The sequence below is a fragment of the Molossus molossus genome, unplaced genomic scaffold (genome assembly GCF_014108415.1).
Source record: "Molossus molossus isolate mMolMol1 unplaced genomic scaffold, mMolMol1.p scaffold_m16_p_20, whole genome shotgun sequence".
Taxonomy (NCBI): domain Eukaryota; kingdom Metazoa; phylum Chordata; class Mammalia; order Chiroptera; family Molossidae; genus Molossus; species Molossus molossus.
In genome coordinates this window covers 16,179,806-16,251,612 of record NW_023425356.1, presented here as the reverse complement: position 1 = coordinate 16,251,612, position 71,807 = coordinate 16,179,806, and the positions used below count along the sequence as shown (strand labels likewise).

Sequence of the window (71,807 nt, the reverse complement as noted above, 5' to 3'; positions counted from 1 at the left end):
ACTTGAACAATTTGCTCAGAAAATATGGTCTCAAAAGGCTTTCCCCAACCCAATCAACCGCCTCCATTATCACTTAATGGAGAGCAAGAATCCTAAAGAAGTAGTTCAGTAAGTGTAACATTTAATCTTTTTCACAGTGGCCTACTACATTAGTTTTAAGTATCTCATAAAACAAGGCCACATTCCAAGTCTGTGTTGCTATAAAATTATCTTTAAATAAAATATCATAAAGACTTTTTGTCTGGACATATAAAACTATCTTCCTGCCCATATTTTAATAAAATGTCCTGAATTTCAGAACATGCCATATCTAATAGAGTAATGGCTTTTGATTAATCAAACCATCTGCCTATTCTATGCAGACTTATAATAGCACAGCTAACACCATGCTAGACAGTGCCTCACCTATTTTTAATGACCTCAAATCAACTAGCTAAGATCCTCCCTTGGAAATAAGTTCTAATTTAAATATCCTGGTAATCAAGAAGGGCATATATGTGTTTAATTTAGAAAGTTCCCAAAGTCTAAGTCCAAGTCTTGACTACGGAAATGTGAGGGGGCCCTTTTTGATGTCACAATGACTAGGAGATGCTATTGGCACCAGTCACATCAAATCTCTTCAAGTCACCCACCAGGCAGTTTCAGGCCTGCATGCATCTGCTCCCTCTTCTGACAATGTTCTATCCCACTGTGTCAATTGTGTTTATTATAATTATTACTATTATTATGGTAATATACACATGACATAAAGTTTACCATTTTAACTCTTTTAAAGGCTACAGTTCAGTGACATTTAGTACATTCACTAACTGTGCAACCATTATCAGTACCTAGTTTCAGAACATTTTCATCACCCCAAAAGGAAACCCTGTAACCATAAGCAATTAACTCCCCAATCCCACGACCCCCTACCCAAATCATCTGGAAACCACTAATCTGCTTTCTGTCTTATGGGTTTGCTTATTATAGATATTTTACATAGATAGAACCATGCAATTTGTGGGCTTCATTCACTTAGCATAATGTTTTCAAGGTCATCCGTGTTGTAGCATATCAGCACATCATTTCATATTATGGATAAATAATGTTCCATTGTATGAATATACTTTTTTTGCTTATCCATTCACCCTGCAACCTTTTGGGGTACAGATGATGTTCCAACCAGTTGAGCCACCCCACCAGGGTCAATTGAGCATCTTTCAAGACATCCTCTCTGAAGTTTTTCTTGACCTGTTCTTTCCCCTTCCACCCAAGACAACCCTCCTATGTATTACCACTGTTTCCAATGTACACATCTCTCCTGGCACCTGAATTTGAGTTTAATAACCTTATATTACCTGCCCCCTATTAAGTAGATTGTTAACTCCTTGAGGGAAGAATCCAGGCATTATTTTTCTTTTGTATTGTTGACTGCAATTTGGTGAATTGTAAGCTCTCAATAAGTCTTTGCTGGGAAAATGACAGTTTTCAGTGCAGAAAAGAATTAGCCTCAAAGAGGGTGACTTTTCATTCGGGGAACAAAGAACTTTAGATGCTATAAAGTGGTAATTGCTGTTTTTAACTTGAATTGCCGGGGCTGTGTCAGCATGCCCAGGCTGTTGTTATATTTATTTAGGCAAAGAAAGAGCCATGTGTATGTATGGGTATGTGTGGGGAGCAGGGGGCTGTATTTTTTGTGCTACAGCTTTTGAACAGTAAGCTACATTTGCAAAATCTATCCGCCAGCCAAGTGACCTCAGCAGTGTGGGAGGAACTTCTCAGAACTTCATCTTCGAATACGCCTGCGCTGTGGGCTCCTCTGCTGCAGTGATATCTGAACAAGCTGCATTTTATAAGCCACAGCAGAGCCTAGAGACAGCGCCAGAATTTTTGGCAATCTTGCAAACATCACAGAGTTTTAATTAAATTGCTTTCCAAGTAGCTTTACTTAATGGATCATGGGACAAAATGTTGAATTAACACAAAGAATTTCCTAATGGAGTGAAAACAAATGGGAGGTGGCTTCTGTGAGCTTCCCGTAACTGGAACCAGCAGTCAGAGGTGTCATGGGAAGGCTCCCTGGTGGAAGATTCTGTCTCTAAGTCAGCATACAAAAGTAAATGCTGAAAAACGGTTGACTTTCCAAGTGCAAAACTGCTGAGGGTCAGACAGACAAGTATAAGGCATGGCTTCTGCTTGCTGAGGGTTTATAATCTAGCTGAGGAGGTAAGAAATAGACACATAAAAGATAATTATCAATTTAGGAACATGTAAGAGCTAAAGGAGTAATATAAACAGTTGGTGGTATTGGGGTTGGGGTGGAGGGAGGTATGCTATTGTGAAGGACAGACAATAGGGCAATAAAACAAAAGAACATACAGCTAAAGTACTGTGAAAACTTGTAGTTAAAAATTTCCCACTTGGTAGACCTTGCCCTGGACCCTAAGAGGATTACAGGAACTAGGCAGGAGGGAAGGAGACAGGCATCAGCCGGAGCTGACCACCACATTGTGCAAATAGAGCTGTTTACCCCTCAGACATAATGGCTAACTGCAGATATTCGCTTCTGTACGTGCTTGCTTGCTCGCAGACCCTTAGCCCAATTTCTTAACAGGGACTAAGAAAACTATATTAGCAACCCACCCCTGAGCTCGGAGCTGCTCTCTCCTCTGCATAGGATGGGACAGTAGCTGCGTGGCTAATAAAGCTCTCTTAATTTGAACCCAGTTTGGAGTCTGAATCTGGTCTGTCTCGTTGGTCTACAACATTACCCACGCAGTCCATGAAGTGTGGAGAAGTACCTAAGACAGGCAGAGGCTGCAGCCTCCAAGTGAAGAGTATGGTGCATGCCAACAGCAAGCAATGGTTAAGGACCATCGTGTAAATCAGTCTAAATGTAGCAGGATATTCAGGTAAGGGAAGATGGGGGATACAAGAATGGCATGGGTAAATTAGGGACAGGTTGAAAATAAAAATTAGTTTAGATGTTTATCTTGTAGGAATTGAGAAACTGAGCCTCTGAGTGGGAAAGTGATACATTGACAGTTAAAGAATAGGTCATCTAACAAGGACTGGCTCACAGGGAGAAAATAATGGAAAAGAGAAATAAATTAGGAAACTTGGGACAGTCCAGCTGAGAACTGAGAGCTTGAACCAGAGCAGTGGCAAAGGGACATAAGAAGGGTGGGAGTAGGAGGCGGATTATCAAGTGAGTTTTCCTTGGTTTTAGACAGGCATTATAAAGTGTAGTTTTTCTCTTTAATTTATCTGTTTCTACTTCCTATTTTCTGGGCACTTCTCTGTTGGAAATCAGGACCTCCTTAGCTGATGAAGGGGACCAGAATATGCTACTCCACAACATGCCCCTTTGGTTTAACGATTATTTTGAGCTGAAGACAATTAAGAAATTGACACAGGAGGAACTGTCTGCCCTCCTCCTTACTGCCTAGAAGCAGAGCAAAAATTTCTCTTTGTGAAGGTAGCATAAATTTCCATTTGTAAAGATGTCTCCCTCCAGCACCAGGAAGAAAACACTTTTAATTACTGGAAATGACTTATCACTGAAGACAATATTAACTTGAGTTTGCATTACAAACCTTACTGAGAATCTTTATCTACCATATCATTCCTAGTCAGTCCCACAATTTATTGCCCCTGGAAGCCCAAATCAGCCGCCTCTTTCCACTGTCCAGTTGCTTCTCCAAGATTTATCACACTTTGTTAAAGTGGTATATAAGCCCCTGGGTCTAACCCCTTCTTTGAGTTTTCCCTACTTTTCAGTGTATGCAAAATGAAACTTTTTTCTGTTAGTCTGTCTTTTGTCAGTTTAATTAGCAGTCTCTGGGGAACTAAACCTAAGAGGAAAGAGGAAAATTTTTTCTTCCCCTACACTGATTATTCAGCTGTGCCTTCTAGCAACTGACCAATCATCATGTAACCACTTTTATTTATAGTCTTGATGCCAAATCTCAAGTGGATCCTACGTGCTGCCTGGCTATGTGAATACATTACTCTAGTAAATTCACTAGAATGTGAGCTCTACGTGGTCAGGGATTTCTGTTCTTTTCACTGGTCTGTCTCAAGAGCCTAGAATAGTGCCTGGCACATAGCATATGCGGTGAATATTATGGACAAGCATTTCATACTTTCCTCTCTTTTCAAAGACTCAAACCCTTTCATTGCAATTCACATTCAGCTTTGACTTTGCTACTTATTTCACTGAGAAAATAGATTTACTCTGAAGAGGATATTCACATACTTCCATTATAAAGGCAGCCAGTCCCCTGGCAACCTCATCCATATTGGCTCCTTCCCAATTATCATAAAGGACAGATTGCCCTAGCTCCAAACTACAGCTGACTCCCCAGTTGTACACTGCATCCCACCCCCTCCTGCCTACTTGAAACTTTGTTCCTGCAATTGACTCCTCTCTCTTGCATCATCAGTATTTTCTCTCAACTGGATAATTCCCATCAGCATATGGACTGATTTAGGAGAAATCCTTGATAGAAAAACAAAGAGGTGCCCTGGCATGTGCTTGGGTGCTGGCAACCTGCTAAGAATTGTCAAACAGAGTTGGCTTTAGATGGCCTGTGGGCACATAAAGTATCTGCTGAAGGAGTTGACTTCAGTTTTCCTAATGCATATGTTTTATGCCTAATAATTAGTAAGTGCTCAATAAATATTCACTGAAGAATGAATAATATCTCCTATTTTAAATTATCTCTCTCGTGTCTATACATCCCTCCAACTATCACCCCATTCCTCTGCATCCTTTTATAGCAAAATCCACAAAAGCACTGCTTATATATTTGATCTCTCCACTTCCTATCCTCTTGATCTCTCTTGATCTTAGTCCAATCGCACTTTCGTCCCCACCACTCTACTGAAACTTTGAGATCACCAATGACCTTCATTTTGCCAAATCCAATTCTTTGACCTTATCTTACTTGAAGTTTCAAGCAATCATTTGACCTTCCTTCCCTGGCCTTTCTTTCTCAGACACATTTGCTGGTTCCTACTCAGCCCTTAATGTTGGAATATTCCAGTTGCTGCCCTCAGACAGATGTTTTCTATCACACTCCCATGCTTTCATTTTATCTATATGCTGATGATTCTCAAATTAATATCCAGGCCCTGAATTAAAGATTCATGCATCCAATATCTCCTCTTAGATTCTGAATAGACCTCTCTCTTTCCTTTTAAATTTCAGATGCATAAAAATACATCAACATTTGGTTAATAACACATGCATTTTTTGTCAGTGCTTGGTCTTCTTTGTAAATTTTATTTATTTTGTTTTAAATAATATAATAAATACCTATAAACACACTGTCCAATGCAGAAAATAGAAAGTTGATCATAATGTAAATTATACTCTATGGTTTTCCTCCATCCCATCCCTATACCACCCTCCACCCAGTTAACCCCTATTACTATCTCCATTATCATAATTGTGCAAGATACCATCAGTTAGTTCTCTCCTGGACCATTGCAACTGGTCTCTCTGCTTCTTTTGCATCCCACCCTGACCAATCTACGTTTTTTTTTAAATCCTCACCTGAAGAGAGAGAGAAAGATTGATATGAGAGAGACACGTTGATTGGTTGCCTCCCAGGGATCAAACCCACAACCAAGGTACATGACCAGGAATTGAACCCATGACACTTTGGTCCTCAGGCTTACGCTCCGTCTGCTGAGCCAAACCGGTTAAGGCCAATCTACTCTTTTCATTGCATCCAGAGTGATTATTTAAGGTCAGCTCACATAAATTCTTTATTCATAACTTCCAATGGCTTTCTAGCTCATGTAGGATAAAATCCCAAATCCTTAAAATGAATTACAAAGCCCGATGTGATCTGACTCTCTGGATCCTTACCTGCTACCATCCTTACCATTCCTTTGGTCTAACATTCCAACTGCTTACAACACTCTATCCTGAATATTCTCCATGTCACTCTTCCCTGCTTTGTGGGCATGCTCTGTGGGATAGAACACTGCGGACAATGTGACCCCTGCCCTCCAGAAAGGGACTGGAGCCGAGGCACCAAATCCATGGTACAAAGCAGTGTGCTGCAACAAAGTCGTGCTTCTAGAGGGAAAAGAGGAGGGGGACCCCTTCCGGCTAGGGGAATGAGGGGGCGGACTGAGGACGGCCACATGGGAGAGGCTTCTGAAGCCTTGACAGAGGGACGAGGTTTTGCTGGGCCAGGCAGGAAGGGGTCAACAGTCCTGTCTCCTCTCCTCTGATACTTAAAGTTGGCATCTTCATTGCCCACGAATCCCTCAAATGCCACACAATACGTGCATTTCAAGTTAAATCCTAAAAGAGGAAAGTGTTGCCTCTTTGCCTACAGATTCTGTCAGCCTCAGGGGGACAATTATTAGGAGTTCTAAGTGACTTGTTCTATTTCTAAAACTGTAATGAGCCAGTAAATCCAATCATCCAAACTATTACACTGTCCATTATATTTGGGAAACAGAGTGTAATATATAAAGAAAAAACACACCTTTCTGAAGAGAAACCAGTGAGGCATGCAGCTGAGTCTCTGGTTTTAAAAGTTTAGAATCAAATAAGTGTAAAGATCTTCACTAGTGTCACCTTACAGATGAGGAAACAGCACAGAAAGGTGAGGAGACTTCCTCAAGGTCACACAAGAGATCATTGTCAGAGGTAAACCCAACAATGAACACACAGACCTCAGGCCCCTAAAATGACCACCTAGATCTTTGGCCAGGGCTCCTCGTATGATGCCCCACCCCCTTATTTAATGAATAGCAACAGGAGCCACTGGCCAACTCAGTGGCTTGGTCAAGTGGCAGTTCTCACCTAACTATAACCACCGCAGAGAGGAATTGTTAGCGTTGGTAACTAGATATTAACAAAGGAAGTGAGCAAAGGAAGTCAGATGTCATTAAACATAATCAACTAGGGAGCACAGGCTTGCTTCACTGGGAAGTTACAGCTTCACACATTCTGTAGGGCTTCCTCTGCCCCCTAGACCTAATCCCCCAAAGTGGGCATACTGGGGGAGGAATAAAAACAGCAAGAGAAACTCCCCTGCTGGGCACATGCCCAGTAGAAGTCAAGATGGCACAGGGGGAGGTGAGCACATGTGCAAGAGGAGCCATGATGGCAACCACAGAGGCCTGTCAGTTTAGCCTGGGAAAGGGATTAGATTGGATAAGGAACACAGAACCCCAGAAGATCTAAGAAAAGGACTGTTTTGGGGGAAGAACCAGCAGCAGCCTGCAAAAACTTGATTGGTTAGTTTGAAAGGGCACCTGGTCCTTCCCAAGCCCGAGATAATATGATCAGTTTAACAAAGAATCAGTCTTTCTCTCTCTGTAACATACTTGCTCTGTTCCTCTGTGTGTTTCATAGTAGCCATGTGGGCCTAGCAGCTGCCATGACAGACCACTCAGTTCTCCAAAGGACTAAGTGATCTCTGGACACTGGTCTTTGTTTGGGCTTGATGAAGACAAGGCTGGACTCTCTCCACTGCGGAAAGGAAGCAGATGACACATCAGGAACCTGGGGGAAGCCTTCTAGTTCCACGCAAATAAATCATACCATGTCACAGTCTCCCGTGTCTCCCAGAATGCTTTCCTTGCAATCCCATGAAAGGACCCCACTTCTAGTGGCAAGAGAATGACATCAGCTGATTTAGCTTGGAGTCTGAGAAATAAACCATGGGTTTGATTGTTGGGTAAGAGAATGATTTACAAGGACCTGGCAGAGGTCACTGGACTGGGCTCTGATGGAAAAAAGAAAATAAGATTGTGATTTCAGAGAGCAAAAAATAGTCACTTGAAACCATGGTTCCAGCTTTGTTACTTTTATTTTTATCCTCACCCAAGGACTTTTTTTTTTTTTTGCATTTATCTTTAGATAGAGCAGGAGGGAAAGAGGGAGGAAGAGAGAGAGAGAGAGAAACATCAACATGAGAGAGACACATCGACTGGATGCCACTCACACGACCCCAACCGGGGCCGGGGACAAACTGCAACTTAGGTACATGCCCTTAGCAGGAAGCAAACTCGGGACTCTCTGGTCCGTGGGCCGACACTCTAACAGCTGAGCCAAATTGGCCAGGGCCATGGTTCCAGCTTTAGATTTAACTTGGCCTTTGTTTTCCTGACAGCTAACCAATTTGTTTGCATAACCTAATCAACCTAAATAGCAACTTCCTCACATGCTTCTAAAACAGTCCGCTCCCCCACTCCCCTCCTTATACACTAAATGGATCCACAATTTCTAAGGTAACTAGATCCCTTTGTTCAATGGCAATCTCAGACTTTATGTTGGAATGTGTGGGATATCTTGTGACCAGACCAGGGACAAAGATGAGGAATGGATGCCAACACTGGTCACAGCAGTGTTTGACCTCCTGGAGTGAGGAACTTGATGGAAAATGACGTGGTTAGAAATTAGGCCTGAAAGATACAACAAGCCTATATATGAAATTATACAAAGTCTGATCTCAGGTCTTAAGAAACTTAAAAGCAGGTAGAGGAAATAAGAGAGGGAGACCCCCAAACTAACAGTGTTATTTAAAGTCAGCTACTGGTTGATGGCCTCACTGGTAGATGTGGTGGTTGACTGGCTAGAGGTAACGGAAGTTACCAGTCACCCAACAGGCTAGTCCTGTCTTTTTCCCATTGTTGACATGAGAAATGTCCAAATCTGGAAGAATTTTTATGAGTTTACTTGAGCCAAACTGACAACTATCCAGAAGCAAAATCTCAACCGATTGAGAAAATGCTCCAGAGAATGGTAGTTTACCACGTATTTTATACATCAGAATCAAAGGGGAAGACATAAGAGGGTTGAATGAGATCCACTGGTGATAGATTAGGGAGGCAGGGAAAAGCAAAGCGTTACCAGCAAGACAAGGAGACCTCAGTTCTTGTCTCTTGAAGGAAAGATTTCAGTCAAGTGACAAAGTGTAGAATAGCAAGCAAGAACGTATCGAACACAGAAAACATATACTTAGGACAGTGAAACAAGGAAGGGCATAGAAGAAGCAACAGGAGAGCCCAGGCTGGGCTGCTTTGGCTCACTGGGAAGTCAGAGAAAAGGAGACAGGCTCAGGGAGTCAGCCCCGGATGAGCTGCCACTGCCTATTGCTTCCCTGGGTGCAAGTCTCATGGGGTCCCTTGGAGTTATGTATCTTTGGGGAAAGAAGAGGGGGAAGGAAATGGCATGGGGGTGCTCCCTGGAGGGATATCACCCTGGGACTTTCATTTTCAGGGGTTTTAAAGGCTGGGTGTTTAGGGGAGGTCTTAGGGGAGGATCACTAGAATATTCATCAGCTTTATGCTGATGTATCAAAATGAGATTTATTCTCTTAATTTGTCTGTCCTTGGGTATGGTTGGCTAATGACACTAATTGAATTTCTGCTATCTGTCTCCCTGGGTAGGGTGATTTAAGCTATTTACCTTCTGGTTGAGAAGAAGTGCAAATCATTTACTCCTAAGTGTCCTTGGTTTAAGGAAGACAGGACTTATTAGATGGCTGCAAACTGCTGTTTAACTGTCTGTCTCAGTTTCCCTATTCCACTTATCCTGGAATTTTCCTAGCCTCTTACTATCCTGTAACAAAATGGAGTAAATCTATGGGATTGGATAAAAAGTAAAATGAATAGACACATATTTCTTTTACATAGGTAGCCATAGGATAGTTAACAGTTAACAATTAAAATAATATAAAACACGCCTAGTTGGTGTGGCTCAGTGGTTGAGCGTCAACTCATGCATCAGGTCACCAGTTTGATTCCCGGTCAGGGCACATGCCCAGGTGTGGGCCCGATCCCCAGTGGGGGGCATGCAGGAGGAGGCCAATCAATGTTCTCTCTCATCCATGTTTCTATCTCTGTTACCCTTTCCTTTCCTCTCTCTCTAAAATAAATAGAGGGGAAAAAATTTTTTTTTAAAATATAGAAAACACGATAAAAATAACAATGAGGGGCTTGGTGGTCTCCTGCTCTGGTGCAGTGAGGGGTCTGGAAAAAAGAAATACCCTGACATTCTAAAGGTTATGTTATGTGGATGCAAAACAAACAAACAAACAAAAAACAAAACAAAAAAACAAACAATAGACAGGCTCAATTAAGGTAAAGACTGCCCTTTTTCAAGAAAGATACCAGCCTAGGACATGACTACCTGCCATGCCTAGCTTCCAGCTAGAACGTTTTCATTTCAGACGATCCTATGTGGTTACGTGAGGTCTCTGAGTCTGTAAGGCCGCCACACAAGCCTCCCCTGAGCGAGTCAGGTTTAGTACGTGGCCCGTTTTCATCCCCACCAAGGCAGTCACAGGGTCGGAAACCAGAAGAGAGCAAGCAGCAATTCCCCAGTGCTTTAAGCCTCTGCCTGTGCCACATTTGTTTTCCCAATGGCCAAAGCAGCAACGTGGCCAAGGCTGGAGTCGCAGTGAGAAGGGAATGCCTAAGGGGGTAAGGAAAGGGAAGGGAATCTGTGGCCATTTCTTGCAATCTACCTCACTTACGAGATTTGCTTGTTTGTTTGCGGTTTGGGTTCTTTTTCTTGGTGTTATTGTTGTTAGTTTGTTTTTCTGTAAAGTTTTTTAGTTTTATGTAATACAATTTGTCAGTGGTTTCTTTCATGGTATTTGGATTCTGAGTCATAGGTAGAAAGCCCTTCCCCACTCTAAGGTTAGAAATAATTCCTGACCTGGATGAGTTGTTCATTGGTTAGCACATCATCTTGATACACCAAAGTTGCAGGTTCCATCCTTGGTCAGGGCACATGTAAGAATCAACTAATAAATGCATTAATAAATGCATAAATAAATGGAACAATAAATCAATGTTTCTCTCTCTCTGTCTAAAAATCGATTTAAAAACATTCTTTGAAAGAAATAATTCCTATTTTTCTTCCAGTACTTTTTTTTTTTTATCCTCACCTGAGGACATTTTATTTTTTGTTCAGATAGAGTGGGAGGGAGAGAGAGGAAGAGAGAGAAAGAGAGAAACATCGACGTGAAAGGGACACATCGAGTGGCTGTCTCCCGCTCGACCCAACCGGGGCCTGGGACAAACTGCAACCGAGGTAAGTGCCCTTAGCGGGAACCGAACCCAGGTCTCTGTGGACCGCAGGCCAACACTCTAACCACTGAGCAAAACCAGCCAGGGCTCTTTTAGTACTTTTCTTGTTTCATTGATACACTTAAACTTTGATCCATTTGGAATGTAGCCTTGTGTTCACTTCACACTTATATTCCTAACTAACACCTCTTCTAGTTGGGAAGGTTGTTGTATCAGACAGGAGAGACAAAGTTATACCCGGTAACAAACAACTCCTAAATCTTAGTGGCTTTAGCAAGAAAGGTTTATTTCAAGCTCATGCTACATGTCCATCTTGGTTCAGCATGAGCTCGGCTCCACATCAGCTTTACTCCGGACCCAGGCTGACAAACCACCCTCCATCGAGAACACGGCCAGTCGCACCCAGAAGAGACCACGACCCAGCACAAACTGCTTCTGATTGCTTCCTCCCAGAAGCAACACACACGCCTTTCATCCACATTCACTGACTAAAGTTGAGACCGGCTACTAAGCCAGGACAGGAGGACTAGGGAAACGGAGACAGATAGTTAACAGCAGTTTGCAGCCACCTGGTAAGTCCTACCTACCTCCCTAGACCAAGGGCACTTAAGAGTAAATGGTTCACACTTCTCCTCCCCAACTAGAGGATAAATAGCTTAAATCACCCTGCTCAGGGAGACAGATAGCAGAAATCCAAGTAGTGCCAGCCACAACCAAGGACAGATGAAGTTAAGAGAATAAACCTCATTTTGGTTCATCAACATAAAGCTGATGAATATCCTGTTGAGATCCTCCCCTAAGGCCTCCCACAGACGCCCAGCCTTTAAAACCCCTCAAAAACTGGCCCTGGTCAGTGTGGCTCAGTGGTTGGACTGATGGCCTGTGCAACGGAGGGTTGTGGGTTCAATTCCCCATCAGAGGCATGTATCTGGGTTGAGGGCTCATTCGGGCCCTGGTCCAAGGGCCTGCAGAGGCTACCAATCCATGTGTCTCTGTCTCATTGATGTTGCTCTCTCTTTCTCTCCCCCTCCCTTTCCCCCTGCCACTTTCTCTAAAAATCAGTGGAATAAAATATCCTCAGATGAGGATTAACAAAAATAAATAAATAAATGAACCCCCTCGAAATGAAGGTCCCAGTGCTCGCTCTCCCTCCCAGGAGCTTGCCCTCCCTCCCAGGAGCTCGCCCGTGCCTCCCCCCCCTTCTCCCCCCACAGGCACGCATCTCCTGCTCAGGGACCCCCAAGGCTTGCAACCAGGGCAGCAGTGGGCAGTGACTGTTCATCCTGAGCAAGCCCCCTGAACCTGTCCCTGAGGCCCCACTTTCTCTGACTTTTTAGTGAGCCAAAGCAGACCAGCCTAAGCTTCCCAGCCCTTTCTTGTTCCGCTGTCCCCAGCTTTATTAAATGTCCTCTAAAATTCACCTGGACTCGTGCTGTGACATTTCTCCTGCACAAAGTTAAGAACCCACACACCACCAGCTGGCCCTGGGCAGACCCGCCAAGAGCCAGGTCCCCTTTCCAGTAATAAAGTGAGTCATACACCCAATCCTGATGCCAATGGGATGGAGAAGTATGATCTTCCTCTGAGGAAGAACAATACATATGTGGGACCAACATTTCAATCTCCCATCACTCTCCTTTGTGTTCATGATCAGCCTGGGGAAAGGACACACGTGGAGCCTGAGCTAGGCTGGGACTCACCCCACCAGCTGGGTCCGGAACAGCATCACCAGCCTGGGCTGTGCATGTCAGAGCCGAGTCAGCCCCACACTCAACCTTTCTCTCCCGACCTCACGTCCTGCTCAGAGCAGAAGGCCTGTGTGCAGTTCAGAGTAGAGAGTACAGAAAGGGAGGAACAATGGGCCTCATCTACAGGCTGCTATGGGTTGAACTGTGTCTCCCCAAAAAGATATATAATAGCCCTAACCCCCTAGTACCTCCGAATGTTACCTGATTTGGAGACAGCGTCTTTACAGAGGTAATCAAGTTACAATGAGGTCATTAGGATGAGTCCTGATTCAATAGGACAGGTATCCTTACAAAAAGAAGAAATTTGGACACAGACATATTTAGAAGGAAGATGATAAGAAGACACAGGGAAGACAGCCATCTATAAGCCAAGGAGGGGGGCCTGGGACAGATCCTTCCCTCAGAGCCCTCAAAAGAAACTAACCCTGCCGACATTTCGGTTTCGGGCTTCCAGCCTCTGGAACTGGGACAGTAGATGCCACTGCTTGAGCCCCAGAGTGTGGGGCTTTGTCATGGCAGCTCTTAGCAAACTCTGGCCGGGAACATCCCCAGTTGCTTCCTAGGGCTCCCTGGATGCTATCTCAAAAGGGTTTCTAGAGCCACACCAGACCAGAAGGAAAGAGACCCAGGATCAACCATGGACATGAGGTGCGGAGCAGTATTAAATGTAGGGACCAGATGATGCACGCAGGCTCCAGCACATTGTGACTTTGGGATGGCAGCAGAGTCACACACACTTGTGAACAGGAGAACTGATGGGCAGGGCTGCAGAAGTCCACACCTGAGGGCTTCACTGAAGGATGAGGGAGGGGGGATGGAGAGCAAGGATGGCACCTGCCGGGATACTGGTCCCCGGCCTGTCTGGTGCCGAAGCCATCAGCCCCTCCCTAATAATAGCACTCTAGCAACTGGCAAAAGAAAGTCAAAGTCTCAAACAAAATGACAGCTCCTTAATATGTTACAAGATGTTAACTTCTCTTTCAATTAGCCTTTTTGCAATTTGCTGTAAAGACCACAAGGTCTGCTCTTCCCAGCTCTGCTGAGCATCTAGATTTCTTCACCTCTAGCAGAGATTCCCGCCATAAGATTCCCGAGCCTTGTCAACTACAAGGTATTTCTTAGAGCAGGTCCCAGAGTGCACTAGTGAAATAGTGATGAAAAGGTCCAGAGGTGTGGGTGCAGTAGCTGCTTCTGGCAGGTGAGGGCCTCTTTTTATTTCCTTCCTGCTGGCAAATTCAACAACAAACTTTTTTTTATTTTAATCTGTGAGGCATTAGTGTGTGCAGGTGTGTGCATGTGTGTGTGTATGTGCTTGTGTAAACAGTTTAGCATGCTGGGTGCTCCATGTAACACCATTGCAATTTGGAAGCAAGAGAGCATTTTTGCTACAGGTATTAGGGTACACTTAGCCGGCTCCCAGAAGCAGCCGTAATGGTGAGATGTCATCTGAAGTGACTTCAGAGGCAGTGACCGTCAGAGAGAAACTTGGAACATAGTAAAATAAAAGGACAGTGTATCTATTGTTTATGTAGCCAAAACCTCTACAGTAGTGGGTAATGCCCAGCTGGTGTGGCTCAGTGGATTGAGCATCATTCATGGACTGAGAGGTCCCGGTTCGATTCCGGACGAGGGCACATGCCTAGGTTGCAGACTCCATCCCCAGTAGGGGGCATGCAGGAGGCAGCTGATTGATGTTTCTCACATGAATGTTTCTATCTCTGTCTCCCTTCCTCTCTCTAAAAAGAAAAAAATCAATAGAAACGTTTTATTTTTTAAAAGGTAGTGGCTCAAAACAACAATTATTTTATTTGTTCATAATTATTTTGGTCAGTAGTTTGGGCTGGGCTCAGCTGGGTGGTCCTTCCATTCACCTGCCGTCATTCACGGGGCTGCAGTTAGCTGTCGGGTGCCTAGGGCCCGGCTGATGTAGGGGATCTCAGCTGGGATGACTCATCTCTGCTCCACAGGCTTTACCAGGAGGTGGAGGAAGAGTCCTCAGCAGCCAGGCAGGGCAAGCCCAAATGCACAAGTGCTTTTCAGGCCTCTGTTTATATCACGCTTGCGAATGTCCCAAGGTCAAGCCCAGAGTCGGAGTGGGAGGGGACTGCACAAAGGCTTACATACACAAAGGCATGATTCCCTGGGGGCCTTCAATGTAAGACTCTTCTGGTTTGTTTTTCTGAGAACCTTTGTAAACTATCCTGAGACTCTCAAAGGTAAAATCTGCTGGCAGCCGGAGGTTCTACCTTAGGAGGCAGGTTCAAGACAACTGGGGATGGGGCAGGGAGGGAGGGTGAGGGGGGAATCAGTAGGGGGAAAAGGAGAAACATCTGTAACAAAAATTGATTAATAAAAATAAATAAATTTTTTTAAAAAAGAGCTAGTGAAATCTTTGTTATTTTCATCACTATGATCCCATCTACACACACAGGCAAGTAGGTCTGGGGAAACTCAAATTATTAACCTTGAACAAATCCCTTAATCTCTGAGACTCAGTTTCCCATTTGTAAAACTCAACCCATAGGGTTATGGTAAGGACCCCATGAGCTCTCCTAGCCTTTTGTGAAAAGTGCCAAGCTCCACACGCAAACGGATGCTCTACCGCCAGCACAGGCTATGAGGGACACTTCAAGCTGGTGCACAGGGCAATGCACGGGTATTCAATGAGAACGTAGAGCTCCAGGGAACTGGGCTATTTAAATCGTTGTTTTTTAATTCATAAGTAGACCTTTTGGTTTCAGATAACATTAAGTTAGTCTTGATCTCTATCTCTGTCTTTGTCTGTTTCTTTCTCTCTCGCTCCCCAAGATCAATAACGAGAAAACAGATTTTGTATTTGTTTCACACATCTGCTTTACCTTTTGTTCTAACCTTAAATTGTTTCTCTCTCTCACAGGCAACTTGTTCTCTCCTGCTTCTAACAGCCTCAGTCCAGTTTAGGAGACGTCTCAGTTTACGAGTGTTTGATGGATTACACTCCGAGTTGGTCCCTGCTCACCCATCCATCAGATATTACCAAGTCATTTTTATGTATCTGGCATGGTGTTAGGACTTGTGACACAAAGATGAATGAGGCGTAGTTTTTATCTTCTAGGAGCTCACAGACTAGTGATGAGATAGATGCGTAAACAGGAAATAGTACTATTATGTGTGCTATGAAAAAAAACTGTGCATTTATTCAACAAACATGTTAACAGTCCCTTACTCCGTGCATGCTGGAGTGAAATACAAAAATGAATAAAACGCCTTTCTGTTTTTAAGGCGTGTCTAGTGAAGGAGTAGGACAAGTCAACAATCACAGTTTAGGAACAGAAGTAGGTATGAGGTTCACATGGGAGCCAGAGTATGGCACCTGTCAGACTGAAGTGGTGGTGAAAAGGTTTCCGTAGAATTCATATAAAACAAGAAAAAGGCAAGTGATGGATTCCAGGCAGACAGAACAACACGTACAAAGGCAGAGTGGCTTGGGAGAGCGTGACATTTCGGACAAACCCACAGCAGCTCGGCATGCCTTGTGTACACAGTGAGGAGGGGAACATGAGAGCAAAATCCGGAGAGGCGGCAGAGGGCAGACCACGGGTGCAGGACAACCACCGGTCGCTTTAGCCTGGGAAGGGGTCTGAGTGATCAGATTTGCCTTTTAGAAAGGTCATTCCAGCAGAAGTGGGAAGACTGGCACGTACGGGGGAGACTGGAAGCAGGGCAATGAAAGAAGAGACCGTTTAATAGTTCATCTCAAATGGGAAATGATGAGGGATTGAATTTAGGTGATACTGTTGGGGAGGAGAGAAGGGATGGCTTTGGGAGGAATAAAGGAGTGTTACGGGCAGAATTGTGTCCTCCCCTGACAAGTGTCTTATGTTGAAGTCCTTACCCCAGTAGCTCAGAATGTGACTGTATTTGGAGACCGTCTTTGAAGGGTGATTAAGTTAAAGGTCACTGGGTGGGCTCTAATCCTACCTGACTGCTCCACTTGAAGATTTGGACACAGAAACATACAGGAGAAGACCATATAACAGCACAGGGAAGAGGGCCATCTACAAGCCAAGGAGAGACATATCAGAAGAAACTGACCCTACTGCCACCGTGACCTTGGACGTCCAGCCTGCAGAAGTGAGAGGAAATCTTTCCGCTGCCTAAGGTATCCAGTCTGCAGTGCTCTGTTAAGGGACCCAGAGCAAAGCCAATGAGGAGGAAGAATCGGGGGACCTGGTGAGCACAGGGGTGTCGGGCAAGTGGACAAGAGCAGGGGTGACGTCCAGGCTTCGGACTTGGGCAGTGTGGCATGTGATGCAGCTGTTCAAGCGGGAGCCCAGGGGCGCAGGGGGTAGAGGTGGAAGATGGTGTGTTCCAGCTTGGACATGTTCAGTCCTGGGGTCCCTGCAGGACGGCAAGTGGAGATGCCCACTAAGCAGCCGGACGTGGGGGGTGGGGCTCAGGAGGTGTGGGCTGGGGACACGGGCATCGAGATCTTCAGACACAGGGGCAGTTGAAGCGGATGAGTGGACGAGGTCGCCAGGGGACATGTGTGCAGGGAGAAGGCAGAGGCTGAAGCACAGAGGACCCATCAGTTATGGGGGAGGTGGCAGAAGACCACCCGGCACAGGACAGAGTGGAAGCATTAGGCATTTTGCAGAGAAGGAAGTGCCAAGAGAGGCTCTCAAATCCTGGAGAGATCAATGTCTCAAAGTCTCTCTCTCTCTCTACACACACACACACACATACACACACACACATACACACACGTGCGCGCGCGTTCCTGTTTCTCAACCATTTTTGCTGTATTGGTCTGTTCCTTTGCAGTAATTTTTTCATTATTTTATGATCACTACTTTTCAGATTTTAGGGTCAGAACCAGAGCAGAGTCTCTTTGCTTCTCCAAAGGTAGCTCTACGTCCTCTCTGGCAGAGCTGGCCTTGTGGTGGGTGGGCTCCTCGGTGCGTGGGCTCCTCCAGCCATCCTCCTGACAGAAGCTGCCCCTTGACCCCTTCGTCCTCACTCATCTCTCGGTGGGTTGCCTTGTTTTATCCTCCAGGGCCCTCCTTAGCCCATTTCAATGACGGTGGGTGACTGGAGGAGACTCTCTGCTCCAGGTTGTCTGGGGTGGGGCTGCTCTTTTTAAGGCTCATTGAGGGGTTAAGCAGAAACCCTGTGTCTGCGGGGTGGGGTCAACATGTCTAGGAATTACCAAAATCACTGCTGTCCCTTCCCGGCCACCGAGCCCAGGGAGGATCCAGGGAGCACGGGCACCTCATAGGTTTCAGGTGTCACCCCTTTCCTTTGGGAAAGGGAAGGCACATGGACCCCTGTCATCTACCCTCCAGTCCAACTCCGGAAGAGATGCCATGAAGAAAGTTCCTGTCCCCAAAGTTACGTGACTACTCAGAAACCCAGGACTTGGACCTGGCTCTGGTTGACTCTAAAGAACTTTCCACTGTCGAACTGCCCTCTCTGTTGTCTTCTCCGGCACCCAGCTCCACTGCCCTCCCCGGCTCTGTGCCATGCTCACTCCAGCAGCACACCAGCACTGCAATCACCCTGCCCTAGTCCTTTACCCCAAAACCACAGTCACTCAGCGGTACCCGGCCAACCCGTCAGCCAGCCCGCAGGCCTACTGCCCAGGGTCCTCCTCCTGCAGGCTATGGAGGGAATGGAGGAAACTACAGGAAGAGAGTAAACTTTAGGCCTCGAGAATGTCCCATCCCGTTGGAAGTCTGGGTGCTGGATGTGATGTCACAGATGAGCTTTTCTAACCCATTTACCCGACAGCAATGGCTCCTGTGTAACGCACATTCAGTGTCTTTGTTTCGTTTTGTTTTTGCTCATCTTCACCGAGGATATTTTTTCCATTGACTTTTAGAGAGAGTGGAAGGGAGAAAGGGGGGAAGAGAGAGAGAAACATCGATGTGAGAGACGTTGATTGGCTGCCTCCTGCACATGCTCCCTGGGGGCTGGGGATCAAACCTGCGACCCTGTTCAGTGCATAGGCCCTTGACCAGGAATCGAATTGTGACCCTTCGGTGCATAGGCCGACGCTCTATCCACTGAGCCACACCAGCCAGGCCATGCAGTGTCTTTTTGGAGTCTCAAAATAACTGTGAGGTGAGCAGGGCAGGCCCTTGAACCCTTTCACTGAAATAAAACCAGAACAGATGTGCCCACCCAGCTGGGCAGTCTCAGTGCCTGAGGCAAGCTCAGTCTTGGGTGACAAACTCAGCACTCTTGTCACTTTTGTCTCACAACCTTTCTGAGATCCCTCTTCATGACACTCTCTCTTGAGAGACCCCACTTGGCAGCCCAGCCTCTGAGCAGCAGCCAGCAGGCATGAGGGCTCCCAGCCTCCCAGCTTCTTGGCATAGCCCTGACACTTTGAACTGTTCCAGGCCTTTCTCACTTGGAGATTAGATCTCCGTCCCTGGGTCAGGAGGAGCAGGCATTGCTGAATACCAGCCCTGAAGCAGGGGCCTGGGAAGCTTTTCAGTCTCACTCTCTCACCGGGTCAGGCTTGGAGAGGCAGCTCTGCATGCCTGGCCTCCCTGGCTGGCCGGGAGCGGGACATCTGCACAGCAGTGCCGCTTCCTCATACCTGAGCCGTCCACGGCTGCACCCCACTCCCGGCCTGAGCTCATTATTTAAGACCAGCACACTGAGCTGGCTGTGAGTCACAGCGCCAGGAGGGCAGAGGCAGCTCCACTCACCCAGCGCCCAGCGCACTGTGGGAAGGGACCCTTCGCTCGCCATGGCATCCCTGGGGCAGATCATCTTCTGGAGGTAGTGCACACTTCTCTATCCTTACAGGTGACGGGAACAGGGGTGGGCTTTGGGGGTGCGAGACTGCTGGGCTGTCCCACAGGTCCCCATCTTTACCCTTATCTGTTCCAGCTTTGGGCTGGCAGGAGCCTGGCTGGACAAGAACCTAACTGAACTTGGCTTAACATCACACCCAAGACACTTGGGACACCTGTTCAGGGTTAGGTTGGTTTTCTGCCACAGAGGACTGACACCTGCTGGGACAGCTCTGGACCGAGCAGTGTGTGTGCACAACTGGGTGCTCCACTTAGACTTCAAGGCTTTTGTGGGGGCACTGAGCAGACTGGCATGGGTGCTTGGTGGGAAGGAAGGGAATCAATGACTGGTGATGGGTGGGAAGCAGGAGGACCTCTGTCTAGCCCCCAGGATGCAGGAGGGGCTATATATGCTTTGACACTTCTCTGTGGGTGTGATGTCTCTACTGCTGAGCAATTCACACTGCAGTCCCCAGCTCCGGGATGGGGTCTCTAGTCTTCCTGGGGGCTGCTGAGGAGACAGACCTTCGCAGGAGCCAGTCAGCATGCCCACACACCCTGGGGCGGGATGGGGTGGGGAGCGCCGATGAAGCAGCAGGAGTGGCTGTGTAAGTGCTGATGTACTGAGATCCGCAGAGCGGGAGGAGGAAGGACTCAGCGCTGAGGGGGAGGAGGATTTGTGGGACCAGCCTAACTCCGGAGCTGAAGAGCCAGGAAGCCCACCCGCTGCCTACTGCTCCTCTCCCTAGTTGCCTCCTTTTCCCTCAGGGCATCACTTTCCCTTCGGGAAGGAAAGGGAAGGGTTTGCCTGCAGTTTCCGTGACTCAGTGCCCTCCCACCTCACCACAGTGTGCAAGGCTGATGTTTGTTGGTTCCAGGGCTGGTTCGGTCTTTCCCAGTGAAAGGGAGGGAGGGGACCTCAGATTCACAGGGGGAAGTGTGAAGAGCCCCAGGGAACATGGCTATGCACAGGCAGTCTAGACAGTTCTCTCCCTTAAAACACAACGCCAGCCCCTCTCTGGTGTCCACCTGGAGGGACGGTCCTGCACCGCGCGGCTGTCGGGCAGCTCCCCCTTTCTGTGCCCCGCAAGGACACTGCTCGCGGGCAGAGCCTCAGGTGTGCGGGGACTTCGGGCGGCCCTGAGGAGCATCCCAGAAAGCACCTGCGGCAGAGGAGCTGGCGTTGTGCCAGCACCTCCTGTCCCCATGCCCTGCGCTGGGTGCCTCCCGGTAGCCTGCTTGAACCCTCACGGCAGCCTGTGAGGATTCGTTATCTCCTTAAAGAAGTTGAGTCATGTGCTCAAGGCCACACAGCCTGTGAGAGGCAGGGCAGCACTGAGATCCGCTCTAACCCAGAAACCCAAGCTCCCCCTGCGGCCCTGCTCCCCCTCCCCAGCCCCCCACTCCTCTGTGCCTCAGTCCCATAGATGTGAAACACTCCCCTGCCACAAATGGCTCCGTTGTTCCAGGGAAGGACATGTGGGGTTTCTAATAATACTCACAACCAGCAGGGCTGGTTTTGCAGGAGGATTAGCAGGAGACCCACTGGAATCCAGAGGCTCTTCTTGTTGGCCTCAGTTTAGCTACTCGTGTCCTCCAGTCGCAAAAGCAGTGATAAGCCACAGGGGCAGCAGATCCTTTGTGCAAAGAGGCTGCCAGGAAGAGGGTCGATGGGCAGGCTTGGTGGGAAGCAAGGTCTGGAGAACTTGTCCCAGGGAAGCAGGTGGAGCCCCCCTCGGGGAACCTGGTGTCTGCTCTTGGAGCTAACAAGCCCTCTGTCTTTGCCATAATTGCCTTAATTCATAATAATACCTTTTGGTGAAGTGATTATGACCATTGGTGGAGTAGAAGCTCATGAGAGGGCCTGCTGTGCGCTGCAGGCCCGGTAGATTATTCTCTTAAATAATTACTAGAGCGTTTCCTGCCTTCAGATTTCATGCTCAAATGCTGGCCACTCAGGGATGGAATGCTGGAGTGCAGTGCCCACTGTGCTGACCTGTGCTACATTCGTGAGCTACATTCGTGGTCAAAACCCTGCTCCCCTTTCTCATCATGGCTGTCAGTGGGCACAGCACACACCCTTGGAACATTTGCTGAGCATCTGCTAGGAGTCCAGGGGTGCAAGAGTCATGATCTCTGCTGTGAAGGCGCTACACTCAGGTCAACAGCATTAACTAGGCACCTGCGGTGTGTTGGGCATTGCACTAGGTATTAGGGCAAAGATGATTAAGACACTGACAAGATTATAGGCTAATGTGTAGAAAGGCTACCATGCAGATAATTCCATAATACCATTCATAAATCATGAGACAATCAGGGCAGGATGCAACAGTAGCGGTTCCCTAATTTGAGGCTTTGGGGAAGGTTTCCTGAGCCAGGTGATGGCTGGGCTAAGTCTTGAAGGATGAGTTAGCATGATCCAGGTAAAGAAGAGTGGGAAGAACACTCTAGGCAAAGGGATTAGGATAGGATAGGATAATAGAATAAAACTCATAAAGTACCATGGGGTATTGGAAAGCTACAAGCTACTCTATCATCATCAGAGCAGGAAGTTCAGGCAGGGAGGGCTGAGGTGAGGTTGAAAAAAAACAAGCCAGATCATGCTGGACCTTATTTACCAGACTTATGGGTGATAAGGAGCCGCTGAAGGCTCTCAAGCAGAGGAATCTTGGTGGTTTCCATCTTTGCTGGGTCACTCCGGAGTCAGCGTGGAGGGTGGATATGAGGACAGTGAGCCAGAAGGCAAGGAGAACAGCAGGAAAACAGCTGCAGTCAGAAGTATAAGGAATGAGAAGGACCTGAAGTAGAGAATGACAGCAGCGACTCAGAGGGAGGCAATCCATTCAAGAAACATTTAAGGCTTAAAATTGGTGATATTTGATAAGTGAATGGAGGGACAGATAGCAGTGGCACAGGGCAGAACCTGGAAGACCCCCATGTTTCCGATTGGACAGAGTGAGTTGGGGAAGAAGGAAGAGAGAGGAGAGTCAGTTAACTTTGGCATAAAGCTCTCCATCCTCCCAGGTGGAGACACTCAGTGAACACTGGAAAGCTTGAGGATGAAACTGGGAGAGGTCAGGCCTGGAGATATCAATTTGAGAGTCAATGACCTGGGGTGTTTTCTAAGGGGAGGAGAAGGGGCCTGGGAAACTGGGGAACACCAACATTTAATGGTAGGCAGATGAAGTAGAGTCAAATAAGAGATGGAAGCAAATGGTGGGAGAGGTAGGAAGAGACCAAGAAAAGTCTCATGGATGTCAACAGAGCAGAGTTCCATAAAACACACAGGGCTGGTGGGGTGTCCTACAGGCCCAGTCAGCCCTGGCGCTGATGGGGAGATCTCGTCCAGACAAGACTGGTCTATGCAGATCTCATGTGGATTCGCCCAGAACGCGAGGAAGACATGCTACCAAGTAATCCCTGTACCCAAATGAGGCCAAGAAGGGGCAAAGATCTCTGAGTCTTGGCTGAAGGAGGGCCCATGGTTGCACTGAGCATGCACAGTCAGCAAAGAACATCAGGTAGCTGTAACATCTAGTACAGTGGATCTCAACTTTCCTAATGCCGCGACCTTTTAATCCAGTTCCTCATGTTGTGGTGACCCCCAACCATAAAATTATTTTTTGTTGCTACTTCATAACTGTAATTTTGCTACTGTCATGTGTTAGGTGATCCCTGTGAAAGGGTTGTTCTACCCCCAAAGGGGTCACGACCCACAGGTTGAGAACCACTGAGTAGCTCTCCTTCCAGAAAGCAGAGATGCAAGATCAAGCAGAAGTGAGGCCCAGTTGGCACTGATTTCAAATTACCATTCTTCCTTCCTTTTTTCTTTCTTTCCTTTCCATCCTTCCATCCACCCCCCCACCCCCACACTCCCCCCACACACACCTTATTTCCTTCCTTTCCCCTGGATTCTTCATCTGTCCCACTCTGGCTCTGCCATCTGAAGAGAGCTCTTTGGAGCTTTTAAAACCGGGGGAAATGATCAGTGACAGTGGGATTGGTGAAGACATGTCAGAGAAGAAAGCCACAGGGTGGAGAAGGAGCAGGAATCCTTTACCAGAGAAAGCTGGGTGAAATGGAGAACGAGGAAGGGTCGAACAGGGAGTCTCAGGGAGCTTTGCTCATTTGGGAATCTTGCTTTCCCACCACCCCAAATTTTCAAGCTGTTGCTTGGATCACACATACCAGAACTTGAGGCCAGAGGAAGTGATGCTTGGCAACACAGTGAAAGCTTACTGGTGAGAAAAGCTTATCTCCAAAGGAGGATCTCAGCATAGGCCATGTTGACACTTGAAACCCCATTTAAATGTAAGAAGACAAGCCCAGCTTCCAGACTCTTTGAACCTAGAAAATCTGAGGCTTCAGGGCTTTCAGAGCCCATTCTCACAAATAGGACAGAAAGGCGGAAAATGAGATACATTACACATTGGAAAAGTACTTCAACAGGTGGCACTGAGTTCCTGTTCCCAGCAGCACATCCCCTGAGCACGGCGCACTTTCCCCATCTTCACCTACTGCGATGCTACTCGTTTCTTTCAACACTTAGCCCAGTGCCACTTCCACTTTGAAGTCCTCCTGGATTAGCCCTGGCCAGTTTGGCTCAGCGGTTGGAGCGTCGGCCTGTGGACCAGAGAGTCCCGGGTTCGATTCCCGCTAGGGGCACGAACCAACAACAACAACAAAAAAGTAAGAAGTCTTCCTGGATCATTCTAGTTGCAAATAATTGCTCCTTTTATGTTCACAATAGACCATTTTCGTGGATTTCTGTTCCTGGTGCCTGTTTACCTCCGTGGGGTTGGGAGGGTCTGGCCTCCGTCATGTTCACTGTTGCAGGGAGACAGTGTAACACCATGGCTGTGTATCTAGGATCTGGAATCAAATAGCCTAGGTTCAGATCCTCAGGTCACCTTGAACACTTAACTTCTATGAGCCTCAGTTTCCCTATCTGTCAATGAGGTTGATAATAGAACCTAACTCCTCGAGTCTTGTCAATGACCTGCAATGATTATGTGCTTGGCACATCCTAAGACTTACTGCTAGAGTCTTTATTGCAACTCCCCCTACAATGCCTGATATGTGGCTGGTTCTCCATAAGAATTTAACTTCAGCCCTGGCCGGTTTTAGCTCAGTGGTTAGAGCATTGGCTCGCGGACCAGGGAGTCCCAGGTTCGGTTCCCGCTAAGGGCACATACCTCGGTTACAGTTTGTCCCCGGCTCTGGTTGGGGTCGTGTGGGTGGCAGCCACTCGATGTGTCTCTCTCACATCAATGTTTCTTTCTCTCTCTCTTTCTCTCTCCCTCCTGCTCTATCTGAATATAAATGCAAAAATGTCCTTGGGTGAGAATAAATAAACAAAAAAAGAATTTAACTTCAACTCCATGAATCCACTGACTCTCCTGTCCCTGAAATAGATGCTTTAGTAAGGATATACTTTGGATGAAGTGCCGCTGGGGTTCCATAAAGGCAGTTAACTCTTAACAACTTCCTGGATAATATTCAGAGTTCTTCAGAGCCTTGTTTTGAAAAAAAAATCAAGTCCACCCCACCCTTGGTTGTGGATGCATCTGAGACAATACTCCTTGTCTGACCTGAAGAGACGGGGTTCAGGATCGAGGTCTGGCTCTGCCCCCGTGGAGCATTAGGCTGGTAGGTCGAGTCTTCGAGGTCCTTGTGTATACAAGCCCAGTGCCTGCTCTTCCTGATGGGGCTTGGCTGACATCAAGAGCCACAGTCTCCGGGGCAGTGGGAGCTATGGAGCTATGCCCGAGCACTGGGTAATAGTTAATCAGCTAAATTGCCTCACACTCCCAATTGTCTTCATCTCACAGATGTGAATGTTGAGGCTAAATGACTTGCTGTGTCTCCCAGCCAGTCAAAGGCAGGAACTGAGTTCCTACCTAGACCTCGAACTGACTTTTATGAGAAATTATCTTTTAGTCAGCTCTGCTTCATCTCCTGACACTTAAGTGGGACCCAACTCATCACTGGCAAAGCTCACTTCCTCTGTGGGACCAGTGACTGCCAGGGCGGGGGGCTGAGCCCCTGCCTTGTCAGCCCGTCTGCTGTTTCAGGTGGCTGCTCCCGATGAGTGGGTGCAGGAGGAAGTGACAAACTCAGCGAGAATCAGATACTTGCAGAGCTTAAACATTCGGAAAGGCAGCCCACCCACTCGTCGATGGGATAATACATTGTGCAACTTGCTCAAGGGCCGTGCAGTTAAACACGCACAAAACACAACTCTGTCAGTGACCTACACCTGCTGCCCAGGGAGCCGAGCTAACAACTGTTGGACCCCAGCTGACCACAATTTACCCAAACATCTAGGATCCCTAAATCTGAGAGACCAAAGCTTCATCCACATTTACCTTTGATATATGACGAAGTGGGTGTAAAGTGGGTACTGAAGTTAGTCTGACCCATGTTCATATTCCAGCTCTCCACTTCCTAGCTGGCGGACCTCAACTAAGTTACTCGACCTCTGTCTTCATTTCCTCCATGGTAAAATGCAGTTAAAAACAGTACCTACCTCAGAGAGTTCTTGTGAAGACTACACGAGTCAATACATGTAAAGGGTTCAGAGTAGCACCTTGTACCTAATTAGCCTTTGTGTGTTAGTTTTTCTCATTCAGTTATTCCCTTCCATGTTGTCACAGGATAACAAGTGACACGGTGGGAGGGAGAGGGACGGCAAGTCCAACAGGAGCAGCTGGGCTTGACCTGTATGTGTGAATTTGGGGATTTCAGTTGACTTTTCCAGTTCTTGTTCTGTGAGAGATGGGAAAACCCCTGGCTGACTGAGGTGGCAACACTCACCCAAAACTCAAAGTGCAGACTGGCTGGTGTGGCTCAGTGGGTTGAGTATTGACCCAGGCACCAAGATGTCGCCGGTTCGAATCCTGGTCAGGGCACATGCCCAGGTTGTGGGCCAAATCCCCAGTGGGGGGAATGTAGGAGGCGGCCAATCGATGTTCTCTCTCATTGATGTTTCTATCTCTTTCTCCTTCTCCGTTCCTCGCTCTCTAAAAAGAAATCAATAAAGAAAAGAAAAAATTAAAAACTCAAAGTGCGGTCTCCTGAGCAGCAGCAGGAGCATCACCTGAGCCTGTTAGAAATGCAAATTCTCAGGCCCACCCTCCAGACCCACGGACTCAGATACTGAGGGGCACGGCGAAGGGTTTGGGGGTCAACTATATTAGTGTTCTCTCTGAGCTCCTCGATTGCGCAGGGAAAGCACAGGATACGATCCACGAGGGATCATTTCACCCGGGATCATTCGTCATTCCACATTTCTCCTTAAGAAATGTGCTAAAGAGGGGACAAATGGGCCTTGATGAAAACAAAGGAAAGAACACGAAGTTCCTGCAGGTAAGAAGTCAGGTTGTATTTCTCTCTGTGTTCGTGTCCCACAGCCCCAAGCCATCTGCCTGGGATGCTTCAGAGTCACCAGCCCATCACTTCCAAAGCCTTCCCACTGCTCCCAGCGCCCGTGACGGAGAAAGGCAGGCGCTCACCCTCTTTCTTTGTCTGCAGATGTAGAATGAAAAGTTTTCAGAGAATAAAAACCATGAAAGGTTTCATGAATAGAGACAGCATCCATAACATTTAAGGGTCTTAAATTGTCTCTTTTAGTTCCTATGGGCTGCTCATGTATTCTCCTCCACCCACTGCCTCCCAAAATGGCCATTTCATGCCTCTCTTCTCCTCCACCTCCCACCCCAGTCTCCGATGATTATTCTGCTTTATCCTTCACTGAGAAAACAGGAGCCTGAAGACAGGTGATCCTTCATCTTTTCACTTCCAAAACTACCGGCTACCCTCACTTGTGTCCTTTTCTCTGCCCCTTCCCAGGACCAGAGGACGAGTCTTACTCCTATCAAAGGGCACCCCTCTGTGCCCTGGGCCCATCCCACCACCTCCTCCGGCCAGCATCATCAGTCTCTCTCTGCTACTCTAGCATCCCTGGCAGCACGCAGCCCATACATCAGTGCTTTCTGTCTTAAAAGAAATACCCTCTCTCAGCCCCACAACCTCTCCAGCTCCCTCCCCATCTCCTTTTTCCTTCTCAGCAAACTTGTTGAAAGAGCTATCTGGAGTTCTGACCTTACTGGGCATGGCAGAGGGAAGGTGATGAGGTTCCCAACACAGACTGGGGTCAGGCTGCCTGGGTACAGTCTCAGCTCTGCCACCTTCTAGCCACGCGACCTTGGGCAGGTTACTTATCCTCTCTGTTCCTCATCTGTACAATGGGAATGATATTAGAATTTACACCAGAAGAGTATAAGAATTATGTGAGTTAATACATATAAAACACTTACACACTTATTGTAAACCATGTATTCTTCCATTATGATTCTCTCCTCAAGCTACTCTAGTTGGATTTTGTCCCCACGATACCAACATATTGCTCCTGTCAATGTCAAATCTAATGTTGACGCCTCTGTCCTTGTTTTCACAATAGCATTCAACACAGATGTCTCACTACATCCTTCTTGAAAAACTTTCTTCTCTTGGTTTCTGTGACACTACACTCCCCTCGGTGAAGAGGAAGCAGGAATCCAGAGGGACTCCCCATCCAGCCCTGGGGGGAGCAGTAGCAGCTCCACAAACTGCTGGCCTGGGAGTCTCCCCTGCAGGCCAGGTTCTACCTGCAGGCGGACAGAGGAGGTCCCTGGAAATGACAACCTCGCCCTCTACCTCCAGCTGCTGAGGGCTGTCCGGGCGACGTCCTCAGCTGGACTAGGAAACCACTTCCCATGGACACAGCTTTATACGTGAGAGCTGGAGCCCCAGGGGAGCCCACAGAATCTGTTTACTCCACACTCAGCTGTAATTGTGTGCGTACGATAGCAGTGTTTTCTGCTATTTTCCTTTCCTATTACAAATGTACACTATTTCTGAAACATTAGGATTGAATAGGTTTTTGAGGCCTTGCTGAAAATTCAGTCATCATTTAGAAATAGTGTTGCTATAGGATCCTGTCCAAAACTTTACATAACCAACTTAAATGTAGATTTTACAGAGCATCCACTGGGGACTGGACATGCCTGGAGATTTGGGGATCTCAGTGGGTGGGCTGGTTCTTCGTCTGGATGGACAGATGGAGAGACCGTTCGAGAGGTAATGCATCACCTATCTCTTGACCCCACTCAGCTCAATGAGGTGGCCAGAGAAACATGATTTACCAAAGTCCTGGTTGGGAGGTCAGTTGCTCCTTGATATTACTCTCCCACCTGCCAAGAATAAGGAGGGGGTACATTGGGATTTTCCCAGAGGACCTTCTGGTATGGACTCAAAGCTTAGGAAGCAACTGGCATGCTTTTTTTCCCACTGGGAAGCAATATAATAACATTTAAGGAAATTTTAAAAGGAACAAATGACTATTTACCATTTTTGCCCTTTTCAAACCCAACTGTTAGTAATTTTTACATAGTTATTAATTGTGTATCCTTTCATAATCTGCTTTTCCCATTGAACCTAGGTGTACTAAACTAAATATTTTAAAGTAGTTTTACAGCTAAAAAAAATTCCTTGCACCTTAATACACAACAGTTGCAACTGTAGTAACGTGCACCTCCACACTTCCCCTGAGCTGGGCGAGCCCACATCGGGCCGTCCTGCGTGCAGTCTCGGCCCCACGGCCTGGCAGGATTCCTCCATCTGCTGCCCTCCCATCCTGCTCAGCCCATTGTCCTGTTGCACCCGAACATCATGGGGTCCAAGCACCACGCATGATCCAAGCACCTCACAGTCTGTGTTTAAGGATCTAGGACAGTGTTTCCCAAAGTGAGTTCTGAGGTCACGGCCTCTGTGACAAGATTTTCCCCGGCAGAGTTCTGTCGTCAGGCAAGGTTGGAAGTCCTGAATAGTATTAGACTGGACCATATGACATTGCCAGCATTCAGTTGATTTTAACCCACAAAACTGATTATTTCAAAGAGTGTGACTCAGTATATACCCCTCTGGAACATTCACTGTGCAATAAGCATATTAAAGTCCTAAAGTTAAAGAAATCTATTTGATTGTGATTGACTCACTGTTATGAAACTGTAACCCTTTTAAAAATAATATTTGTACACACTTTTGGAAACTAGGGGCTGGAATAATTACAAAGAACAGACACTGACTAGAAAAAAGCACGTGAACGTGGGAGTCCGGAGCAGGACGGAGGGCCGAGCACAGGCCGGGCGAGAGGGCGTCATTTCCCCCCAGGAATGCCCACTCATCTTCCTTATCCAGAATCATTACATTTTTCAGAACTTTCCCTTCTACAGTAATTGTTCCTTGATTAACCTCCCTCCAAACAGGCTTTTTTGTAACCAGTCTCTAACATTTTCTCCCTTATAAAAGTGTAGGGAGGGTTCACGAGGTGACATCAGTGACAACATCCTCAAGTGACAGGTACTAAATAAGCACAGGTATTCTTGTGACTGCCCTCTCATTATTAATAGTATTAATTAGTTCATCTTTCCAGGGTATCATTACCGTCCTCATTCACAGGTGTTGATCTAATCTGCTTACAACGTCAAGGTAAGTGAAGCAGATCAGGAGCAGGAGGGAGACCCCTGGGCTGCCGGTGCCTCGGGGAGTCACGTGCTCCATCAGGAATGTGGACACGTGGCCAGACTTTGTCATTATCCAGCACCAGAGCCAAGTGTCCAAGCCAGAGAAGGGGACTGTCGGACAGGTTTGACTCAGGGCGTACAGTGAAGCAGTGGCTGGGCCAGGACTAAGTCCTCGGTGCCTCCACTCCTGCCCCTCATCCCTCCACCCCCTCCTCTACCCTCTGGAACCCTTCCCATGACCCAGGCTCTAACAGGGTTGTCTGTCATTCACATGCTACCTACCAGTCACCAGTGTAACGGACTCCTGCAGAGGGCCTAGGCGTGTTGACACCACTCAGACCTCCCATTGCTGAAAAGGTGTTAGGTGTGGGAGGAATTACCTAATGCGCGGGGCAGTGAAAGGTGGGAGTTGATAGAGTGCTGTTTCCCGGGAGAACACGGAGTTGATTTAATTAAAGTTGTTCATTGTAACTGGGAGGAATTTAAATGACATTAAATGGGACCCTGGTGGTTTTGTGCCCTGCAGTGGAAGGCACTGCCCAGAGTGAGATGCTTGCAAAAGATACTCTTGGCCGTTCAGACACATCATTCTGCAAACACGTAATTATCAGGAAGGGTGAGAAAAAGCCTTTTTTTTTTTTTATCCTCACCCGAGGACATTTTTCCATTTCTTGTTCAGGTAGAGTGGGAGGGAGAGAGAGGAACAGAGAGAGAGAGAAACATCGACGTGAAGGGACACATCGAGTGGCTGCCACCCGCACGACCGAGCAGGGCCAGGGACAAACTGCAACCGAGGTACGCTCCCCTAGTGGGAACCGAACCCGGGTCTCTCTGGACCGCAGGCCGACACTCTAACCGCTGAGCCAAACTGGCCAGGGCTGAAAAAACCTTTTTGATTTCTCACGATGTGAGTGGAAAGGAAGCCTAGGACTCGCTCACTGAAAGAGCAAACATTGATAAACCCTGAACAGGCCGTGTCATCGTTCAGATCCTCACATCTCATTTGTCCTCTATCCATAAAAGTAAAGTCATCTTAAAAATACAGGGGTGGAAACGCAGGTTTGCAGTTGTTCATCTGGCAGGCACCAGGCTATGCTATTGCACTGGCTTTACCAACGGTCTCACTAACTGCCTCTCAAGCAGTGGGAAGGGGGGGCAGGGCACTGCCTGCTGCTCTTCAGCAGCCAAGGACTTGACTTCCCTGTCCCAATGTATGGTGTGTGGTCCATGCCAGTCGCAGGACTCTCTTGTTAAGCTAGGACAATAACTGGACCTCCCAGGACTGCCTTGAGGACCTGAGGTGATAAGATACAAAACATGGGCACAACAGTGACACTGAAGGCAGCACACAGCTCTGGTGCGTTACGGGACATGTCTGCACCTTTAGTTGAGAAGCTGCCCTGCCCACTGGAGTAAGATAGCTTTATAAAAGCGCCAAGACCCACACACCCTGGACTTTAAAATACCCACGGTCTTAAAGCCTAGTGTTCATTTCCCGCTGAGCTCAGCTTGCAGTCTGTCCACGTGAGGCTGACGCTTGTGTCAGCAGCCTGTGTCGGTTCCGGGGCTGGCCTTTCTGGGGATCACCCATAACCTCAGTCATGGTCCCCTGTGTCGGGTTCCTCCCACGTGCCAGCACACTTCTACACATTGTTAACTCATTGAACAAATATCTATCCAATATCTACCGTGCCCTGGTACCACAGGTCTTAGGGTTACAATCACGTACAAGTGATGGGGCCTGCGAGCATTTAGAGCATTAGAAGGGGAGACGGGGAGATAAGCCCACAGTCAGAGCACAGTACACCCAGTGCCACCACGGCAGGTCCCCTCTCTCCGCCCGCCAGGTGCTCCAGCACGCACTCCCACTAGCCAGCTCAGCTCCCTGAAGTAGTCGTTTCTGTGTAAGCCTTTTGCCAGGACCAGCACCGACTCTTGCCAAAATTCTGAAGAAAAAGAAAAGGCAAATTTTGTATCTAATCCTCCCCCCTCTCCCCATTTTTGAGATTTCTCTCTCTCATGTCTTAGCATTCTTTTTCTTAATTTACTGTCCAACACTACCATCAGTAAAGTAACTAATTTATACCAGGTATCAATGACTAATGAGATAAAATATTATACTATATATTTTTTTCTTTATTGGTTTTTAGAGAGAGAGGAAGGGAGAGAGATGGAAACATCGATGAGAGAGAACATCGATTGGCCGCCTCCTGCATGCCCCCCACTGGGGAATTGGCCCACAACCTGGGCGTGTGCCCTGACCGGGAATCTAATTGGCGACCTCTTGATGCACGGATCGACGCTCAACCACTGAGCCACACCGGCCGGGCTATACTATACATTTTAATTGGGAATAAAATCAAAGGAACAAAGTTCTTGTTTACGGAGTTTTACTTTCTTATCACGAAGCTAGAGATGAAGGTTATTGTGGAGTGGGGAAAACCCAGGCATTCCTACCCCTACGGCTGCCCTTTGCCAAGTCTCCCTTTTGTGGAGCGACAGGGACAGTGAACTCTTCCCAGCCTCTTCCTTCTCTGCCCAACTCGTCGGGAAAACCTTGGTTTCTGCTAAGTCTCCCCCCTTCCAACTCACAGTTATGACTTCAGTGGGGTAAACCACGCAGAAAAGACTGAAAGGTTGTAAGAGAAAGGAGAGAGGACAGTGGATTTGACAGTAGATTGGAGAGTATGAGGAAGAAGAGACTAGAGAGTGGATTTCTGAGAGTTTTGAGGAAATTTCAAGAAGGAAAACGTTTGGGGAACTAATAAGAACAGAAGTTGGGAAAGAGGATTTTTTCTTTAAAGAAGTTGTGCTGTACATTATCTATGTAATGTCTTTTGATGTTTTCCTACATGCCCAGTGGTTTTAGTTAAACTTTTCTGTTGGAATGATATTTCTTTGACTGTGACATTATCAAAAATTGGACCACAAGATGTTTGGGATTTATGTGGGTTATAAGATGCTAGATGTTACTTATGTATAATAAATAAGAGCTAATTTATAAATGTGTACTATATTTAGTTGCTAATTATAATTGTTCACACAAAATCTTCCCCAAGTGTAATTTAAGGAGACTAACCCTGAAATAAAAATATGGGCTGCCTCATGAATATATTTTGGTGCAGATGTTCCCAAATCAATTAACTCAGTTCGGCATTTATCAAATGCTTAGGATGAGTCAGGCACTAATGTCTGACACTTAGGGGGATAAATGTGTCTGCTGTACTATTGATCCAGCATGACCAATAGGTTACAATCAAAGTGAAATTTTATTTTCATCTCCCTCTAACCTTCTGAAGTACATCCAGTAGGGAAATGTGTGGGGTAACTCCTGAAGCCTCTGATGAAAACTCGGCCTCTCCTTCAGCTGACTGATGTCCCCTAAGCTCTGGTTCCCGGAAGGTCCACTTCACACGTGACTCGGTGTTCAGGCCCCTCTCCCAGGTATTCCTGTTGGTTAGGACTTGGTCATGGCTCTAGGATATCTGGCCTATAGGACAAGCTCACATATTCCTTTCCTCATAAAAGAGTAGTAACCTCATTGCCTGGCCGGTGTGGCTCAGTGGTTGAGCGTCAACCCATGCACCAAGAGGTCACCAGTTTGATTCCCGGTCAGGACCATGCCCGAGTTGTGGGCCCGATCCCCAGCGAAGGGCATGCAGGAGGTGGCCAATTGATGTTCTCTCTCATCAGTGTTTCTGTCTCTCCTTCTCCCTTTCTCTCTCTCTAAAAATCAATTAAAAAAATTTTTTTAAAAAGAGTAGTGACCTCATTAAATTTCTCAAGTGTGATTTAGGCTCTAGGCCACGGTGTCCTCCCAAACCCCAACTTTGTGCTTTATATTTGTGCGTTGGGGAAGGGGAGGAGTGTCCCGAGAGCACAGAGAAAAAATGTTTTCTCCAGAGGAATAGCTTCACAAGTCTCTCCTTGCTTTGAGCCCTTTCTCCACCCTTCACCTGGTGCAGGTGGCAAAGACTCCCCTTTGAAACTGCGTAGCAATGTGCTATCTTGCTTTAGTACATAGCATCTCTTGTATATTGGAACTTCAGTTAAAACTTTAACACCCTATTACACAAAAATTCAAAGCTTCAGTCCCTGTCCTTGAGAAATTTAGAGGAGACCAAAGAAGATGCAAATGTGTAAACATACGTTTCGATATGACACGGCAAGTGCCGTCGTGGAGGACTGCACAGGGGACAGTGAGGACTCGGGGCGGCTCTGACACACATTGCCACAGTGTTCCCTCAAAAATTATGCAAGAAAGAACAAATCTGTGTAGCTTACAAAGGGAGCTTACAAAGAATGCGTATCTTCTTGGGAACTTCATGCTTCAGAACAAATGCTACTGACCTTACTCAAGTGCCTAGAGGCATAATTAAATTACAGGTTCTTGGTAATACTGTATAATTTGTTGAAGTGGGTAGCAAAAGGATCTTTTTGTAAGGATTTGAAAGGAAGCCCAGAAATCTTGGCAGCCAAATGCAACAATTGTAATCCTCTCTGAATCTGCCTTGAGGTGGTGTAGAAACGGCTGTGCTAGGGCCTGGACTGCTCAGATGTGTCTCACTGCTGTGCCCTTGGCATCCGTGAATGTATAGGGACACCTGGACAGGCACAGCCTGAGCTTTTAGCAGTGGGGAGGAGAGTAAGGGCCTTGTCTACTACACCTACCTTCTCATTCCCTGTATTCTATCTCCTATCCAATTCTTTCTTTCCTTTTGTAATAAATAGTTCATTGCACTCTCCCAGCTCCCAACCCCAACATGAAACATGGCATTATAAAATTGCAAGAAAAATATTGAAAAAGTCTAATAATGACCTTGCTCCACTAATGGGCAAGGAGGGAGCTGTGATCAGTTAGGGCCTCGACTCAAGTTTATGCTGCTGAGCCCCAGAACCCTAGAGATGTCCCATCTGCTGTCCAACAGATACCATCCACGCACACACTGACAGAAGCAATGGCTGCATACCTCAGCCAACAGGACTATTGTAATTTAAGTTATTTTACCTATTGTCCCAGCAAGTGATTGATATATACCAGAAATTCAAATAGTTAGGAACCCAAAATATGCCTTTCAGATCTGTCACACCTGGAAATGACTCGTATGACCATTGTCAAACCACATTCCCATGTTTGGGCAGAGCGCTCCTGTAACTGGAGCAATGAAGCAGCATCTCATGCAGGAGATGCCACCTCGGCACTGCCCAGGGGTTCCCTACCCTACTAGATTCTGACTCTGATGGCAGTCCTCGGACACCGCATCAGGGAGAGTGTGGCTGCTATCACTGTGTAGTGGGGAAGTCGGGATGGACATGGACCAACATCCCCAGCCATTATTGCCTCTTTCCTTCCCGGCCTCCTGTCTGTGCTACAACCTCCTGGTCTTTCCTGCGTCTCTCAGCTCTGACAGCCACCGGAACCGCTGTATTTGACTGAAATGTGAAAGATGGTTTCTGTCCTTGATTTGGGGGTTAAATAAACCTATAAAGGGGGAGGAAACTAAGAAACACTGTAAATACTAAACCAACAAAGCTCCCTATCCTAACTTCTTAAACCTAAGCCAAGATTTGACTTGGCTGCTGCAGCTTTAAGAGGCATCTCCGTCTAGGTCGCGAGAGGCAAAGCTAATCAGTTTCTTGAACAGTGGAAAATTGGGGAGCATTGCTCACAGGCCTAGTAGGGGTCTCAGTCCCTAATACAACCTGCCTCTAAATGTCTCTGGAGGAGACCTTCTTCTCCTAACTCTACCCTCTATCCCCTTGACCTTGAAATAAATCACACTTTGTATCCACAGTCACCCTTGTTTTTGATGTGGGCCTTAGCCTCTTGGTAGCAGGAGAGGGACCTAACATTTTTAGGGCCTTTGTCAGGTATTATGTAACAGAAATCATAGACATCATGAAGAAAAGCACCAAGTAAAGAAAGGAATTCCTTTCCCGGCCCTCAAATGTTTCTGACCTCCAGCTCAGAAATAATGCTCTAAGCATGAAAAAGATGGTGGTGGTGCCTACCAATGTCCCCGCCAGCTTGCATGTAATTCAAAGTATAAAGAACACAAAACCATAAAACAAAACAAAAAAGTATACATAAGTCAAAATAGAAAACACTTCTTTCTAGTTTTCCTGATAGCAAATTTCGAGACAGGTTCATTGAAGCTTAACTTTGACCTCTGCCCCCTCTTCGTGAGTCTGTTGGTCAGGTGTGGGAACGACGCTTGCCCTGTCTGCTTTTCTAATGCCACAGGACAAGCCGAGTCCACCTAGAGGAATGCCAGTGCTGCCTGGGCTCCAGGTTACACTGTGCTGGCCCAGGAAGGCTTTCTTTGGTCCATCCCTTGAAGTTCCTGATAGCTTGGACACCTGGACAGCAATGCTTTGGCCGTGACTTGTTTCTCCAAGTCGATAAGTCTGACACAAATTCTCTGGATGACTATTAAGGCTGATGCTACCCTACAATGAAATTATACATCTTACTTTTATGTTTTTGTAGCATCATCTAGTGATCTATTGGGCATGAAGCCTTAATGGTGGGGGCTGTATTCTCTCCATGTCATATCAGTCTCTATTATACCTGCTGAGGTCTATATACTCTATATCTCGAATTTCCTTTTCTCTTAGCACTTTGAAGATATAATTCCGTTATTTTTCTGGCTTCTCTTGTTACTTTGAAAAGTGTTCTATTAGTCTAAGTGTCATTCCTTTCTAGGTAATCTGTCTTTTCTCTCTTACTGTTTTTAAGATTTTTGCTTTGTTCTTCCTCAGTCTTGCAGTTTTCTTCTTATTTATCCTACTTATGATTCATTGAGCTTCCTGAATCCAAAGATTGGGATCTTTCATAAATACTAAAAAATACTCAGTCTTTTTCTCTTCATCTATTGCCTCTCTCTCACTCTGCATTCTGTCTTTCTGGACCTCTGATTAGATATAAATATTAAAAGTTCTTATTTTGGTCTTTGTGTATTTTACCCTCTCTTTAATATTTAATATTTCAACTCTTTTGCTTAACTCTCTCTTTCAGTTGTATCCAATCTACTACTTAATGTGTCCTGTGAGTTTTAAATTTCAATTATTTATTTTTCATTTCTTAGATGTTCTATTTGGTTTTTTTCCAAATCTTTTTTTTTTTTTTTTTCACGAGTTAGAATGTTTATTCTATAGATTTGTGTTGGTTGTCTTAGATGAGGCTGAATCTATTCAACCACTTTTTTTTTTTAATGAAACTCTTTTTCAAATCTTTATCTGGTCAGTTTTTTTAGTCTTTTGTTCCTTACGTGTTCCTTTCTGTTCCCTTATTGGTTTCTTTTCTTTTTTTTTAAACACATTAAGAAGGCTTATTTCATATTCTGTATCTAATGGTTTTTATTTCTTCTGTTCATGGTGTCTTTTTTCTTGTGTACTTAGTGTTTTTTTTTTATTATAAGCTTATATTTTGGAGAGTTTTACCTGCTGAAATTCTTTGTGGAGAGTACAGTTCTTCAGAGAGTATTTGCTTTTGCTTCTATTAAGCACTGGAATTTTATAAGTTAGGAACCCTTTAAACTTAATTCTTGGTTTGGGGTTCTTCAGGACCGGAGACATTGTAAATTCAGACCTCAAATTTCAGGGAGTGTTTTTCTTTTCACCCAGAACTAAGACCAAATGAGGTTGCTGTCCTTCTGGGGAGTAGAGGTTCCAGCTTATGTGAGTCTCCAATCAGATTCTCCAGGTTGTGTGGCCCTTAGCTCTGTCTCTGATATTCTGTATGGCTCGTAAGACAGGAGGCTCTGTCACTGGAATTTGCAGAAAGCCACCGTGTTCAGCACTCTCTTACCTGTCACACTTTTGTGCCATTTTTAGCCTCTGCAAATCTTTCTATTTTTCTTGCCAGCAAAAACCAAGTGTTCAAAAATGCATGTGTGGTTTTGTTTGGTTTTATTCAGCGTTTTAAGCATTTGGGGCAAGATTATTCTTTCTTTTAAGGATACTTCTATGCACAGTTGAGAAAAATTTTAATTTTCATTCCCTGCAAAGTTCCTTTTTTCTTTTGCAGGGACGCCTCTATTTGGTAAGTCATTTGTGCAGAGAAATGACTGAAGTGGCTGGAGTTTAGCAAGAACTCCAGCACAGCTGTTCTCAATTAATTCCTTCTCCAGCTTCCCTGGTCGACCCCCACCAACCAGGTCTTCTATTTCCAACCCTCCAAGGCATTTTGTAATAATTCATGTGTCAGCAAGATTTCACATACCACAATTTTATAAATGATTATTTTCCTTGAAGGAGAAAGATAAATGAGAATTTCTCCCATAAATGGCCACTCAAAAGTTACAAATGTGTTCGTTTCCCTTAGTAACATGGTATGGCCATTTAATTTACTCATTAGTTCAATAAGTTTTTAATACTATTTGTTAAACACACTGAGGGAAGCATTCTGTAAGGTGGTACATTTATTCAACAAACATTTATTAAGTTCCTACCATGTTGCAAAAACTGAGAAAACTGCCTAAACAAAGCACATAGGCAAGAAACAGCCTGATATATTTAGGGGCCCAAAGTAATTTAAAATTGATGGAGAATGGAGGTAGGGGGCCAGAAATAGGGCAAAAAATGGGATATGGTAATTACAAATTTATGTAAACTTCTCTTGAGCTTATATTTGTGTTCAAACTCTTTATTTATTTTATTTTTTAAATCCTCACCAGAGGACATTTTTGCAAGTATCTTCAGATAAAGCAGGAGGGAGAGAAGGAGGAAGAGAGAGAGAAACATTGATGTGGGAGAGACACATCGAGTGGCTGCCACCCACACAACCTCAACCGGGGCCGGGGACAAACTGCAACCGAGGTACGTGCCCTTAGCAGGAACCAAACTCGGGACTCTCCAGTCCACGGGCCGACGCTCTAACCGCTGAGCCAAACCAGCCAGGGCTGTGTTCAAACTCTTTAAACTTCTAGAATGAATATGCATGCTTTACATTTTATGCTCAAATCGATACTTTAGATGTAAATCTTGAGCTTTAATACATGTGGTATCTGAATGTGTAGAAGTCTTAATTAGAAGATACAACAGAATTCTGTGTATTATAGTAGCCCTGTAACCAATACCTGGGTATTGCCTGGCTCTGGGCCACAGTGGGTTAGGGTGGCCCGCAGGGTCCAGGACAGGAGTTGCACAGGGTGCACACAGGAGAGCACAGCAGGACCTTCCTGCATGTAGTAGCAGGCTGGGGTCCCTACGAGGGGGAAGGCAGGAGCCATGGATCTACAGGAGACTGAGACCAGGGCTCTGGAACTCGGCTGGGACCAGGGGGGAAAGCTCAAGGACGCCCTGGGTTCGAGCTCACTCTGAGGCAGGGAAGGGCACAGCCTCTAGGAAGGCCTGGGGAGCTTCCTTTGTGTCTGTTACAGATGGACAGGTCCGCGGAGTTCAACTCAAGGATGACTCTGAATCCCAGGACGGGGCTGTCTCCCTTGCCTGAGTCTCAGAACCATTTTTGGTGTGGGCAGCCAAGGCTTGTCATGCGAACAGGACAGCCCCAGGGTCCGTGGATGAGGGCAGCGCAGGCAGGCCAGGCCCCGAGGGATGGGCCTGGCAGCCTGATTTCCACACCTCTGTCCTCAAAAGCTTTATGCGGCCACACCTGCAGAACTGGGCCCACCTCTGAGAGAGGAGGCCCTGTCCCAGCAGATGAGGATTTGCATGAGCTCCTGGTAGGACTTTTGGAAGACTGCACACATATCCCTACTGATTTCTGAGATATGGTGGCCTGCTTTTCACTGGGGAGATTTCCTCGTGTTGCTGAAGTAGAGTGAATGACAGGAGCCTTGAGCGTACAAATATGACATTGTACCCACTTCAGAACACACTGGCATCAGACTGCGAAGACAGGTGTGTGCGCTTTGGTAGGAAAAAGCTCTGAGGGCAACATGTGCTTGTTCCCAGCTTTATTAATGAATAAGCGATGAACTGATCCCAGGGCTAGGCTTTCTGAGAGGAGACAGCCCAAGCACATCTTTCAATGTCTCCAGTGACAGCATGGGTCCCCTATAGGCACTAAAAGGATGAAAAGTCCAACAGTCACTGTGGCTTTAGGGTGTTGCAAAGGTGATCTAGATTACAGATCATTGCAGCTCTGTGGGCCATCCATCTGCCTGAGGCCCAGATCAGGGTGACTGATGGGGAGAGAGGATTAATGGAAATGTACTCTCTCCAGAGAGAGCCTGTCCTGGTCCTTCCCCATCAGAGCCTCTCAGTCCCAATCCTGCCTCCCAGGGCCTGCCTCTCCCCTCGCAGTGGAGCCAGCCTTTTGAGATTCACCTTCGTACCCAACTCCCTCAACCCACTCAGGAAAGAGAAAGGGAGCCTGCCCCGTGCTGGGTCTTCAGGGAAGATGTCAGAGGCAAGTCCGAGCCAAGCCAGTCTTTGAATGAGCCCACTTTTGATAGCCAGAGAGGAGGTGGAAGGATGTTCTAGGCCGAGGACAAGAGGAGACAATGCAGATCAGCTTGACCAGAATCCAGAGCTGCAGAAGGGGGAGCGTGAGATAGACAGCTTCGGTATTTGGGGAGAGTCTTACCTTCCTGGCTTAGTTTGAACTTTAATCTATTAGCCGTAAAGAGTCATTTCAATCTGGGATAGTGAGAAGGGGTAAAAATAAGAATTGACATTTATAATTCAAAATAATAGCTAATATTTACACTTTACAAAGCGCCGTGTGTTTCTTTGGACCTTACAGCAGTCCTGCGGAGACAGTGTGTTTAATCTGGACACCGGTGCAGGGCACATTGCGGCGCTGCTAGCTGTGTGAGCCCCCTGCTCCCACGGAGGTTTCGCAGGAAAGGAATGGCAGGTTCTCTGCGGAGTTGACGAGGGGCTGCGGGGGGTGGCAGCGCCTTCTCTTTGTGTCCTCCATCGGAAATGACCAGGCTGTCACTGAGCAGAAGAGGAGGGTGAGGCGGAGGCGTGAAGGAACAAGGTGGTTCCAGACAGGTGGAAGGGTCATCGTGACAGCAGCCTGAACAATACCAGCCGATGTGAGAAGGAAGTGCTGTTAGCAGCCAAACCTCACTCCAGGTGCTGTGAGCGCTCCTGGAAACCTCTCCCAAACTCCAGTTTGGGAGACTTACAATTAGGAGTTCAGACCACACAGACTGCTTAGGGGGATACCTGCCTCTTCTAACAGTGCAGGCACTTTGTGGGAGGTTCACAAAGCGTTTAAAGTGTGTTTGTTATTAAACAAAATGGGATGATATACTGCAGAAGGAATCTTCTGGTAATGTTTTTTCTCTGCAGTGAGAATGAGGAACAGGAAATACAGGTATGATTAGGAAAAGGACTAGTAATAAACTTTTTTTTTTAATGTTTTTTCTTTATTGATTTTTAGAGAGAGAGGAAAAAACTTCGATGAGAGAGAACATGGATTGGCCGCCTCCTGCATGCCCCCCACTGGGGATAGGGCTCACAACCTGGCCATGTGTCCTGACCAGGAATTGAACCAGTGACCTCTTGGTGCATGGGTCGACGCTCAACCACTGAGCCACACCGGTCGGGCTAGTAATCAACTTTGTATTGACTTTTGTCTCGCTTTGCTTGTGCCCCTGGAAAATTGTGTATGAGGCTGATGGAATACTCATGTGTGCCTCATGGGCATTCAGGGGCACAGTTATAAATAGAGCAGGCTTAAGAATAAAATAGAATGGCTTTGGTGCAAACTCAAATATTGTTTAGGGAAAGGTATGTATTTATTAACATTCTGTATTTTTCCAGCTGAGATGCCCCTTCTAGTTTCCTTCCAGAGTCTCAGACAAAAGGTATCTTCTGACAGAGATGGACTTCTTCAGACTATGTAAAATGGGACAGTTGTCCTACCACAGGCTGCAACTGTACAGAGCGTGAGCCTGGAAACGGGGCTGAATCCTGGCACTCACAAAACTTTGTCTTTATATAAAATACAGTATAATAATTAAAGCTTGAGTCTCAGACCCCTGTCTAATCCAGCTCTAATTTCTCGGGGTGTGTGGGGGCTTGGATAAGTTATTTAACATTAGGCCTCAGTTTCCCCATTCATAAAGCAAAGCAAACAGTACCTACCTCATAGGGTTGTTGTGGGGATTAACTGAGATAAATGAGGTCATGCACTCTGTCGCTATCAGCCGTCATCACCATGCTAATAACCAGGTTTTAGGTGGCATATCAGAACACCTAACTGTGGCAAGGGCAAGGCAAGTGCAAATCCCAGGGAATTATCACATTACAGAATCATGTGACTAACTGTATTTGAAAGGGGCTTTCAAAATTGTTCCAACCCTTACGGGGCGCCTGAAACTCTTCCCCGAGCACATGTCTCCCTCAGGGTTTCTCAGCCCTCGCTTTACACACGTGTCCAGCGATGGACACGCTGGGGCCTTGGCCAGTACTGGAGAGCTCTGCTGGACAGTGTCTAGAACTTCCACCCACTGGCTTTATTCTTGCCAGAGTGATAGAAAATAGGCCCATATGGCACCTTTCAAATTTTGAAATAATCATTACTACATTTAGACTTCTCCAAATTATAAACTACCCCAGTTTCTTTATTCATCAAACCACATGTCTTTTAATCACATTGCCACCCTGGTCCTTCTTCTCCCAGAGCAACGGTGCTCAGCCGGGGTGACATGTCTGTAGACCTCAGGTTGTCACAAGAGGGGCAGGTGCTACTGGCATCTAGAAGGTAGAGGCCAGGGATGCTGCTAAACATCCTACAGTGCACAGGACAGCCCCCAACAGCAAAGACTTCTCTGACCCAACTTCTCTATAGGGCTGACATTGAGAAACCCTGTCTGAAATATACACATTAATCGCTGTTCTTCTTAAAGCATGAGCCAAAAATGTGTATAGGGGAGTATCAGCTACCATTGCCATTGCACTGTCATTACTTAGCTATTAAATTAGCCTAAAACTCTGGGAGTTTGTAGTTAGCAGTCAGTTAAAGCCCCTTTCATGTGTTGCTAACCCAGGATGGCACGCAGAGGTGCGAGCTCTCTGAGAAATCACTGCTCAGTGGTGGTCCTCTCTCCTGCTGAGCCGGTGGCAGCCTTGCAGTCCTGCCAACACGATGTCCCAAGCCACCACTATCAGTTATTCAAAAACTTGTCATGAAGATAGAAATCTATTTGCTGGTCACGTCTCCCTGGTTTCACGGGACTGGGGCCCAGGTTGATGTAATACTGGTGCCTATGCTTTGGAGGACCCCACACCATCCTTGAGAGAAGAGAGGATGCCTCAACCTGGTACTCAAAAGCACCCAAGTCTCTTGCATTCATTTTCCTAAAATCCCTTTCCCAAACACAAAGCCATGCCGTCAACTGTCATTGAAGCAAGGTGGACCGAGCAGAGCCGTCCAGGAGGAAGACCCTTTCTTCCATACACACGCCTCGGCTCCGTGGAGCAGCCCTCCTTGTCGATGTCATCCTCATCCTCCAGTTCCTGCTCTTGATGTCATGTTCTCTGGCCCCTGGATCAAGGCTGGCCTCAATTTTACCAAACAAAGAGATAAAGGAAAGGAACATAGAGATGGGGAGACATTCTCTACAGGGGGGAAAAAGATTCCTCAGGGGGAAAAAAAATTGAGTAGACAACCATTTAAGCTTCTCAGAAACCTAAAATTCATATTAATCAATGTCTAGAAAAATGGTTACAAAACACATGCTCTGTTCCAGTGTTTAAAAATAATTTCTTTTCTTCTTTTATGGGGAAAAATACATATAGGGAGAAACTTTTGGATAGGCTGAAATTCACTTTCAGCATTCCTTTATAAACTGAGTCACTTTGTTAGTTTATGAACAAAGTAATATGTCTGATTCATTCAAATATGTACTTGATTTACTCAAATAATCTGCTTGGCATATCCAATTTAAAAGTAGAATTTATTCAGATTAATCACACATTTGCCAACTTAATCTAGTTTCAGAGTGTTAATCATTTATCAGTTTACAGTGGAAGTAGGCTGAAGATCCATAAGGAACGTGGTAGCTCCCAGTTCTGTCCATAGCTGAGATGCAGACAGAAAGTAGAGAACAGAAACCATCAGTGTTTGAATGGAACAGAGAGCGCCTTATATCTTCCAGAGCGAGTGCTCTACACGCTGAAGCAGGTTCAGAAAGCCCTTGTTTCCTGAAATGGAGCGACACAAGCTATGTGGGGGTGGGACGAGGGAAGCCTTCTGAGCTTTTGGCCTCTGGCCTGCCACACAGGACTTCTAGAAGTATGGCTCCTAGGAGCACAGGCTGATACGCTCCTACGCTCCTACGTTTGAGACCTGGCTCTCCCACTGTCTAGCTGTGAGAGCTTGGTCAGTTATTTAAGCTAAGCCTCGGTTACCCCACGAGTAAAAAGGCAATGACAGTGACACTTGGCTCATAGCACCGTTGTAAGGAACGAACGGGACACTGTACATGTAGCATTGACGCACAGAAAGTGCCCGATAAGCACTGGCTTTTTTGGTTTTATCATCCTCATGGACCTCAGGTACAATGAAAGTTTGTCCTTAAAAAATAGGTGTCTCTCTCCTAGCTTGTTTCTTGGTGATTCAGTAATGCCGTCTGTCTGCTGCAGTCGGTGTTTCTGTAGCGCAAATGAGCTCACACGTGGTTGGGAAACAGGGGAATGATGACAATGACATCATGGAAGCGGTGTTGATTCACTTGTATTTTTCCCAAGGCAAAGGAGCTGGATGAGCAGAGGAGAATGACAGCTTCAGCGAGAAGGGCTCGGTGTGGCTTTCAGTTCTGTTTTCTTTAGATTTGAGTGAACACCTGCGTTTGGCGCGCTCCCCAGAGAAGCACACCCTGGCCTTGCGCCTCGGGCTGCGCTGCCCTCTGTGCCCACCATCCCTGGCTCACAGCACACCAAGTCTGAGTGTCTGCCCAGTTGTTTCTGTGCATTTTTTAAAACCCTCACCCAAGGATATGTTTTTATTAATTTTAGAGAGAAAGAGAGGAAGGGAGAAAGAGACATCAATGTGAGAGAGGAACACCGATCAGTTGCCTCCCATATGCACCCCCAACCAGGGATCAAAGCCACAACCTAGGTATGTGCCCTGGCCAGGAATCAAACCCACAAGCTTTTGGTGTACAAAACACGCTACTCCAACCAACTGAGCCACTGGGCCAGGGCTCGGTGCATTTACTATCCCCTCAAGCAGCTTCTGGCCCTATGGAGCTGCCTGCTTTGGCTGTCCAAGTTATCTCCCGAGGTACCGATTATTGTTGCTGTTAGAGGCCGTCATAAAGTCACACAGATTTTCAGCGGTCTGCCCTTACCTTAACCTTATTTTTTCCCATAAGCCCTGTTACCTTTATTGTGTGATTTTATAGAATGTGAGGTTTTTCAGGAGCACAACATATCATTTCTTAACAGAAATGCCTAATTTCTTTCAAGTGTTGCAGAGAGCAGCAGCAGCTGGAGAAAAGACAGGAAAGGAAGTAAGCAAGGCCATCCGTGGGTAGTTGGGTGTGTTTGGCAGAGTCCAGGCTGCGAGGCTGGGCCCTCCCTGGAAGGCTCTGAGTTCTGTGTCCCCGGAAAGCACCTTTTCCCAGCCCAGAGCACTAACGTGTGAGGCTTGGGTCCTGACCCCATGCAGTGCATCAGAAATGACCACTTTTCTCTGTGTTTCAGCTTTGATGAGAGTGTGGGTAGCAGCATGAATTAGCTAAATACATTAAAGCCTCTCCCTTTACTTTCTTTGAAACTTGTTCATGGAAATGCACTTTGAGTCTCCTTATTTCTCTAAGATTTCAATACTTGCTATCAACCTAGAATTCCCGAGAGAACGTGCTCCTCTCTTTACTGAAGCCCTGACCACATCTGTCTTGTGTTATTACAGAGGCGTGTGTGTGCATGTATGTTCGTGTATGCTCCATGTGCATGTGCGTGTGTGTTTCACCTCAATTGCACTGTAAGTCCTGGAGAGCAGGCACTTCCTTTACCTCCATCTGATTTCCTCCACTGTGCCCAGCACAATGTCTTTCACGTGGTAAGTACTTAACAAATATTTGCTAAATGAACAAATCCTTCAAAAGCACTGACTTGCATCTGGGCCCTTCTAAGGAGCAGCAACTGTGCACTGTGAATTCCAACGCAGTGGTTAGAAGGCAGTTTTGCATTAAAAATTCCCCATATCATAGTTATTGGAAATTATGCTGGGGAAGTAGAAACCAAAAAGCAATGTAAGAACATCTTATGTGAAATATTTTATTCATCGTTTTAAAAAATTAATAAGCAGCAGACAGGAATTACTTAATTTGGCTGCTCTGATAGTTCCTGCTTCGCTTCCCGAGGTTCTGGAAGGTGCGCTTTTCCAGAGGGAACACCAGTTCAAAACAAGTGATTCCTGTGAGATAGGGGACATGCCTAGGTGGCAGGGTCCTGCGTCCACAGCAGGGGACGTGGGGGCCGGGGCGAGGGAGATGGGCGCAGCTGCTTTGACTGAAACACTCAACCTCCACTGTCTTGTTCCTATCGGTGAGGAACAGGTGTCTGCTCCGTGTCTTTGCTGTCCAGCCCCCACTGAGAGAGGGTGGGGGGCAGCATACCTGTGGTGGGGGTGGGGTTGGGGGTGGGATCTATGATGCTTCAGTGCGGCTGGAGTGCAGCATCCCAGCGGAAGTGTGGGAGAAACAAGGCTGGAGAGAGAGGGCAAGAACCCCTTCGAAAGGCCCTGTGAGCTCCATCGCAGAGTGAATTCTTACCATGAAGAAAACAGAAAGGCACTGGGAGTTTTCCAACCAGTATGAGGACTACTGTATCAGCTTCGTCATCATTCTCACCGATAGCTCAGTAGCCTCATCAAGGAAACACATACTCTAAGTTAGAAACATGTGCTTATTATATAACCATAGAAAACAACAAGAATGAGAATAGCTAATCCTTATTGAAGCTTCCTATGTGCCAGGCACTATTCTAAGTGGTTTTTAAAACTGCGTTGACTCACTTAATCTTCTCATGATGGGAAGTTGAGGTCGCACAATTAGTAAGTGGTGGGGCTGGGACTTGAACCTATGCAGGCTGGGTCCAGAAGCCATGCTCGTGATCACAGCATTACACTGCCTCAGTGATCACCCATTTCCCACTTTCGACTAGATTGTCTCCCCTAAGCCGCGGTTACATAGAAATCCTGAAGTGGCCCGGCCGGTGTGGCTCGGTGGTTGAATGTGGACTGGTTCGATTCCTGGTCAGGGCACACGCCCAGCTTGTGGTCTCAGTCCCCAGTAGGGGGCATGCAGGAGGCGGCCAGTCGATGTTCTCTCTCATCAATATTTCTCTCTCTCTCTCTCTCTCTCCCTTTCTCATTCTCTAAAACCAATAAAGAAAAAAAAATTGAAAAAAGAAATCCTGAAGTGACCGATGATTCTGCAGTGTGAGCGGTGGATGGGAGAGGTCAGACGGGAAGCAGGGACAGCAGACAGGAGAGTGTTGCAGTAGTGCGGTGAGGCACGGTGGTGAGCAGGAGCACCAGACGGACACGAGAGAATTAACCAGATAACAGGACTTGATCATTCAAACACATACGAAAATGCACACCGAACACTTAGCGCCAAGGCTGGTGCATGCTATTTGGATGTATCAAAATGCTAGGATATTTCTATTAGTATCAGTCGAATTATTCTCCAGATTTAAGTTATTAGCTTTTAACAATAAATTTACAGCAGATAGCTGCAAGTAAGCTTTTAAATTAAAAACAAAAATTTACTTGAGAGAGAGAGACAGAGACAGAGAGACAAAGAGACCAAGACATCGATTTGTTGTTCTGCTCATTGATGCACTCATTGTATGTGCCTGTATGTGCCTTGACCAGAGATGGAACCCACAACCTTGGCATATCAGGATGACGCTCTAAACAACGGAACTACCAGCCAGGGCCAACTAAACTTTTTTTTTTTTTTTATCCTCACCCGAGGACATTTTCCCATTTTTTTGTTCAGGTAGAGTGGGAGGGAAAGAGGGAACAGAGAGAGAGAGAGAAACATCGATGTGAAAGGAACACATTGAGTGGCTGCCACCCGCACGACGGACCAGGGCCGGGGACAAACTGCAACCGAGGAACATGCCCTTAGCGGGAACCGAACCCAGGTCTCTCAGGACCACAGGACGACGCTCTAACCGCTGAGCCAAACCGGCCAGGGCCCAACTAAACTTTTTTAATAGTAAAAAGTAATATACGAATAGTCCTTTATAAATTATGCAACATTCATTGTCAAAAACTTCATCTGATCTTAAAACAGCCCTTCTGTATTCGTTTGCCGGGGCTGCTGTGACAAAGCACCACAGACTGGGCGTCTTACCAACAGAAAGGTGTTGTTGCACAGTCTGGAGACCAGCAGCCCAGGGGTCAGCGGGGTTCCTGCTCAGGGCCGTGAGGGAGACTGTTCCATGCCTGTCCCTGGCTTCTGGTGACTGGCCGGCAACCCTTGGTGTCCCCTGACTTACACATCTCTGTTTTCCTGTTCACGTGCCGTATCCCATGTGTGTGCATGTCAGCGTCCAAGTTTCCCCTTTATATATGGACACTCGTCATGTTGGTTAGGGCCCGTTCTACTCCAGTATGATCTCACTGTAACTCATTACATCTGCAACAAACCTATTTCCAAATTAAGTCATTTCCTGAGGTTCCGAGGACTTCGAAATATGAATTTTGGGGGGCACACTTCAACCCATAACACCTTTATAGCAGGTAAAGCAGAAATTACTCTTATTCCCCCCCCCCCTTTTTTTTCAATCCTCACCTGAGGATATTTTTTCATTTATTTTTCTTAGGAAGAGTGGAAGGGAGGGCAGGAGGGAGGGAGAAAACATTGATGTGAGAGATACACATTGATTGATTACCTCCTACAAGACCCCAACTGGGACTGGGGATCAACCCTGCAACCCAGGTACGTGCCCTTGATTGAAATTGAACCCACAACTCTTAGGTCCATGGCTGATGCTCTAACCGCTGAGCAAACTGACCAGGGCTCTTAAAGAGAAAGAAGCTGAGTCTTAGAGAGTTGAAGTCATTTTCCCAAGGTAAGTGGATCCCTGAGTCACTAATGCAAGTCTGCTGTCTGACCCAGTGACTAAGAGAGCCAGACAGTGCCTCTTGCTATGAGTCTGTCTAGCTGTTCTCACGCACTGGGACCAGTGAAAACCGAGGCTGCAGCGAGCTGTGGAAATAGAAAAGTGGTCAAATGGTGTCTCCTCTTGGAATCAAGTGCAGATACCCTATTATTAAAAGCTTCGTTCTGCTTATTCACTTGCTGCCCCCCTGGCTATACCTCATGAAGGCTTGACCTCCAGGGGAACTGTGTACTCAGACTGCTCCTTGTAAGTCTGTTGTTTCTCTCTGGTGAGCCCATCGCTGAGCCAATGGGGGCTGGGTACAATGAACCTATTCAGGGCAGAAAGTCAAAGGTCCATGCTTCCCTTTCTCTCTATAACATCTTTCTTTGCCTGCCTGTGCCTTTCTTTTGTCCTGCCGATGGAATAACATCAGTGTGGGTGTGGGTAGTGTGGGAACTGCCGCAGCAAGAGAGTGTGGCCGGGGACACCAGGCTGGTGAGTTACGCACCAGGGCAGGCAGCAGTGGGCAAGCTTCCCGGGGAATGCTCTGCCAACAAAGCAGCTCTGACGTGCACCTTCTGCTCTGCCCATCACTCTCGCCAGCTAAAGCTGGTGTCCCCTGGGTTCCCCTGGACAGAGCCGAGAGACACACCCCATTCATGAGGCCCCACCCTTGGGAGGCAGCGTAGGAATAGTCGAGTGCACTTTCCAGAGACACATTCTAATCCCAGCTCTGCCATTTACCAACCCTGTGAATTTAGGGAAGATGCTTAACCTCCCTGTCATTTCCTCATCTGTAAACTGGAGATGATGACTTTGTTTACCCCATAAGGTTATCTATCGCATGGATAAATGATATAATCCATAGATGGTGCCTAGAACATGCCTGCCACGTAATTTTAGCACTTGGTAAATGTAACCAATACTTCCTTGTTTATTTCCCAAATGTCATTTGTTAATCTGATCATTGCAAATTGGCAGAAGTTAACAGTGGTTATGTCTGGATGATGGAATATTTGCTAATTGGTATTTTCTAAACTTTATTTCATAAATATGTATTAATTTTTTAATAAGAGAAAATAAACTCCTGTTGAGGATCTATGGGGTGCAATGGACTAGGGGTGAGTGGATATAAAGTGAACATGACCATTGTTCTTAGTGGGGTTTAAAATCTATGGGAAGAGACAAACAGGTAGTTTAATGCTATGAGAGGGGTGGGCGGGACGCTCAGTGTGGGCCGGTGTGAAGCCAGTGGCACTTGCATTAGAGACAGCATCAGTTTTGCCCCCATAATCTTTGTTCATGGTCTTCCCTGGTCTGGAAACAGAAAACTAACATGACCCAGCAGTCAAATAAAAGGGCCACTCCTTTAATCTCCACAGTGCCCCAGGGGGACGGGCATAGAATTGTTGAGACTCCTTTTCTATTTCTGGGAAATGGCTTATGTTGAAGAGAGAGTTGAGATGTTTAATGTAGCACCTCTTATGACAGATATGAGCCCAGGTTGCAAATGGAATGAAGTAATTGCCCATTTCTCTATCTCTCCATAGCATCATTAGCATCATCATTATTTTGGCTGGAGCAATTGCACTTATCATCGGGTTTGGTATTTCAGGTACGTGACTTCCTGCATTACCACAATCTGCCCGCCCCTCACCAGTGAGCCCCAGTCACTCAGGGTGGTAGAGGGAAAGAGCACAGCTCGTGGACCCAGAAAGCCTCAGAACAGAGCATTGGTTCTCCTACTTACTGACTTTATTTTCTTTATATTCGTCACTTAACTCTGTGGGCCTCCGTTTCCTCATTTATGGAGTGGAGGACGTAATGCCTACATCACCAGGTAGCTGGCAGAATCAAATGGGGTGTCTGTCAGAGCGTTCCCTAGCTATCAGACAGTGTGAGACATTCTGGGATCATAGGCGAAGTTCTGTCAGGACTGAGCCATTCTATCTGTGGTTGACCTGGTGCAACAAGGCTTCAGCTGAAGTGTTAGAGAAAATCAAGTCTTTGCACACAGGGGTCTTAGGTGAAGAGAAGACCGGCCGTGGCTGCTGTTCCCTGTAGGAAACAGGCCACTATGGCATGGATGGAGAGTTTCTGAATGCAGCTAGCAGCTGCAAGGAACAGTCTTCTCTTTCCTCTTCTGTGTCCGAAAGCATCTATTATGGATGCCACATTAATTGAGACATCGAGTGAGCAGCTGTCTGCTCTGAGGCAAGTTTTTGCTCCATTTCCCTTAAGCCGTCTGACTCAGGCCAACACATTTATTTTAACTCAGTCTGTGGCCAGAGCTGTCCCTTCAGAAGTTTCGTCTTATAGCGTCAGCGGTCTTTTCCCTGTCGCTCTCCTCCAGCGCGGGTGTGCTGCCCCCAGCCGACTTTAAGAAGGAAGGAGAGGCAAGGCCCCCGACCCTGTTCGTCCTGTGCCGGCGCTCATCCCTGGATGGTCTGGACAGCTCTGTGTAGTGGGACAGTTTAGGAATCTGTATGTGTCCATGGGATGTAACTTAACTTTCCAGAAACAGTTTCCTCACTGGTAAAGCAGTCGGACTAGTTGTGGGATTCAACGACACAGTGTTTGTCAAGTGCCTGACACGTGTGTAATAAATGGCTGCCATTATTTTTCCTGTTGAGATCATCAGTGCTATTAATAATTTGCTGTTATTAATGCATCATATACCACCTCCTAAAACTTGCCCGGTTTCCTGGCCACACCAAGGCAGGTCTCCTCCGCAGTGAGGAGGCCAGGCAGGAAGTCACGGACACAGCCTCCTCTGAAATTCTCCGTCTTCGGACACTGGGGAAAAGTTACAGCCTACTCGGTAAGCCAGCCAGGCACGTGCTTATGGTACCAAAGCAGGAGCAATGAAGAAATTGTTTGGGGGAAAAAAATCATTATTTTTAAAAATTGTAGTCACCTGAGAAAATAAATTAGTGATTGGCTTTTCTTACACTTGTTTTATAGTTTTTAATTACTTTTCTTTTTACATGAGGTGGGGATACTGTTTTAGTGAGTAGACTCTTACATATCTGCCTGGCCCTGGATATCAGCAAAACATGGTGGAGCGAGCACAGGGTTAGCACCAGATAAGATGGAGTTTGATATGGCTCCACTACTTGCCAGCTAAAGGGCTTGGGAAAGCCATTTAATCCCACGGAGCCTCTTCATCCTCATTTCTAAAATGATAATTCTTTCCTCTCATGGTTTTATCAGGGTTTAAATGAGTCATTATAAGTAAAGCATTTAGTAAATCGTTTCTTTCTTCTTGGTACTCGAATCTACAATCTTTCTAAATGATTCTAGTTAATAAGGGTTATCAATACCATTGACTGAAGGTTTAATGTGGCAAATCAGGCACTATATTAAGCTCTTTATCTGTGTTGTTATTATTTAGACCATTCAAAGACCCTTTGAGGAAACTACTATTAGTAGTTTTATAGATGAAAAAGCTATGGAATAAAGAAGTTAGGAAAGTTGCCCAAGGTCACGTATCCAGTAAGTGGCAGAGTTGGGACTTGAACCCAGACAGTCTGTGCCTGTTCTCAAACACTATGCCCTGCTGCTGCTTCCCTACCTTGCTCCTTTACCTAGCCTGGCCCCCCACCCTTTCTGATTTCTTCTCACAGAAGCAACTGCTTCCATCAACCCTGCCCTCTTCTCTGGCAAGAGTGGCACTCACAGGTGCCACCCCAGGCTCCACTGGTGCAGGCTTAAGCCCATGTGTTTTCACCTTTAAACCGTGCGCTGTGGTGCCCATCTGGACAGCTGGGTTCCAGCAGCTGCTGAGTGACCATCTGCTGAAGGCGTCTAGTGTGCTCTCTGTGCTACTGGAACTACAGAACCTGTCTTGCTGAGTCCTTGCAAAGGGAAGTTCATTTTCCAGGTTTTATCCAGTGCTGTTGGGCATCCCAGAATCAGTTTCTGTAAAGAATCCTTGCCTTGTGCTACCTGTAACTCCACTGTCGAAGGGCTCCCTGCTCCTACGCCAGAGGGCAACTGAATAGTGCTCAGATTTTATTTATTTATTTTTAATCCTTACCCAAGGATATTTTTCTATTTATCTTCAGATAGAGAGAGAGGTAGAGACAGGGAGAGAGAGAGAGAAACATCAATGTGAGAGGGACACATCGACTGGTTGCCTCCTGCACAACCCCAACCAGGGTCGGGGACAAACCACAACCAAGATACGTGCCCTTGGCTAGAATCGAACCCGGGACTCATTGGTCCACGGGACCAATGCTCTACCACTGAGCCAAACCAGCCAGGGCAGTGCTCAGATTTTACTTGCTCCCCTTTGACAGATCCTCTTTTCCCTGCAGACCAGAGCTGTGATAGTAATAGTTCTCATAAGCTAGAGAATTCATTTCCAGTAAGTGACTGCATCTTCCAACTTTAAAGGGAAGGAAGAAAGAGAGAGAAATCAATGTGAGAGAGGCACATTGATTGGTTACCTTCCATACCCCGACAGGGTCCAGGGATTGAACCTGCAACCCAGGTAGGTGTCCTTGACTGGAATCAAACCCAAGGCCTTTTGGTCTGCGAACTGACACTCTAACGGCTGAGCCAAACCAGCCAGGGCTCTAAGAGAAATTTCAACAAATCCTCCACCTATGGGCTCAAAGCCAAGACGTTACAATTAATTTGGTAGCACAATTACCAAACTAAGATGTGTCATTACCATTTCATTCTCTCCACAAACTGCGCTAATTATGTATTTTTCCTGAAAAGTAATTTTTCAAATCAACTAAAATACAATCCAATTTACCCTGGCTATAATATAGTTACATTTGCTCCATGATTTTATTAAGAATCTCTGTGTATTTCATTGCCACCTTTTTCACTGGCTTACATTTCCCCCAAATTTAGATGTGGTAATCCTGCCAAATGCTCCTCACTCCTATAATCATTTTGGATAGAACCATTAAACAGCCCCTTGCTTTCTACTGACGTCCACTCACTCATGTATCCATTCACTAGCAAATATTATTTTTCTCTGTAGAAACACAGCACTAGGCACTTGTTTCAATTTGCTGAAGCTGCCGTTACAAAATACCATAGACCTGGTGGTTTTCAACAGAAATGTATTTTCTCTCAGTCCTCAAGGCTGGGAAGTCCCCTGAGGCCCCAGGAGGCCCCATCTCTAAGGCTTCCATCAGGGGAGCGTGATCTGCTTTGCTCCGTTTACTCATTCGCATATTAATCTTATCCAGAAACATCTTCACACCAAACGTATCTGACAAAATGTCTGAGCACCCTGTGGCCCAGAAAAGTTGACACAAAAAATTAATCATCACAGCATTATAGAAGTTACAGATATGATTAAAACGGTTCCTTGGAAAGCTTACGAATGGGTGCCGGATACAGACTAGAGACAAGGTAGAAGGAGGCAGCTACTGTAACAGAGGCGAAGGAACGTGTCCAGGGAGAGTGGAGAGAGAACCTGTTCATTTCATCTTGGTGATCAAAGGGGGGTTTCATGACAGGGCTGCCATCTGAAGAGCCTTGAATGTCAGCAGAATTTGGATAATTGGTGATAAAGGAGAGAAGGGAACTATATATTGTAGGTGTAAGGTGAACAGAGGTGTGAAAATAAAAGCATAATTGTATAACCAGTACTAGCCCGAGATATTTTGGATATCAGTCTGTCAAGTTAAAAATAGTAGAAAACAAATTAAATCTTTAAAGCAGTGTTCAAGAACATGCCAAGGTGGAGTATGAGGTGTTTTGCATTCATATCACACATCAAACCTTCACACCATCCTCTTTCATAACTTCTCTCCCAAAGCTCCCACATGAATGGCCAGGCAGGCAGCTACTCCAGTCTCTCTCTTCCACACTCTGGGCCTCCACACAGCCTCTCAAACCAACCTATGCACAGGTGTTTCCTCTGCCTTTTTACTTACAATTTTTCTTCCATCAGTAGATCTGTGTTCTTTCTAATATAAACCCATCTAGCTTGGCTTCTTCAGGTCTGTCCCTTATCCATTACCTTCATCTACTTTGTAAAGGCCTAGGACCCAGTTCAACGATTCCAACCGTTTACGGGCTGGAAGAGGCAAGAGAGAATATCCTTATGTTCATAATGTTTACCTCTTACATTTGAAAAATAACAAGTATGCTTAGCTTATATATTTTTCCATTGAAAGCAGAAAATCAATCAATCACTGATATGAATAGATAGTACAGACTAGAAAGAATATAGTGGGAGATGAGGATGGAAAGGTAACAGTGTAGGAGCGTTTTCCATGTGCCATGTGCCATTTAGGTCTGAAGGCCATGCTGGGTAGTCTCAAACTTCACCCCATAGTCCTCGGAAGCCATAGATGATTAGTGATTAGAAAAGTAATATGTTTAGATTGTTCTCTAAGCTCCACCTGTAAGATTAATGCATGTAACATGTGTAGACTGGGGCAAAGATGGGCAGAAGGAACACCAATATGGAAGATGAGAAATGCTCAGCACTCATTTTTTTTTACTCTAAGGAAGAGAGGTTAGCGAAGACCATTTTAATATAAGGTGTTTGTTTAAAGGATACTCACAGATTGGGATAGGAACTCGACCTAAAAATCCTCAGGATCTAAGACAGTTTGGGGCTGGGGGAGGACCTTCTTTATCTTTCTTTCATGGTCTTCCCCCACCGACTTTTTTGTCTGGCCCACTCGCCTCTTGGTCTCAAATTCTCATCCTCTCCTTGGCTTCACATCTATCCCCCAGAAAAAGCCTCTCAAGAAGATTCAGTTCATTAAATCAGTCCTACAGGCACCCGGTCAGCAGCCCCCAGTGCAGAAACAACAGCTGGGTCAGTCCTTAATACACTGAGTGGGCATCGGCCGGGCAGTTGCGGAAAAGGCAGTGGACGTGGCTGGCAGCGTGATTAATATTCTACTGGTGGTATGTTTGGCGAGGTGGTATGTCTTCTATCTTAGGCCAAAAAATAATGTAATTAAGTACCATTCTTCATTATGCCATAGCTAGCACTATAACCTTGACCAAGTCACTGTCTTCTCTATGTTTAGTTTCTTCATCATTCAAATGGAGATAAAAGTAACAGCACTTTAGAGTGCAACATTCTTCAGAATTCCTAGACACATTTAGTTAAGATGAGGTTTCATTCTGCACCACTCTGGTTAACTAAGAATAGCAATACCTTATATATGCAATTATAGTTTGCAAATCGAGTTCATAATGATTTGATTTGATCCTCACAGGAACCCTTTAAGGTAGGAAAAACAGATATCATTACCTCAATTTTTCTGAGCTTCAGAGAGGTTGCATGACTTATTCAAGGTCACACAGATATTGACAAAACATGATTTGAATTCTCATCTTCAAACCCCAAATCCAATATGTTCTTCTCTTATTGTCTCAAGGATTAGGTTGCCTGGGCCCAAAAAGCTATTGTTTATGGCAAATCTGCTGTAGCCCTGAAAACTATTGTCTTCCTGCTCTTTCTAGTCTTCTTATGTCTACTTTTCTACGCCTCTCCTGTTTTTCTATACTTCTAATTTATTACAGAAGTCTCTGTTTGGCTTTTGGTGATGAACGGTTTGGTTGTAGAAGTCCCGAAGCCTCCCTTGGCACTGACCCTTGCTTCCTAAACTGCAGGGACACACTCCATCACAGTCACCACTCTCACCTCCGCTGGGAACATCGGGGAAGACGGAATCCTGAGCTGCACTTTTGAACCTGACATCAAACTTTCTGATATCGTGATACAGTGGCTAAAGGAAGGTGTTATGGGCTTGGTCCACGAGTTCAAAGAAGGCAAAGATGACTTGTCAGACCAGAATGAAATGTTCAGAGGCCGGACAGCAGTGTTTGCCGATCAAGTGAGGGTTGGCAATGCTTCTCTGAGGCTGAAAAATGTGCAACTCACAGATGCTGGCACCTACAAATGTTACATCATCACTTCTAAAGGCAGGGGGAATGCTAACCTTGAGTATAAAACTGGAGGTAAGTTATTTTTAGACTGAGAGAGAGAAAGCACCAAAAGATACTTGAGGCTAAAGAGCATGATTAGCTAATGAAATATGCTATCATGCTCCTGAGTGACTAATATCAGACAGGACCCTCAAAGTCTTTAGTGGTTGTCCTTCTGTCCAAGACCCACACCAACTCCAAAAGTAGCCCATTAGAATATTAGGTCTTTTTTTTTTTTAATTTGTTTTCTTTTATTGATTTTACAGAGAGAGGAAGTGAGAGGGAGAGATAGAAACATCAATGAGAGAGAACATCGATTGGCCACCTCCTGCATGACCCTCACTGGGGATCAAGCCCACAACCTGGGCATGTGTCCTGACTGGGAATCAAACCGGCGACCTCTTGGTGCATGCGTTGACTCTCAACCTCTGAGCCACACTGGCCAGACTAGGTCTTAGAATCTTTTATTCTGAACTCTAGCTTCTTCTGAATTTTCACATATATTTCTTAAAATATTTTGCGAAAATAAATATAGTCTCTTTTAGCCTGCTGGTGTGGCTCAGTGGGTTGAGCATCATCTCATGGACTGAGAGGTGCCAGTTTGATTTTCCGGTCAGGGCACATGCCCAGTAGGAGGCGTGCAGGAGGCAGCCGATAGATGTGTCTCTCTCACATCGATGTTTTTATCTGTTTCTCCCTTCCTAAAAAAATCAATTATATATATTGAGAGAGAGAGAGAGAGAGAGAGAGAGAGTCTCTTTTACTGTAGCCTTGAGTATTGTGAGTAAAAGAAGCCTATAATCTGGCCTGAGACTTTTCTCTGCTAAGTAGACCCTAACCCAAGTCTGGAATTAGTACCTCCAGGGACACATGACAGTGGAACTCATTATAGGAGAAGTTCAAAGGTAATTAAACAAAACAATATTGTCTTATAAACTCATTAATCCTTCTCCCAATGAAATCTACTCTTCTTACCAACTAAATTTAACATATGCTTTCTGAATTTATGTACAAGGAACTCAGATAGATACTATAAGAAGTTAAAAGGTGATTAAGAAACCAAAAATGATTGTCCTGTCTCTTGCAGAGCTCAGAGTGTAGAGCTTATAGAGATGAGGTTTGGGGCAGAGATGAGAAAAATATGTAAATATCCATATTTGGTAGAGTGTATTAAATGCTTTAAGAGAAGTATAGATTTGGGGAATCAGAAGAGAGAAATCACATCCAGTGCATAGGGATGGAAGGGATAGGAAAGCCCCCATGGTGAGAATTTGGCATTTGAGAGGAATCTTGAAGGGTAGGTAGACAGTATCCTGAAGCCGTATAGCCTAAGCTAGTCTGCACAGGCCTTTTTTGGATGCCTCATAACGTGTGTCTGTATGGTCTGAAGCATATGTCTGGAGCCAGAGCTAGGCAAATACAGTGGCCCGGGCAAGGCAAACTCCCAGAGCCTCAGTTTCCTCATCTTAAATCGGGGATGAATATGGTGATGTCAAAGGGCTTCCAGTGGCAAAACTGGAACAACCTGAGCAACAAAATAAAGAATATAGTATTAAAGTATAACTCCAAGTATAAAATACAGATGACTCCATACTTGTATAAGTACGAGACAGATAAACAAATCTTCTTTACAGATAAATTCCTAATGATGTATTTAGATTTCTCCCTCCTCAGAAGGTGAAGCTTAGTACTCTCCCCTGCCCGGCCACCACACTCAGGGTGTGTTAGACTTAGTGAAGTCCAGCTTCCAAAGAAACTTGGCAAACACTGCCTCAGCAAGGTGAGCAAAGTTGATATCAATGATAAACCATGTTGATAGCATGTGCTGTCTGATGTGATATGAGGAGAAGGGCACTCTACCTCCTATAGTCTTCCTCTCTAAAACCCGTAACTTCAGTCTAATCATGAGAAAAACATCAGACAAATTACAATAGAGGGACATCCTATAAAATACCTGAGTAGTACTCCTCAAAACCGTCAAGATCATGAAAAACATGAAAAGATTGAGAAACTGTCACAGGCCAGAGGAACCTAAGAAGACATGACAAAATGCAATATGGTATTCTGAATGGGATCCTGGACAGAAAAAGGAAATTAGTGGAAAAACTGGTAAAATCCAAATAAAGCCTGGAGTTTGGTTAATAGTAATGCACCAATGATGGTTTCTCAGTTTTGACCAACGCATCATGGTTATTTAAGATGTTAACATTAGGGGGAAATGGGTAAGAAGCCATAAGAACTCTCTGTATTATCTTTGCAACTTTCCAAAAATCTAAAATAATTCCAAAATTAAGAGATTTTTAAAAATTGTTTTCTTTATTGTTTTAGAGAAAGAGGAAGAGAGAGATGGAAACAGAGATAAGAGAGAACATCGACTGGCCGCCTCCTGCATGCCCCCTACTGGGGATCGGGCCCACAACCTGGGCATGTGCCCTGACCGGGAATTGAACCAGCGACCTCTTGGTGCATGGGTAGACGCTCAACCACTGAGCCACACCAGCCGGGCAAAAGCTTATTTTTTTAATGAGGACAATAATAGATTTCCCCAGGACTGTTGTGAGGATCAAATGAAACAATATCTGGAGTTGGGCACAGAGCACAGGGCACATCCTCAATAAATCTTGTTCACTGTCCCGTCCGCTCAGTTTCCCACGTCATCTCCGAGGAGCTTGCTCCCCGCCTGCTCCACGCGCCTGCGTCTTCCTCTCTCTTGCCGAGAGCCGGCTCTTAAGGGCAAAGCAAGGGCTTTCCTTTCACTACTCAGCACCAGCATAGTCCTGGGCAAAGGAAGATGCGACGTAAATTAATAAATTGTATCTTGCCAGTTTGGAGTCAAAAGTCCAGGCCTCAGAATTTTCCACAAGTGTCTGTCTACCTAGATGGAAGAGCAAGCTAGTCTTAATTTCAAAATGCAGTCAGCTCCCCAGTGAAGAGAGTTATCTTAGAAGAAAACAAACGCCTGTCTCCATTCTTGGATACCACAGCAGGACAGTCCCAGCCCGAGCAAACTCCCAATCCCCACGAGGACAGGCCTGTGTATGGAATTTCTTTGGGTGACAGGTGAATGCTGTTTGTTTCTTCCTTCTCCCTCTCCCTCCCATTACTATTTTCTCCAGGCAGAAAAATACATAAAGTCTAGGAGGCTTCACAGGAGCCTGAGAAAATCCCCAATTTCCCTAATGAATAAAACTTTTTGTAATCACTGGAACTCCTGTTACTTGGAGAATTTTACCTGTTGTAACAATTATACCTAGAACTGAGGCCTTGGGAGTTTGTGATAATGGCCAAAGAGTTGTGATTTACAACAATACAATGAGCAAATCATTATCTGCAGCTACAGTGCAACAGGCCATACACAGAGAGTCCACTGGGGAAGTAAAGTACTGAGTCACCTCAATGTGCTTTAAAGACCTACTACTTCAAAGGCTATATTGTCTTACCTTTCTGACCTTGACATCTGCCCTTTTTGACCCTCAACCCCGCAGCCTTCAGCATCCCAGAGATGGATGTGGACTATAATGCCAGCTCAGAGAGCTTTCGATGTGAGGCTCCCCGATGGTTCCCCCAGCCTACGGTGGTCTGGACATCCCAAGTTGACCAAAGAACCAACTTCTCAGAAGTTTCCAATACCAGCTTTGAGCTGAATTCTGAGAATGTGACCATGAAGGTTATCTCTGTACTCTACAATGTCACAATCAACAACACATACTCCTGTATGATTGAGAACAACATTGCCAAAGCCACAGGGGATATCAAAGTAACAGGTGCGTTCCTTCATGCTTTATGTATGGGTTTATTGGGGTGAGATAAAATCTAAATTAAAATCTAATTTCTGTAACATATATTATGTACCAGGGCACAGAAAGCTCTAGAGTTCCCTTCACAGAGACCTTGATCACAATTCCAGTTGAGATCACAATACGTAAGAAGACTAATACAAAACAATATTTATGGCATAATAGGTCAAAGATGGCCATTGAGCCTCATCTCATACGCCTCCTGGCTGCCTGGAGAGCAGTGTTCAGGGTTCGGGGGCCCTAAGCTCAGGAGGACTGCTTTGCTGGAGCAGTGGGAAATGATGATGTTTGACATCTCTGATGTGTTCAGCTAGTGATGGATATGCCAAGTCCCCCAACTCTGGTTTGGTTCTAGCCGGCCTCTGAGAAGGCTTTCAGTCTGAAGATGAAAGTTCCTAGCGTGTGCCTTAGTCTTATCCGCGCTTCTGGGACTGGCTCACGCTCCCTCTAATGCTGGCACAGGATTACCTAAAAGCTCCGATTTGAACTGGCCTCCCAGGCTGAAAGACCAGGACACAGGGAGGCCCAGCACTCCCGTCTTCCTGCAGTGCTTTAGTGCACACAAAACCTAGGGCTGAGCTAGCGTCAAGGAAATGCAGAGACTGAATTATGATTTTTATAACCATCCCCCTTGGGGCTAACTTGAATTCAAACTGTAGTGGATGGAGTATGTCAGGAGAACCGCCGTCTTATATCAAGCATAGTACCAGACAGAATACCTTGCACATGGTAAGTTCCCTATAAATGTTTGCTGAATTTAACTGAACAAACCATATTTTCACCAGCTTATTTTTTATTTAAACTTATACATATGAAAACCTGTGGAATGAGATAAAATAGTTGTAGATCATATGTCTCATAAATGGTTAATATCCAGAATACAAAAGAACTCCTATAACTAACTCAACAACAACAATAAAATCAAATAATCAGATTTTAAAATGGGTAGACTTGAATAGACATTTCTCGAAAAAAGACATACGAATGGCCCTGGCCAGTTTTGCTCAGTGGTTAGAGTGTTGGCCCGCGGACCAATGAGTCACGGGTTCGATTCCAGTTAAAGGCTTTGGTTGCGGTTCATCCCTGGCCCTGGTCAGGGTCGCGCAGGAGGCAACCAGTTGATATGTCCCTCTCATACTGATGTTTCTCTCTCTCTCTCCCTCTCCCTCCCTCCCACTCTATCTGAAGATAAATGGAGAAAAGTCCTCGGGTAAGGATTGAAAAAAATATATATACGAATGGCCAACAAGCATATGAAAAGATGCTCAACATCACTAATCATAAGAGAAATGCAAATGGAACCCACAATATTAACTCATACCCATTTAAAAAACAACACCCAGAAAATAACGCGTTGGTGAGGATAAGGAAAATTTGGAACCTGTGTGCACGTTAAGTGAGATTGTAAAATGGTGCAACCACTATAGTACAAAGGTTCCTCAAAAAATTAAAAATAAAACTGCTATATGATCTAGCAATCCCATTTTTATGTGTATATCCAAAAGAATTGAAAGCAGTATCTCCAAGAGATATTTGCACACCCATGTTCACAGCAGCATTATTCATAATAGTCAAGAGAAGGAAACAACCCAAATGGCTATCAAGAGATGAATGGATAAACAAAACATGGTATATACGTACAATGGAATATTATTCAGCCTTCAAAAAGACGGAAATCCTTTCATATGCTACAACATGGATGAATTTTCAGGATATTATACTAAGTGAAATAAGCCAATCACAGAAAAACAAATACTGCATAATTCCACTCATATGAGGTAACTAGAGTAGCCAAATTCATAGAAACAGAAAGTAGAATGATGGTTATCAGGAGCTGGGGGAAAGAAGGAAGGAAGGACAGTTGTTTAATGAATAGAGTTGCGGATTTGCAAGATGCAAAAGTTTAGGAGATCTGTTTCACAATATGAATATACTTAACACTACTGAACAGTAAACTTAGAACTGGTAGACTTGCCCTGGTCAGTTTAGCTCAGGGGATGAGCGTCGGTCTGTGAACCAGAGAGTCTCAGGTTCGGTTCCTGCTAGGGGCACATACCACAAAAGAAAAAAAAAGAAAAAAAACCTGGTAGACTTAAAATTTCATGTTATGTGTTTTTTACAACAAAAATATTTAATTAAAAAGTTTGCCCTGGCCCTAGCCGGTTTGACTCAGTGGTTGGAGCATCGACCTGTGGTCCCGAGAGACCGGGGTTCAGTTCCCACTAAGGGCATGTACCTCCATTGCAGTTTGTCCCCGGCCCTGGTTGGGTTGTGCGGGTGGCAGCCACTCAATGTGACCCTTTCATGTCGATGTTTCTCTCTCTCTCTCTTTCTCTCTCTCCCTTCCACTCTATCTGAACAAACAAACAAAAAAAACAAAAAAAGGAAAAATGTCCTCAGGTGAGGATTAAAAAAAAAATTTCACCCTGGCTGGTTTGGCTCAGCAGTAGAGTGTCGGCCCACGGACCAATGAGTCCCAGGTTCAATTCCAGCCAAGGGCACGTACCTTGGTTTCGGTTCATCCACAGCCCTGGTCAGGTCGTGTGTGAAGCAGCCAGTCATTGTGTCCCTCTCACGTCGATGTTTTTCTCTCTCTTCCTGTCTCTCCCTCTCTTTCTACTGGAGGATAAATAGAAAAATATCCTTGGGTGAGGATTTAAAAAAAAAAATTAGAAAACTCTTCCACTATCTTGCGGAAAAAATTGATGACCGTACTGGTTAGCACACTCTCAGTAGCCTATAACAGAAAACCAACTCAAATCAACTAAGCTAAAAGGGTAAATTATTAACAGAGTATTAGGATGTCTCATGGAACCAAGGACAGTAAGTACAATATAGCTTCAGAAATAGCTGGAAGCAGGAACTTACATTCCATTGGGATTTTTTGTCTCTCATTTCTACTTTATTCTCTCTTTACTCTCTAATTTGCTCTCTAGTTTTAGTCTATAGAACAGAATGTGGTCGCCAAGAGCTTGTAGCTTTATTTATTTATATATATATTTGTTGTTAATTCTCACTGGAGAATATTTTTCCATTGATTTTTAGATAGAGTGGAAAGGTGGAAGGGTAGGGGAGAGACAGAGAGAGAGAGATCAATGTGAGAGAGACAAATTAATTGGTTGCCTTCTGCACATACCCCGACCAGGGCTGGGGATCAAACCTGCAATTCAGGTATGTGCCTTTGACCAGGAATCGAACCCACAACCCTTCGGTGCACAGGCTGATGCTCTAACCACTACGCAACACTGGCCAGGGTGAACTCATAGCTTTATTTTTTTAAACTTATCTTTATTGTTGAATGTATTATAGATGTTCCTCCTTTTTTGCCCCCATTGACCCCCTCCTCCCTACTCCCACTACCCTCCCGCCTTTCCCCACACTGTTGTCTGTGTCCATTGGTTATGCATATATGTATGTAAATTCTTTGGTTTATTTCTTCCCATCCCCCAACCCCCCTTTCCTTTGAGGTTTGTCAGTCTAGCAACCAATTTGTACTTCTTAATCTCTTCACCTTTTTCACCCATTCCCCCAACCCCCCTCCCATCTGGCAACCAACAAAATGTTCTCTGTATCTATGAGAACGTTTCTTTTCTTCTTGTTACTTTTGTTTGTAGATTCCGTTGTTGATAGCCATGTATTCATTGCCATTTTTTCTGTTCATTTTTTTATCTTTTTCTTCAAGAAGACCCTTCAACATTTCATATAATAACAGTTTGGTGGTGATGAACTCCTTTAGCTTTTCCTTGTCTGGGAAACTCTTTATATGACCATCGATTCTAAATGACAGCTTTGCGGGATAGAGTAATCTTGGTTGTAGGTTCTTGCTTTTCATCACTCTGAATATTTCTTGCCACTCCCTCTGGCCTTCAAAGTTTCTTTTGAGAAATCAGCTGACAGTCTTATGGGAATTCCCTTGTAGGTAACTAACTGCTTTTCTCTTGCTGCTTTTAAGATTCTCTCTTTGTCTTGAACCTTTGGCATTTTGATGATGATGTGTCTTGGTGTGGGTCTCTTGGGGTTCATCTTCTTTGGGACTCTCTGTGCTTCCTGGACTTGTATGTCTGTTTCCTTCAACAAGTTAGGGAAGTTTTCTGCCATTATTGTTTCAAACAGGTTTTCGATTTCTTGTTCTCTCTCTTCTCCTTCTGGCACCCCCAAGATGCAAATGTTGGCACACTTGAAGTTGTCCCAGAGGCTCCTTACACTATCCTCATTTTTTGGATTCTTTTTTCTTTTTGCTGTTCTGATTGGGTGTGTTTTGCTTCCCTAGATTCCAAATTGATGGTTTGTTTCTTGGCTTTACCTACTCTACTATTGAATCTGTGTAAATTATTCTTTATTTCAGTTAGTGCCTCCTTCATTTCTGACTGTGCGTCCTTCATTTCTGATCCTTTTTTATGCTCTTGAGGCCCTCACTAAGTTTGCTGAGCATCCTTATAAGCAGTATTTTGAACTCAGTATCTCCATTTCACTTAGTTCTTTTCCTGGGGTTTTGTTCTGTTCTTTCATTTGGGACCTGTTTCTTTGTCTCCTCATTTTGGCTGCCTCCCTGTGTTTGTTTCTGTGTATTACTTAATGAGAGGTATGGGGCTAGCTGAGACCAGATGCTGCTTGTTTGAAAGAATTTAGGAAAACCTGAAGCAGGATCCACGACAGGCCAATCCTATGGTAAAGCAACTGGCAACAGCTTGGGTGGGCCTGAAAGTTGGGCAGGGTGGGGCGGGGCCTCAGGGAGTCAGCAGGGTGGGGCTACCAGTGTGAGCCAGGTTGCTGGAGTCCCAGATATGGCGGCTGTCTGTCGCCCCCGGGAAGGGCTCACCAAAGGAACAAAGGCCTCTGACAGCACGTTTGTCCCGGAGAAAGCCCCCTCTCCAGCCCTCGCTCCAGTGCCAAACAGCTCTTCCCTGTATGTCTCTGCTCTTCCCTGTATGTCTCTGGTGCCCCTCGAGCTGCCTCCCCTCCAAGCTTAGAGGGAGAGAGTCCGATAAGTCCGTGCGCCGGCCCTTTAAGGAGCTGCCTGGGGCTCCACCTGCTTCAGCTTCCCTGGGCCTCAGTTCCCGCTGGTTTTTCCAGCCAGAAGTGATGGGGATTCTCTTCCTGGCACTGGAACCCTGAGTGGATCATCTGGTGGGGACAGGGACCCCTCAATCCTCAGGGAGGACCTTCCCAGCCAAGGTGTCCTCCTGATTTTTATCCGCCACAGGTGGGTGTGGGACCAGCCCTCGCCTCCACCCCTCCTACCAGTCTGGATGCGGCTTCTCTTTAATTCCGTAGTTGTAGGACTTCCACTCAGCTGGATTTCAGGAGGCTTTGAATGATGGTTGTTCTGTAGTTTAGTTGTAACTTTGATGTGGTTGTTGGAGGACGTGATACCGCATTTACCTACCCGCCATCTTGACCGGAAGTCTCCAAACTCATAACTTTAAAAGTCTCTTTCTGTTGTAACCCAGGAGAATCAACCTCACTCAGACACAAAGTAATTTTGAATATTAGAAGCTTTATTACCTGCGCAGGGACTGCAGCCAATAAAGGGGGAGGGTTGCTTATATAGGACAGGGGTTACTCGAGAGTTTAGCAGAGCAAGCAAGCTACGTGTACAGAAGCGGATATCAGCAGTTAGCAGCTGCACAAGTTGTTTACTTTATATTTCTTAACATTTACCAGACCCCAGCCTTGAATGTCTCATTGCCCCGTCTGGCATCTCCTGATTAGTTAAGCTTATGGTCAATACCCTTGTGGTCATGGCTGATGTATACCTTTCTCTTCAAGAATTTTCTTGCAAAAATAACTCGGGTTCAAGGAACCCAGGAGAGGTTCCTTCTTCTAGTGGATGGAAAATTACTGGGTTATAACACTTTCTTTTTTTGATTCTCGCCCAAAGATGTTTTTTATTAATTTTTAAAGAAAGACAGAGACATCGATGTGAGAGAGAAACATCAACCAGTTGCCTCCCGTACAAGCACCAACTGTGGATTGAACCTAGGTATGTGGCCTGACCAGGAATTGAACCCACCACCTTTTGGTGTTTGGGACAATGCTCCAACCAACTGAACCACGTCGTCTAAGGCTACAAGTCGCTTTCATCCAACAGAGTAACCAAGCTGAACCTCAATCCCTCAGTCCTATTCTATATTCCCAGAAAGGCTCAACGTGGGCCAGCTGCCCACACTAGACCAATGAGGCAGTACCTAATGAAAGGCCTTCTCAGAAGAGGAGTCAGTGAAGCGTTGGGCATTGAAACAATGAGTGTTAACAACAGTATCTCAGTTTAGATCTCAATAAAATGCTCTAAACTGTATAACTAATGTCTTCTACTAGAAAGGGCAATAACTCAATAAACCACTGAAATTGAGCACACCTTTTATTCAGTGAGCAGATTCTTTTTCAATATATGCTTATTGGATACATCAGAACTAGTGTTCCCTGTATCAGTACTAAGACTAAATACAACTTTTGGTACCACGACATAGCTCAAAATTAAGAAAATAACATAATTCCTTCTTGCATGCACAAAGTATGTATGTACTCCATACATGTTTTTAAACAATTGAACGAGGCCATAGGGTTTACATCCTGTGTTCTCTGACTATACTGGTAATTCAGGTCATTCATTCAACAAGTATCTATTGTATACCAAATAGATACAAAGCAATATTTAAGTCCCAGTAAATACTGAGATAAACAGCACAATTGTCATAACAGAAGTTACTCGCAGTCTAGATACGGTGCCTAGGGGAATGGGTTGTTAATTATGACTGTGGGGGCTCAGCAAGGCAGGTTTCAAGCCTAGTTTTAAAGGAGAATGGTTTTGATAGGATAGGATAGCATGGAGTCAGGAGCCTATGTCCATATCCAGGGGAGAAATTATGCGGGTCTTAATGGGGATAGTGGCAATGGGAAAGAAAGGGGGAAGAATCAAAAGTTGATGAAGCAAATAATCTACAGACCTTAGTAACACAAATGTGAAGGACAAGAGGAAGAGCAAGTCCAATGGGTGTGATATTTCTACCCAGGTTGCTTAGGAGCTTAGTAACACTACCAACAAACAAAACACTGAAGCACCATGCTTAGAAAAAAAGATGAGGTTTTAGAGATGTTGAGTTGAAAGTGCCCATTGTTTCCCTAGGAAGAGATATCACCCAGCATGTGACAGGTTTGGGGAGAAGGCTCCATCCCTATTCCACGTATTTCCTTCCATGAGAGAGATTCCCACTATTGTGACCCTTCTAGCCTCTCTGTTCTCTGTCTTTCATGCTTCACCAGAGAAGAAGGAATTACTAATATATCTGATCAGCGAGTGTATTAGAAGAAGCTGGACATAAATAGCTCAGCTCCTTCTTTATTATTGTCTCTCTCTAGCTACGCTCAGGAAATATAACTTCTACTCTGCTCCTCCAAGTCATCCATTTTTCAGGGGGTAGCCTGCCCTAGTCTTGTGCTGCTTACCCCTGGAGAAGTCTGGGTTGCAGCTCACTTCCAAGCAGATGAAGCTTCATCCTTTATCAGATTTATTAGTAATGAAGGTGATAGTTTAGTCTTCCAATTGCCTCATTCTTTTTGTCCTACTCTTTAATTAATTCAGAATTCAGATGGGAAAACGGGAGTTATTTATTGGACTCCTTTGAACCTCAACAGTAGGTACTCAAAAATATTTACTGAATAATTATGTTGTTAACTGATGCAGTAGCAACTATAAATACAGATATGAAACTCAGGACAGAGTTCAGAATAAGGAGGTGGATTTGGAAATGATCAGCTTAATGGAAGTAATGCTTATTAATTAAGCTTGAGTAGGGTTACTGTTGTATTTATAGTTAATACTTACTGAGTGCTTACTTATGTGCCAGGCACTGTTCTAAGTGTTTTATATGTATTAACTCATTAATCCTCATAAGAATCCTATTTTAGTCCTATTTTATAGATGAAGAAACTGAAACACATATTAACTAAACTCACACTGGATTAACTAAAGTCACACTGCTAGTAAGTGTCAGGGCCGAAATGAACTAGACGAGATTGGACTGTCTAGAGAGAAAAGAGTAGGGTCATTTAATTTCCTCACTTCTTTTCTCTACTTTCAAAAGAGAGCAATACTTTCTCATCACTTTGCAGTGATGTCAAGAAAATAAATAACAGAACCTGTAAAGGTCACTGCTTAGAGGAAAAAATGTGTCTGAAACCAAGGACTGGCCACAGCAATTTGTATAGCCAATAATTATCTCTTTATCAGTGTAGTTTTTCATTTGGCTGAGTGCTTACTGGAGTGGACCACGGAACAGAACTTCCTTTGAAGAAAAGGAAGGCTCAGCTTTTACGCCAGTGACAGAAAAATGAATAATGGGGTACAAAATTGCCCCCAAATTGGGTACAAGTTGTATTCGGAACAATGTGCTGTTTTTCAGGTACTTTTCTTTGCCAACCAGCCATGTGAAGAAGACATCCAGCTTCCCTCTATGACCCTGAACTTTTTCTCTCCCTTTACAGACTCTGAGATTAAAAGGCGGAGTCACCTAGAGCTGCTGGACTCAAAGGCTTCCCTGTGTGTCCCTTCTTTCTTTGCCATCAGCTGGGTACTCCTGTCGCTCTCCTCTTACCTGATCCTAAAATAATGTGCCTTGGCCACACAGAAACATGCAAAGTCACTGGTACAACAGGTGAGATGAATCATGAATGGTTTGGGGGATCAGTTCTGTGTGTGCTTGTATTCCTAACAAGAGTCAAGCAGCCTTGAGGAAGATCCCCTCCCTGGAGGAGAGACTCAAGCCATCTCCTTTCCCTGAGCAAACAATGGTACCATGTGGTCTCGAAAGAACATCATCAAAATACAGAAAACAAGGCCATTACTGAATAAAAAAGACACTCATAGTAGCAGGGAGACTTTCAGTTCTCAGTAAATGTTTGCTGAATGGTTGTAATGATATCTTATTGCTGTTATTTTCAGAATCCCAGGAATCTGCAGAACTATTTCACCACAAGATACGACCTAGTTTTATATTTCCTGGGGGAAATGAATTCATGCCTAAAAGTCTGGAGTATATAAGATCAAGAAGCAAAAAGAAGCCAAAAGCAACCCATAGAAGACTCCAATACGAATAAGTAAATCTATCTTCAAAGACATGTATTAAAAGTTAGGAAAATAATTCATCTGAACTACAGAAGCGTGTTAAGACTGCTGAGTAAAATTCACATGGAGACAAGTATATCTTCCCACCCATGTCTCAGGGACCTCCCCTTACCATCCTCACTTGGGGGGAGAGAGGATGGGGTATTGCAGTTCCCTGGCTCTAAATCTTCAGTTATCCTGCTGTCATGTTGCTCTGAGGAAGTTCCCAGAAAGTTGTGATGGCAATATATCCACATTTAAACGTTTGTGGAAACAGTGACAAGCTCTTAATCAGCTGCCACTTCACAGTTCAGAGCAGCTGCATCTTAGTGATGGGTCAAATGATTCACTTGTCATTATGATGCTTCCCAACATGCTTAGGCTTCTCTTCCCCCCTTCAAAATGCTTTAAAATGTGGGAAATTATTGTAATTTTAACATTTATAAAAAGTATCTGGGTGACCCATTTTCTAAATATCTGAGCACCTTCTTTTAAAAAACAAATGCCAGCCCGGCCGGTGTGGCTCGGTGGTTGAGCGTTGACCCATGCACCAGGAGGTCGCTGTTCGATTCCCGGTCAGGGCACAGTGGGGGCATGCAGGAGGTGGCCAATCAATGTCCTGTCTCATGGATGTTTCTCTCTCTCCCTCTCCCTTCCTCTTTCTCTAAAATCAATAAAGAAAATAATAATAATAAATAAATAAAAAACAAATGCCATTTTATTTCTCAGATAATGTTTATCCATGAATGGTCTGGGAGAGGCCTCTCATCTTGACTACCTGTGGCATTAAGTCACACAAGGTTTCAGGCTTGTACTTTTGGGGCTGCATGGATTGCGACAACCTCAGCTTTCAGCAGTACCTAGAGCAGTGAGACTCCCCCAACCAGAGCAATTTTGCAAACCCAGGGACATTTAGAACTGTTTGGCGACAACTTCAGTTGTTACAATTTGGGGAAGAATGGTGCTACTGACATCTGGTGAATGGAACCCAGGGACTCTGTTCACATCGTGCGATGTGCAGAACATCCACCCACAACAAAGAATTATCCAGACCCAAATGTCAATCATGCTGAGAGTAAGAAAACCTCATGTAGAATAGAAAAGGATCTTAAAAATAGACATTAGCCTCTGGTCTTTGGCTGCTGTCTCAGCCCAGAGAGCCAGAACTCAGTTTGGGGCAACAAGGACCTTCTGATGTGATTATCTGCAGCTGGCTGAGCTTTCCCTTAATTTCTCTCTACAGATAAAGTTATGTGAGAGAGCTGCTTGAGTTCCATCTCAAGTTCTCTGAATTTAGATCTCGGAACCCTGCCTAGTCAAAATTCAAATTAAGGCAATAAAAACGTGTACCTTCCTTGACACATACAGAGAAATCTGAAAGCAGGGACAATAAACCTTTATTTTTTGTATTTTTGAATTTTTTTATCCTCACCCAAGGACATTTTTTCCATTTTTTGTTCAGATAGAGTGGGAGGGAAAGAGAGGAAGAGAGAGAAAGAGAGAAACATCGACGTGAAAGGGACACATCGAGTGGCTGCCACCCACCCACCCAACCAACCAGGGCCGGGGACAAACAGCAACCGAGGTACGTACCCTCAGCGGGAACCGAACCCGGGTCTCTCTGGACCGCAGGCCGACGCTCTAACCGCCCTGGTTTATTGTCTCGCCCTGGCCGGTTTGGCTCAGTGGTTAGATCATGGGCCCACAGACTGAGGGATCTCGGGTTTGATTCCCAGTCAAGCGCATGTACCTGGGTTGCAGGTTTGATCCCCGTACCTGGTCAGAATTGT

At 45.5% G+C, this 71,807-nt stretch overlaps 1 protein-coding gene across 3 annotated transcripts; it reads left to right on the top strand.

Annotated features, from left to right (window-relative positions):
* Positions 1 to 19,445: 19,445 nt before the first annotated feature.
* On the top strand, positions 19,446 to 70,233 carry VTCN1 (V-set domain containing T cell activation inhibitor 1). 3 transcript variants are annotated; one of them, XM_036273302.1, is made up of 6 exons: positions 19,446 to 19,568; positions 50,748 to 50,812; positions 56,803 to 57,150; positions 60,603 to 60,881; positions 69,399 to 69,568; positions 69,864 to 69,948. In XM_036273302.1, exons 1-5 carry the CDS (start codon positions 19,537 to 19,539, stop codon positions 69,521 to 69,523), a joined length of 849 nt encoding a protein of 282 aa, XP_036129195.1. In that variant the 5' UTR covers positions 19,446 to 19,536; the 3' UTR covers positions 69,524 to 69,568; positions 69,864 to 69,948. The 3 variants fall into 3 exon arrangements, with proteins under 3 accessions (XP_036129195.1, XP_036129196.1, XP_036129194.1); XM_036273303.1 differs by having other exon boundaries at positions 19,455 to 19,568; positions 56,713 to 57,150; XM_036273301.1 differs by lacking the exon at positions 19,446 to 19,568 and adding an exon at positions 26,773 to 26,950 and having other exon boundaries at positions 69,864 to 70,233.
* The last annotated feature ends 1,574 nt before the right edge of the window (positions 70,234 to 71,807 follow it).

Bases quoted from the DNA above. Each gene is read 5' to 3' on its own strand.
- VTCN1 (XM_036273301.1), top strand. From the start codon at position 26,916: ATGAAAACAAAGGAAAGAACACGAAGTTCCTGCAG. The intron at 26,951-50,747 runs GTAAGAAGTCAG...ATCTCTCCATAG, and splicing joins AGAACACGAAGTTCCTGCAG to CATCATTAGCATCATCATTA. The intron at 50,813-56,802 runs GTACGTGACTTC...CCTAAACTGCAG, and splicing joins CATCGGGTTTGGTATTTCAG to GGACACACTCCATCACAGTC.